The sequence below is a fragment of the Macaca fascicularis genome, chromosome 7, assembly GCF_037993035.2.
Source record: "Macaca fascicularis isolate 582-1 chromosome 7, T2T-MFA8v1.1".
Classification (NCBI taxonomy): domain Eukaryota; kingdom Metazoa; phylum Chordata; class Mammalia; order Primates; family Cercopithecidae; genus Macaca; species Macaca fascicularis.
This window is the reverse complement of record NC_088381.1, coordinates 55,635,751-55,705,813: the sequence shown is the minus strand read 5'-3', so window position 1 is coordinate 55,705,813 and position 70,063 is coordinate 55,635,751. Positions and strand designations below refer to the sequence as shown.

Genomic DNA, 70,063 nt, shown 5'->3' with positions numbered 1-70,063 from the left:
AGGGAGTACAATCAGAAGAACAATATATGCAGGGAGAGGAGGTGTAAACACGTGCAGGGGCAGGGTTATGTGTTTATAGGAACCATATGTCTTTGGCCTGACTGGAGTGCATACCTTGAAGGGAGCAAGGTAGGAGGTAAGACAAGAGATGAGCTGAAGGCACTCTCCTAAGGACAAAGGGTCATGAATGCGGTGTTCCCAGGTGGCCACATAGAAGGATTTAAGCAGAGATGAGCCATGGTCCTACTGCACATTTGGAAAGTTGCCATCACCACAGTGTGGAGAATGAATGAGAGGAGACAAGCATATTACCAGGGGCGCAGGGAGGAGGATTTTGCCCTGAACTAGGCAACCAGCAGTGATATTGGCAGTGGGTTAGACCACAGTGGTTCCCTAAGGCTAATCTGTGATTTGAGTCAGGCATTACAGCAGCCTGGGGAGCTTTCTAGAAATTCAGATTCTTTGGCCCCAGCCCAGGAGATTTGGATCCTGTAAGTCATGGATAGGGCCCAGGAAACTGTGTTTGGTAAGTTTTCCAAGTGATTCTCCTTGCACGGCCAGATTGACTTTACAGTATGTCATGACTGGTAGGGGTGAGGGAAGTGGGAGCAAGAGGCCAGAATGATTCCTAGATTCCCGGGTGGTGCACTTGGTGGTCTCGTTTGCTGCTATAGGTAACACATGGATGGCAGATGAGTTTTATTTGGGAAGCGTTGGGTTTGAGTTGCCTGGGTGTCCAGGATCCAGTGGGAAGTGTGGTTTTGGAGTTTGAGAGAGAGGTCTTAGCTGAAGACAGGGATGGGGGTCACTTGTTTCCAGCAAGCAGTTGAAGACATGACTGTGGATGAGATGTGCAGAGACAAGACATAGAAAGAGAAAAGCAAAAGGCCAAGGGTAGAGCTTGGAAAATCTCAGTGTTTAGGGGTCAGATGCAGGAGGTGAGCACTGAAGGAAGCAGGAGGGGAGAAAGAAGAAAACCAGAGGCTGATGTCCTCCCAGTCAAGGAGCCCAGCAATTTTTAAAAGGAGGGATTGGCTGGGTGCGGTGACTCGTGCATGCAATCCCAGCACTTTGGAAGGCCGAGGTGGGCAGATCACCTGAGGTCAGAAGTTCAAGACCAACCTGGCCAATATGGTACAACCCCATCTCTACTAAAAATACAAAAATTAGCCAGGCATGGTGGCAGGCACCTGTAATCCCAGCTACTTGGGAGGCTGAGGGAGGAGAATCACTTAAGCCTAGTGGGTGGAGGTTGCAGTAAGCCAAGATTGCACCACTGCATTCCAGCCTGGGTGACAGACTGAGACTCCATCTGGGAAAAAAAAAAAAAAAAAAAAAAAAGAGGGATGGACCAACTGTAACAACTGCTCCAAAGAGGTTCATGGAGGCAAGGGCCACCAAGTGTCCCCTGGATGAGCAGCAGGACAGTCTTGGTGACTGCAGCCAAAGCAGTTTTAGGAGGTGGTGGAGTCTGAAGGCAGGATCAACAGGTTGAGTTTGAAAAGGAAAGCATGAAATTGGAATCAGAAAATGTAGGCAATTCTTTCGAAAAGCATGACTGTAGGGGAGGGGAGAGATGAATTGGAAGTTATGAGAGGAGGTAGCACCAAAGGACTACTCAGAGTTTTGCTGTTTGCATTTCAGATGGGTGGGATTTGAACATATGTATAAGGTGAAGGCAGAGACTAAAGAAAAGACAGAAGGTGCAGGAGAAATAGAAGATAGACACAAGTGGTAGAGATGGGAGAGAAGGAGACCCAGAGTGCAAGAGGAGGTTCCAGGTAAAGGAACCAGAAATTAAGGCGTTCCTGTCTGTGTCCTTTCCTTTCTCTGTGAAGTAAGAGAGGGGTCTTCTGCAAAGAACAAGGTAAAGGTTTCAAGATGGGGCTCTTGGACAAAGCTTAGAAGAACCCCTTCTGAAAATAGGAGAGGCGACTCAGGGTGCACAGAAATGATGCTCCCACCTCCCTCACCAGGCAGGGCTCCGGGAAGGTTGGAGAGCAGGACAGGGGCTGGCTCCAGATCTCACAGTGGAATGTGCTTTTCTCCAGCAGATCTGGGACTTCAACATATAGGTGATGGAATAGTGGGCATGTGAACTGATGCAGAGACAGAGAAGAGCAGAGCAACTGAGAGTGATGGCAAGAAGGGGTTGAGGTGTAGGACCGGAGGTTCTGGGCAGAAGAGGGATGGAAGTTGAGCCAGGACAGGGCTTGGTAGGCAGGGAGAAAAATGGAGGAACTCAAAGGCCTGGAAGTGCTGTGAGGTTGAAGGATTGGTGTGCTGGAGCAGGAAGGTGGGCGTGGCCAGAGATTAAGATACTGCAGTTTAGGATAACGATGAAGCCATCTTTAAGATGTGAGGGTACATTATTAATCTTGAAGAGGGCCATTGGTGTGCACCATTTCCTAAACATATTGAGTCTTATATCTGGAGAATCTTGCAGGACTGGTGTTTCATAGAACCCACTTCAATCAACTCCGATAAAAGATCATGGGAGCTGCTAGGTGTAGTGGCTCATGCCTGTAATTCCAACTCTGGGAGGACAGGGTGGGCAGATCACTTGAGGCCAGGGGTTTGAGACCAGCCTGGCCAACATGGTGAAACCCCATTTCTACTAAAAATACAAAAATTAGCCAGGTGTGGTGGTGCTTGCCTGTAGTCTCAGCTACTCAGGAGGCTAAGGCAGGAGAATCACTTGAACTAAGGAGGCAGAGATTGTGGTGAGCTGAGATCGCACCACTGCACTCCAGCCTGGGTAATAGAGTGAGACTCTGTCTCAAAAAAACAAACCAAAAAAAAAGGTAATGGGAGCCATGGAAGGTTTTTAAGGAGAACATGACTTGGTCAGATTGCATCTTAGACAGGTCTTGCTGGTGGCCTGTATGGAGGATGGATTGAAGGAGAGTGAGAGCTGATACATGGAAAGGAATGAGGAGTCTACTGCAGTGGTCCAGGCAAGAGATATAGAAGGTTAAAACTTGAGGGGGTATTAGATCTGAGAAATAGTTAGAAAGTAAAATATTTCTTTCTAGAAATATTTAAAGTAGGACAAGTAGGACAGATTAGGGGTTGGAAGCGAAGGATAAGGAGAAATAGGTGCTGAGTTTCTAGCTTGGATATGACATGGAAAGTGAGACCAACCCAGATGGTGGTAGACAATTTTGTAAGGAGGATGCTGAGTGCCAGCTTGGATATAATAGCTTTGAGGCTCATGGGGACAAACAGATGGAAGAGTTCAGAGCATGAACTTCAGTGAAGCAACAGGAGGGAGTGTTCTGGAAGGCCTTGAGGATGAGGGAGTCAGTTTGCCACAGTATAGGAACCCTAGAGAATGAACCCTTGGAATGAAGGTGTAGGGTAATGTGAATCACCATGACATTTGAATTTGGGAATACCTAGGCTTCAGAATAGAGCACTGATGGCAGAGCAGGAGGCCTGGGGACAAGAGCATGGAGTGCCAAATGGAATTCTGGTGGTACATGGTCTGGGAGCTTGGCAGTGCCTGCCTGGGTAGTTAAGGACAGGGATCAGACCTTGGGCCCTTACTGCTCAGCCCAAGGAGACTTGACTGGCACTGGCCAGTAGGCAAAGGTGACTTATTGGCTGAACACAGCTACGCAACTGTCAGTTAATTCCATGACTGTAGGATTCTAGCACATTGCAGGGTGTCTTGTGTGTATGGTGCACGCTCAGGCACACATGTGCTTACATTCAGGATCCCCTTATTGTTTTGGCTGGAAAAGCTGATCTTTGAATCTCTGGAACTTGAGGCCAGGGGTTTGAGACCAGCCTGGCCAACATGGCGAAACTCCGTCTCTACTAAAAATACAAAATTTAGCCAGGTGTGGTGGCGGGCGCCTGTAGTACCAGCTACTCCGGAGGCTGAGGCAGAATGATGTGAACCCGGGAGGCGGAGCTTGCAGTGAGCCGAGATCGCACCACTGTACTCTAGCCTGGGTGACAGAGTAAGACTCCGTCTCAAAAAAAAAAAAACAAAAAACCATAAACCAAAAACAAAAATTAGTTGGGTGTGGTCACTTTAGCCTGCAGTCCCAGCTACTAGGGAGGCTGAGGCACGAGAATCACTTGAACTCAGGAAGCAGAAAAGACTTTTTTTTTTTTTGAGATGGAGTTTCACTCTTGTTGCCCAGGTTGGAGTGCAATGGCACGATCTCTGCTCACTGTAACCTCCGCCTCCAGGGTTCAAGCGATTCTCCTGCCTCAGCCTCCCGAGTAGCTGGGACTACAGGTGCCTACTACCACACCCAGCTAATTTTGTATTTTTAGTAGAGACAGGGTTTCACCATTTGGCCAGGCTGGTCTCAAACTCCTGACCTCAGGTGATCCACCTGCCTCGGCCTCCCAAAGTGCTGGGATTACAGGCGTGAGCCACTGCACCTGGCAAGACTTCTTAGAATGAAGATCTGTGAGTAGATGCACATACTCACCCACTCACCAAGTTTGGAGGGAATGCTGTGTGTCAGGCATGGGGTTTAAAGGCGAAAGGACATGGCCCAAGAATGGGAACTCACAGGCTGGTAGGGAAGAGAGATGCACCAAGATAAAGTTTGGGACAATGTGGCAGTTGCCACGAAGTGGGAAAGGGGAAGCATTTTGGGAACTCAGGACAGGGCATCTAACCCTGGCAAGTCTGGACTTCCCAGAGAATATGACATTAAGCCTAAGCAGGGCCCTGAAGGACAAACAAGAATTTAACAGGCAGACAAAGGGGAAAGGACATTCTGAGCAGAGGTAACAGCAGGGGCTCAGAAGGGAAGCTGAGCAGGGCCCTGAGGCCTCTCGCAGCTCCAGTGTGGGACAGTCTGTGAGGAACCTTCTGGAGAAGGGACTTCCCTGGCAATCAGGTAACCTCACGTTAGAATCCAGGGACCTCAGTCTGGACCACTCCTTCCTCTCCCCCACCACCCACCCAAAAGGATTTTCTCAGCTGGCTGCAGTTGCCTATAGTGTGTGGCCAGTTCCTGGTATTTCCTCTCCTGATGTGGATTTCTCAAGGGCAGGAGCTCAGGCCTGGGCCCTGTCTCCAAGACCCCTTTGTTCTCTGGCTGGCAACCTAGAGTCTGGCTCCCGCCTTTGCAGACCCCATGTTGCCAGCCCCTCCCAGGCCACTGACCTGCATCCCTGCCTGGGACATTTCTGCTGAGTGTAGCTACTTTTGCCTGGAGGCACGCCAGACCCTCCGCCCCCTAGGGGCCTGCTGGACTGGGGCCCCACGCCCTTAGGCAGGTTGAATTCATGCTGGAAGAATGGGGGTCAGAGTTCAGTCCCCGAAAGCTGGGGACTCTGAAGAGGGTCCCAGTGGGGGTCTTCAGGACAGCTCTTTGTAGTGGGGGCTGGGGCCACCATGCCCAGGACAATCTGGGAGTCAGCAAAACAGGACAAAGAATAGCAGGGTTCCTGGGGAAGAATGGCATTTGGGCTGCACTTGCCCTGCTTGGTGGATTTCTTTTAGGTTAATGGAGTGGAAAGAGCACTGGATTGGGAGTCAGATGGCAGACAACCAGGATTGAAGGGGTCCTGCGGATCATGGAGTCTCTTAGTAGAATAAAAACAAATAGCTAACATTTATTGAGCTTTCACTATGTGCCAGGCACTGTGGCAAGCGTTCCATGAGTATTCATTCATTTATCCTTTACCAATGTCCTGTGAGGTGGATATTCATTTCTAGATGAGGAAACTGAAGCACAAGAGGCGAGGTACCATGCCAAGGTCACTCAGCTAGTGGGAGCCAGAGCTGGGAGGTAGGCCCAGGTGGGCTGGCCCCAGATTTATGCTGTTAGTTTATTGTACAGAAGGGGACCTGGAGGCCCAGAGAAGGGGTGTCTGGGCTCAGGTCACACAGTAGAGCAGAGAGTATCCCTCTTCTCCTGCCCACCAGCCCCAGGGATCTTGGGCTCATAGGCAGTCTCCAGGGCCTGGGACGTCTGACCACCTGAAGGCTAATGAGAACAACTCTGCTTAAAACCAGGGCCAGGAGAAAGGGTTGGGGCAGATCCATTGCTCTGTCGACCTGGGCTTTAGTCCTGGATTGCCACTGAGTGGCTGTACAACTTGGAGCAGGTCACAACTACTGTGAACCTCAATTTCCGCCTGTGTATTAATAAAGTGGAAGTGAAAATACCAACCATGCCTGCTTCAAAAGGTAAAATGAATTAATAAATGTGAAAACAAAGGACCAAACAACTGCTTATTAGAATCTAGGCTCAACTCAGTCCTGGCCTGCCCACCTACTCTTAAATGGGAGCTCTGGCTTCTCCTTTAAGTGACGGTTATACTCATTCATCAAACATTTATTAAGCACTTACTATGTTCCAGGCCCTGTAATCAAATAACTCTATGGGTTTTGTTATTATATCCATTTTATAGACTTAGAAAATGAGGGTCAGAGGTGAACTGACCTACCCAAGGTCACAGAGAAGTAATAGTCAGAGCCAGGATTTGAATCCATGAGTCTCAGTCGAGAGTCTGAGCCTCCTAGAAGCTAATAAGTCAGGCTGGTTCGAGCTAGGATTTGAATCCATGAGTCTCAGTTGAGAGTCTGAGCCTCCTAGAAGCTGGTAAGTGAGGCTGGTTCAAACATCCACGGTGCCACATAATCACCCTATAGCAGGCCCAACGATGAAGGAGTAATCTGAGATGCTTAGGAGCAGGAAGGAGGGAATGACTGTGCCAGGGGCAGTCCAGGAAGACTTCAGAGAAGGGGTGGCCCTTGAGCTAAAGCTAGAAGATTTACAGTTTGCCAGGCAAGTGCTTCGGACAGAGGAAACAGCAAGAGCATAGACCTGGCAGTGGGAAAGGCAGGGAAGTGCAAGAGATGGAGGGAGCCTGGATCCTAGGGTGCAGTGAGGCAAGCAGGGAGCTGGGAACTGACCTTTAAGGGCAGCAAGGAAGAACCCAGGGAGGCTGCCACACCTGCCAGAGGATGCTGCAGCCTGTCACAGGGCATTGCTGCTGCAGGGCAGGAAAGGTGAGCAGCCCAGGTGCAGACGTTGAGTGCAAGAGTTTTGTGAGGTCCACAGTATTTCTCTAAAATGGTACACCCCACCAATGTTGAAAATCAGATTTCATGTCAATCCATATTTCCAGCTCCTCTTGAAAACCAAATGATCTGCTAACTTGGGGCTGACCTCCTATATCACAATCTGTTATGAATTGGATGGTTCCCCCGCCCCGGCAAATTCACCTGTCGGAGTCCTAATCCCCAGTCCCTCAGAATGGCACCTTATTTGGAGACAGGGTCTCTAGAGAGGTAATCAAGTCAAAATGAGGTCATCAGGGTAGACTTTAATCCAATATGATTGCCGTCCTTATAAGGGGAAATCTGGACCCAGAGACACTTGGAAGAAAGATGATATGAAAAGATGCAGGGAGAAGACAGCCATCTGCAATCCAAGGAGAGAGGCCTGGTACACAGCCTTCCCTCACAGCCCTCAGAAGGAATCAATCCTGCTGACACCTTGACTTTGAACTTCTGGCCTCCAGAACTGTGAGACAAGAATTTTCTGTTGTTTAAGCCGCCCAGGTTGTTGTGATTTGATACACAGCCTGAGCAAACCAATATGCAATCCCTGGCAAGCCAGGAGGAAATGCCAGTTGAGGGTGCCCTCCTCTAGGCTTCCTCCCCACCCCCCTTCCAAATTCCCCTTGCCCCTGCCCCATTTACCACCCTTGCCTGTGCCCTGCTTCCCCCTTGGGCCATGGAGGTAGAGCCTCTGCCATTTCACTCTGCCTGTCTGTCCTACTGTGAGGGGCTCTTTGGTTAGCCCCAGCATAACCTGGTTCATTCTAGCTGCAGGAGGAACAGAAGAACTCATTTGAGCCTGGTTGGTGGGCTGGCAGCTGGCCCTTCATCTTGTTGGGAAGATTTGAACCCAGGAGAACCAGTCAGTCCTCGGGAGGGAGTAAGCTCTGTGAAGGGTCTGAACTGGAAGGGACTTCCTGATTGTCTGGGCCTTGTGGTCTGTGGACCAGCAATATCAGAATCATCTGGGAGCTTGTTAAAATGCAGAACCCCAGGCCCCAGGCTGACTTGCTGAATCAGAATCTGCATTCTAACAAAGTCCCCAGGTGATTCATACTACATTCAAGTTTGAGATGCACTGGATCTTAAACGTCGCTGCACACTGGAACCACCTGGGGATTCCAAGTGACTGCTAATGCCTGGGTACCTTCCCCAGAGATGATGATGTAATTATTCTAGGGTGGAGCTTGGATGTCACAGTTTGAAAAGCTTCCCAGGTGATTGTAATGCACAACCACATTTGGGGACTGCTGGTCTACTGTGGGTATTTACACCAACTCCCCTTCCCATCAGAAAACTTTTACAGCAAATAGCAAAACTAGAACTAGTGGGTCCAGAAAGAACTGCCCACATCCACCCCCAACCACCCAAATAACTCAGGCTGTCTGGGGAAGGGCCTGTACAGATGACCCCTGACCAGTGAAAGGCATGGTCAGAGCCCTGTTTGAGTAATTAAGAAAGCTTCTAGTTCTTAGTAGTATTTAAATTGTTAAGTGTTCTTTAAGTCCTGGGAGGGACTTGGAATTGTACCCAATGCCCAAAGATGTTAAGTGACTTACCCAAAGTCCCATGGTTCTTCTTGGCAGAGCTGGGACTTGTGAGTGGGTATTTGAGTCCCACTTTGGAGCACTTTGTTGATCGAAGTCAGGGGTATGGTCTGTCCCTTGGGGCATGTGTCCTCCTGTGTCATTAAAAGAGTCATGGCCTGAAAGCATTGGGCTGATTTTGAGTCCCTATTGTGAAATTCAAGATGTACCCAATTCTGATGAACTTTGGAAAAGGCAGACAGGTTACAGCTGACTCTGAGGCCCGATGGTTCTAATGAAGGCTGAAGGGAAACTACTGCTTCTTGGAAACCAGGAAGGGACTAGCAGAGGAAATAGAGGCAGGACCCTGCTCCCAGATGTAATAACCCTCCCCCTGTGCTGGGGTCATAGTCACTGATGATTAGCTAGTGCTTTCAGGGCTCAAATGTTGGACTTGAGGTTGAAGTTGCTTTCTATTTACTTCCATCTTTTTCACTAAGTAGTTGAGAGAGTACACAGTAAGGGGGTATAAGGGAGAGGATGCCCCTAGAGTCCTGGGGACTAAGGTTTGGGACCCCAGCTCCACATTAACTAGTTGTGTGACCTTGGACCAGACACTCAACTTCTCTAAGCCTTGGTTCCACATCTGTGAATTAGGGGAAATTTTTTTTTTTTTTTTTTTTTTTTTTTTGAGACGGAGCCTCACTCTGTCGCCCAGGCTGGAGTACAGTGGTGCAATCTTGGCTCACTGCAAGCTCCGCCTCCTGGGTTCACGCCATTCTCCTGCCTCATCCTCCCGAGTAGCTGGGACTATAGGTGCCCGCCACCACACCTGGCTAATTTTTTGTATTTTTAGTAGAGATGGGGTTTCACCATGTTAGCCAGGATGGTCTTGATCTCCTGACCTTGTGATCCGCCCGCCTCAGCCTCCCAAAGTGCTGGGATTACAGGTGTGAGCCACTGTGCCTGGCCAAAAATATTTTTTTGAGACAGGGTCTCACTCTGTCACCCAGGCTGGAGTGCAATGGTGCAATCTCAGCTCACTTACTACCTCCACCTCCTGGGTTCAAGCGATTCTCCCACCTCAGTCTCCCGAGTAGCTGGGACTACAGGCATACACCACCATGCCTGGCTCATTTTTATATTTTTAGTAGAAACAGGGTTTCAGCATGTTGGCCAGGCTGGTCTTGAACTCCTGACCTCAAGTGATCCTCTCACCTTGGCCTCCCAAAGTGCTGAAATTACAGGTGTTACCCACCGCGCCTGGCCTGAATTGGAGGAAATATTAACACCCACTGGCCTACTATGAACCTGGAAGGATAACATGCAATAATGTATGCTGAAGTACACTGTTAAGGGCCATGCCTAGGTTGGACAGATGTTCTTGCTTTGTGTACTGTGGAGGGTGATGCCTGTGTTACACCGTTCATGCATGCACAAGCAACTACATACTATCTACCTGAATGCAAATGTGTCCACAGTACCTACATTCTGAAAACAAAACATTTGTTTTGTTGTCGCAAAGGATTCGAATCCTATTGGGCCAGATGTGTTTCAGAATTCTGAGGTTTGCGGAAAAGAAAATAATTTTTTTTTCTTTTTTCTTTTTTTTTTTTTTTTTTTGAGACAGAATTTAGCTCTGTCACCCAGGCTGAAGTGCAGTGGCATCATCTAAGCTCACTGCAAACTCCACCTCTTGGGTTCAAGTGATCCTCCCACTTCAGCCTCCCAAGTAGTTAGGACCATAGGCGCACACCACTATGCCTGGCTAATTTTTGCATTTTTGGCAGAGACGGGGTTTTGCTATGTTGGCCAGGCTGGTCTTGAACTCCTTACCTCAAGTGATCCACCTGCCTAAGCCTCCCAAAGTGCTGAGATTACAGGCATGAGCCACTGCACCCGGCCTGGTTTGCAGATTTTCAAAACTAATGTGATACTCCATAATCAAACACCTTACTATTATCTCAGAGAAACATGTGAATAGTCATGTGAAATTGGGTAAAAAAGAAATGGCCTCATGTCAGTTCTGTTCTGGTTTTGCCCCCTAATAGGAAGAAATGTTTTGTTTTCAGAATGTTCAGAATTTCAGAAAAGGGGTTGTAGACCTATGTCTTAATAGCTTCGGCACCTTGAGCATAATGTCCTGTGTGCCTGGCATCATGCCTGGTGCTTCCCACATTTTATTCACTCTGTCCTTTTCATGGCCCTGTGAAATGGAAGGTGTTGTCAGCTTCATGGGAGTGAGTTGTTCAGGACATTCCCCTGCAGACATGGCTGTGAATAGTGACATTAACCAGCAGAGTCAAGCTAGAGAATGTGCCCTTGCTAGAGGACATCCCAGCCATGGGGCCTCTGCCAGTGTGCCATGTGTCCTTGCCACGGTCTGCTCACTCCCATTCCTCCACTTCCCTGAGTATCTTTAACATCTAAACAAGACCATATCCCATGAGCCCACGGATTCAAAAGGCTGCTTTTACCTTTCTAAAATTGGCTTGCCCTTTGTTTGTTTTAGTGGTTTGAATTTCGGTGTTTTTTTGCTCTGTAGATGTGTGTGTGGCAGCCTTTGTGTGTCTGTGACTGGGTGTGTGTGTGTGTGTGAGCTTGGGCTCTGGGATGGAATGCAGTGGGTGTGTCTGCCTGCCTTGTGTCTATGCCTCTGTTCTGTGTGTTCCTCGGTGTGTCTCTCCAGGTGTCTAGGGCCTTGGACACATGGAGAGTGTGCCCAGCATGGGCTGTGAGTGATGAAGAGGGTTATCCTAGCCTATGATGGTGACTGCATTTGTGCTGATAACATTGTGTGTGCAGAGGCCTGGGTGTTGGTGCTGTCTTTGTGACTGTGTGTCTCCGAGTTAGGGCGACCAACTGTCCCAGTTTGCCTGGGACTGACAAGTGTTCCCAGGACATGGGACTTTTCCATGGTGAAATGAGAAACCGGGACAAGTTGGTGCCCCTCCTCCCAGGGTAGTCACGCTTTGTGGTTCTGTTTGTGTGCGCCTCTTCTGTGTGTTCTCGCGTATGTCTGCACATTGTGGGTGTGTGCTCTGCATGCCTTTCCTCAGAGTGTGTGTCGTGGATTAGCTTTGCACATTGGTCACGCGCTTCTCTCTGCACGTCTCTCTGTAGCCAACTCCGTGCACGTGCGTCCTCTGTGTTGTGTCTGTGTATGCCTGTGTGCGTCAGTTTCCACATGTTTGTCTCTGCATGCTCTGGAATGATCCGAGTGTCTCTGGGTATATCTGTGAATCTCTCTGCCTGTGAGCTCATATCTAAGGGCACATGTGTTTGCTGGAACAGACACTGGGCCTCTCTGTGTGGCCATATCTGGTTCACTGTGTATTCTGCTGTGGTCAAGCTGACCCTTCCCATGGCTCAGCCTCCTCTCCTCTCCATCCCAGTACCCATGGATGCTTCTTTCTGAATCCAGCCCCTCTCTACCCTCACTCCCAGCCCTAGCCAGAACCATTGCAAAAGAGGAGTCCATTCTCCACGTAGTTAGTGCAACATGGTTGGAAACTCCTGCCTGCCCCTGCTGCTGTATCTCAGTGCTCTGCCTTGCAGGCACGCTGTGGCTCCTCCCTACTTCCCAGCTCTTCCCGCTCAGCACTCTCCATCCTCCACACATTCTTTCTCAGTCTCTCTGCCTTTCCCAGTATCCCTGTCTCTCCCCAGCACCCCTCACTTTTCACTAATTCTTGAAGACTGTCGTCAGCATCACCTGCTCTGGGAAGCCTTCCCCTCTCTCCCCCAGGCAGAGTGAGCATTTCTGCCTCTACCTCCTATAGCCCTAGTGGCTTATCTCCACAGTGGGGTTGTGGGGGGGTCATCCCTAAGCCAGGACTCTCCATTTATTGAGCCCCCTCCAGAAGGTGCCAAGCACTGGGCTGCATTGTCATTTAATCTTTACAACCATTCAGTGAGAGAGGTGTCCTCATGCTGCTTTTCGGATGAGGGAACTAAAGCTCAGAGAGGTCGAGGCACTGGCCCAAGGCCACACAGCTACAAGGTAGTGCAGCTGGTTCCAAAGTCCAGACTCCTGACACCAGGCTACCTCATGACACCCTTTTGTGGGGGTCTGCCTGGTGTGGACCTCTGCCTGTCCACACTGTCCTGTGAGCATTTTCATGCTGAGAGCAGGTTTGATTTGTCTCTGCGTGCCCAGCCCTCAGCACAGACCCAGGTACCTAGCAGGCACTCCATAAAGGTTTACTGAATAAATGCCTGCTCTCGAAAATGACAACCTCAGCTTTCATTAGTCTGATTTATACATGTGCTGGGATCTTCTGGGCTGCAAGGCTGCGGAACGGGTGGCTATAATTTATCAGAAAACGTGGCGATTGTTCCAGCTTCTCTTTCAGTGCAAAAGGAGAAAGTAAATTGATGGCCAACAGCCCTGCACCGGGAAGGGCCTGCGATGGTGGATACCCCGATTCTTGCTAACAGAGCAGGCACATGACTGGGAAGCCCTCCAGCCATCCCCCACGTGGGCTCTCCTATCCACCTGCTGCCTGGAGGTGGCCACAGGGGGGTCAGCTGCCTTTCATCGATCGTCCTGCTCAGGATGCCAAATGGTGCCTTTGAAAGTCCATAAAGAAAGAGACACTCATTCATCCCTGATCAATCACCTTTTGCTGCCCCTTGTGCGGCACGTGCAGGACACAGCACAATGCCGGCTCGTCACGGGTGCTCAATCACCATTTCGGGATTAATGGTTTTTCAGATGGGAGTCACGCCCACCTCCTTCCCCCTCATCCCCAGGCCAGGCATCTCCAGGACAATGCTGCAGTGGCCGGAGAAGCCCCCAGCTCCCTGAGGCCCTCCTTAATCGAGATTGACGGATGTGGGGCGTGTGGTCCATAGAAGCCCCGAGCTCCTGCAGAAGCCAGAGCCAACTCCTTCTGGGATGGATGGGCAAGACAGCTGCCTCAGCCTCCCCAGATGTCCAGGAGAACCCATTCTGTCTCCCGATCAATGTGGCAGCTGGGTGAGCCCCAAAAGCCCCACCTGAGGGGCCCCAAGCCTCAGGCCTCCACCAGGCCTCCACCAAATGGCCTCAGCTCAGGAAGGTCTTTGAGCTTGAGAGCTGGGGGCACTGCCTTGCTTCTCCCTCTGCCCCCCAGTGACAAGCTCCGTGCCCCCCTTTTCCTCCTGAGGCTGTCCCAGACTGGGCTGTGAGTGATGAAGAGGGTTATCTTGGCCTACGATGGTGATTGCATTTGTGCTGATAACTTGAAAATTAATCATCATAATAAGGCCTGCCGGGCCGATGAATGAGACGGATGGTCTCCCCACATTCCGGCAGCACCGAGCTTCCTGCTGAGCTGCGATCATGTCGTCATCTTCATGGCTCCCTGAGGCCTGCAGGATGTGAATATTTAATTAGCATCCCTTTCCTGCTCTCTGGGGTGTTTGTAAATATGATTCATGGGCTGTATTGTTACCTCAGCTGAGCACTCCCTGCCCTCCTCTGCCTGCCAGCATCTCGGGCAGAGACAGTGCCCTGGCAGCTTAACCCCCCAAGTCCCACCCAGTGTGCACATCCAGGATTGGCGTCGGGCCTGGACACGGATCACTTCCCTTCTACAGCACCCAGGGTGGAAATCGAACCACGTTTTCACCTTGTGTTTGGACCGCAGGCCCAGCAGTTACTTAACAGGCCTTTGAGGAAGGTCCCCCAAGACAAGAGGCCTGATTCAGGTCAGTTGTTCACAGGGAGTAGGGAATGACCCCAAGGGAAGGCACGACTTCACCCCACCCTCACTTAGATCAAATACACACAGGCAAACCAATCACTGAGCACCTTCCCACCAGTGCAAACCAGGGACCTGCCTTGGCTCTGAGGGAAAGGCCTGGGGCCAGGGAGCAGGATCCTGGGGTCTTGGTCTGGTCGCTGCTACCAGCATGCTTCCTGACCTTGGGTAAGTCATCGGACCTCAACTTTAACATCTGTACATAGGCCCGATAACATCTATTCTTTTAGGCTCACAGTATGATGGGGGTGCTGGGGAAACCACAAAGTTCCATGCACATTTAAGAAATGGAGCTAGTCAGGAGGCTGAGGTGGGAGGATTGCCTGAGCCTGGGGATGTCGGGGCTGCAGTGAGCTGTGATCGTGCCACTGCATTCCAGCCTGGGCGACAGGATGCCATCTCACATACACACACAAAAAAAAAAAAAAAAAAAAAGAAAAAAGAAATGGAACTCAGGGCTGGGAGGGCTTACATCTCTCATGTACAGATGGGGAAACCGAGGCCCCGAGAGGGAAAGGAACTTGCCTAGAAGTGCATTCAGAGCAGGGGCAGACTGTAGGACTGCTGGCTCCCAGCTAGGGGATTTTTCTGCAACAGAGTTTAGAAACAAAACTATTTTATTCTTCCAGCTGTGTTCCTGCATTTGCTTGGTAGTTATTACTGCAGGGAAGGAAGGGAGGGCACTTCTCCCTAAGACATAGTGCAGGCTGGGAATGTAGTGGGTTCCCCGCGTGGTGCTGCAGCTGTTGTTGGAGGTCATGTGGTGGGAAACAAAGGCAGCGGAGCTGTCTGGGCACACCCTCGGTCTCAGGGATCTGCCATGGAGTACTGTCGCAAGCTGCCTCTGCATCTCCCTCAGCGCTCCAGCAGGGTGATCTTGTGGGGCACCCACGCAACGCATACATATGGCCCTGAGACCACTGCAGAAGCTGGGCTTTCGCTGTCCTCACGGGACCCACACCTCCCCTTCGCCCCCTCAGCTGCTGCGGCTCTCCAGGGCCATCTCCACCGTCCTCTTCACCCCTGCCCCCGGCACCAGGTCTCCTGCTCTACAGTCTTTTCTGCCTAAAACCCTTCTGCAGCGGCCCCAGCTTCAGAAATGAGTCCTCTCCCTGGCCTCAAAGACCTTTGTGATTTGGGTCCCTCCATCCCACTTTGCCTCGTTCCCTCCCCCCACCCCCATCCCTACTTGCCCCCCGAAACCACAGGCCTTTGTATACTTCTTTTGCTCTGCACTGCCCTCCCCCCCTTCTGCCTGGCAAAAACTCTCTCTCACAATTCAGAACCCAGCTCACGTCCCCAACTCTAGAAACATCCCTGGTGCTCCAGGCCCTCGCCTCTGCCCCCACCCCCACCTCCACCCCCGACATACCATCCTCCGAGTGCTCAGCCTCAGGATTTCCAAACCTGTCTCCCTCCAGTTTGAGAGCAGCACTGAGGCAGAGACCAAGTCCTGCTCCTCTCTGTGCCCAGGGCCTAGCCCAGGGCATGGCACAGAGTGGGCTGCAGTGATATCAGTGAATGAGAGGGTTTTCCAGGCAGGTTCTTTGTATGCACGGTCTCAGGTTCACAAGCATGTTGTCTACACAGCAGCTGGTCTAGGGGCCATACTCTTCCCTCCCTCCCCAGGCCTTTGTCTGTTCTACTCATCCAGGCCCGGAGCCAGGGGCCCTGGCAGATGGAGTGGAAGGAATGGGGAGGAGAAGGGCACGGTGGTGGCTGGAGGCGCCATGATGTGGAGCCTGGTCCCCCTCCATGCAGCTTCTTGGAATCGGGTGGGAGGTCCTGGGATCTGAACAGCTTAGCAGGTTCCTTATCCATCCTCTTCCACAGGGGGTGGGGCGGGGGCCTTTGTCTGAGGCCTCTGATCAGACTCTGTGTCCTACCTTCCCCCTGGTGGAGAAAAGCAAAAATAAGATCCTGGGAAGCAGCTGTCTTTGCCAGGTGTTGAGGGTAGAGTTCCTGCCCTCACCCAAACAGGAGGCTCTTCTGGTCCCAGATGACCTCATACCCAGCCCGAGGCCTTTGCCTACCTCCTGTCCCTTCCCCATCTTGAAACGCTCCGATTATTGATTCTGTCTTTGGTCTATTCCTGATGAAGCCTCTGCTCGTACCTGGCGTGGGTGCCTCAGGGATGAGGAGAGTGGGTCTTCTAAGGGCAGTGGGGGCTTTCCTGCCATAGTCATTTTGGGGGCACAAATGAAGAATAGCAGTGGTTGGGCTGCCTGTCTTCAGGGATGCCTGGCCCAGCGGTCATTAGAGCCATTCGCCCCCAGTCCATGAAGGGGGTCAGACTCCCTAACTCATTAACGACCGGCCCATCCATCTTGTCTGTCTGCACTGACACAGCCATCGCCTCTGACAGCTGACACGGCCCTCCTGGAGGCATTACCCTCTGTGTGGGGATGAGGGGTAGCCTTGGCTGGTAGGAGAAGGAAAAGTCTGTTTGGGAAATGTCCTTATTGTTTCAACCACTTTGAAGCCACAATGTGTGTGTGTGTGTGTGTGTGTGTGCGCGTGTGCGTGTGTGTGTGTGTGTGTGTGTGTGTGGAGGGGAAGTCTGTTGGTGGAATTGTGTGAGCAGACCTGGGTTTGATGTGGGCTGCATCACTGCCCTGCCATGTAGCTTTGGGCAAGTCCCTTCCCTTCTTGTGGATCCCCAGCAACCCCCTCTATATAGTGGAGAGACAAATCTGTCCGTTGATCCATTAGAATACAATGGATGGGGACTGCCAGCACTGCCCACCTTCAAGACACCAGGATTCTTAACCTGAAAATGGCCACCTCACTGCAGCACACATACTGGGCTCACTTTTAAAAGCAGGCCAGGCTAGCCTGACCTGATGGGTTCACGTCTGAGGCTACAAGTCCCCATGTAAGATTTGTGAAGGGCCTTTGGAAGCCAAACTAGGCATTGTCAACTTTCTGGACAGGGGAAGAAGAAATCAGTCATTAGGGGGCTGTTTTCTATTGCCCAGTTTCCTGTGGTCTGCCTGGATGGGGCTTTGCTTGCTCTCGGGTAGATGTGGGTTGTTGAGCTGTTTATTGAGTTGATCTGTCCTGGACCTCTTCTCCTCTACCCCACAGCAGTGCTCTCTACAGACCCTCTAATGGTCAAGTCCACTCCCAAGTAGCAAGTCATGTGGATGCAGAGGAGTTTCTCTTCTCAGTGTCTGGAGAGAGAGTCACAGGTTCCCAGGCTGGACTGGGCCTGGGCACCTAGGGGAGACCCTCCCATCATGCATGTATTCTGCCTGCACCCCTAGGGATGCCCTAGGCAGCCCCAGCCACTGAAGGCTGGGGTCTCAGTCTGTGAGGCAGTCCTTGCTCAACTGCCTTCTCTGGCTCAACTCTGCCTTTGGGGGCCTCTGGTCTGGACCCAGGGTTCCAATACAGAAATCATCAGAGAGAAACTGTGAATGGCCCATGTCTCCCCCTCCCCAAGGTTCCTGCCTCTGGGGCCTCCAGTCTTTCCTGATGAGACACACTTGAGTTCCATCCTCATGCTAGTCTCCCTTTGGGGAATGTTCATGTTAGCCAATGTCCCTCTTTTTAAAGACATGCATATATTTTAAAAAATAAAATATTGTATAGAAAATGGAACAAAGAAACAAATCCACTGTTTGCCGTTTTGTATTTCCTTTCAATTTCCTCCTCCACATCTGTTAAGGGGTGATCACACAGCATACAATTATGAACTGTGTTATTTTGTCTTGGTTTTATAGCCCAAGCCATTTCCAGTCTGCTATCTGATATTCATTTTTTTGAAGTTCGAAAATAATGCAATGGAATGAGTCAATATCATAAAGTTTTCCATTCACCCCCAAAATACTCTATAAAATTCAAGGCCACGCAAAATATTAACAAGATTTTTCATATTTGACAGGTTGGCTCTAAAATTTATATGGATGAATAAATATATAAGGATAACCAAGACAGTTATGAAAAGGAAGAGTAAAGAGGAGGAAATTTTTCCACCAGATATAAAAATTATCCTAAAGCTTTAATGTTTTAAAACCATGGAAATTGGCATAGGAGTAAACAAACAGATTGATAGAACAGAATTAAGAGTCCAGGAACATATCATCTGTGCATATATAGAAATGCAGGACGTAAAAAAGGGGCACTTCAAATGTAATGCGTGTGTATAATATTCAAATGTTCCAGAATTAATTAAATACATAAGTCTCCTCCTCCCCTTTCCAGCCAACTTCAGGTCTTTGGTGTGGACAATCCCATCATATGGATGTATACTAATTTACTCAACACGGTCCCTTTCTATTGGACATTTAGGATTTGCCCATTTTTTTTAGCAGTATGAGGGGCACTGCAATGAGCTGTGTCTCTGAAGGTGTTTTTCTTTGTTTTTGGATTCTTTCCTTAAAGAGCTGTTCTAGGAGTGGAACTGCTGAAGCAGAGGGTAGGGTATGCCCATATTGCTTTCCCAAAGAGCTACTGTGGGGTCAGGGAGAAGAGGTCCAGGATGCATAGTTATTTCATTCATTCATTCATTCATTCATTCATTCATTCATTCACTGAGCTCCTGTGCTGGGCTGGGTGTCAGGACTGGGGATCCAGGTCAGGCACAGAACATATGATTCACTGAAGGAGAGGCATGGAAACAGGGATCTTCAAAATCAGGAGAGTGAAATCACCTGGCATGGCAGTGCTCGGAGCAGCACGCTGTGAGTTTCCAGAAGAGGGCTCCCCAGGGTGCTGACATTTAGACTGGGCTGTCTTCCGGAGATGGGTGTGAGAAGGAGCAGAGGCAGATCACAGAGGGCCTCAGATGCCAGGCTGAGAAGCTGGGACTGTGCCCTGTGGCCATGGGGAGCCACAGAAGGTTGATAAGCTGCGGACTGATGTGTTCGCCTGCATTGTAGGAGGCTCATGGGGGCAACCTCGGCGCAGCTCCTGCCATTGCTGGCCCTCCACTTCCCAGCTCTGTTGTGCTGCCAGCCCTGCCTGATTCTCCCAAGCAACAAAGCCTCCTATATTCAGAGGCTTCCTGGCCTCAGGCTCAACCCCTAAAAGTCCAGGAATGAGCAAAAGTCCTGTTTCACCCTTTTCTTGCCCTCAGGAAACTACCTTGTCTCAGAGTCATTGAGGGTGTGTTTAGTTGGATCTGCACCAAATAGGGTGGTGGTGACTATGGAATTTTATCACATCAGTTCTTTTTTTTTTTTTTTTTTTTTTAATCACATCAGTTCTTGTCCTGCCCCAGCTGCTGATTCCTGAAACGACCTTGGGTGAGTGAGTGCTTGCTTTTTCAGGCCTGAGGTTCCCCACGGTAGAGTGAGGAGTTTGAATCAGCTCATCCGAGAGCTCTGGCAGCCTGTATTTACACAATGCAAATGGAGCCCTAGCCCCTAAGACCAAGCCTCAGCTTTTATAGGGGAAACACTGGGCTCGGTCAAGCAGAAACCACACCTGACTCGCGTGGCTTTCTGGGACTCCTTCCTGACCGCCTGCCTCCTCTCAGCTGTCTCCGGTTAAGCCTGTCAGATCTGGTTCTGTCTGAAGAGATGCGCACAGGCTGCTTTCCACCCAACGCCCATCCCAAGGTCTGTTCCAGGCCCCTGTTGTCCCCCAGGCAGCAGAGGCCTAGCGACAGGCCTCATTCATCTTCCCACTGAGTCCAGAGACAAAGGGCCTAATGTGTGTGCAGATGGGCCTGCCCCTCCATCATCCCTCACAACCAGTGTCCGATAATGTGCCTCCAATGAGTCCCCCGTGGCCACCCTCTGACCAGGGGGTGGCTGGGCAATGACACATGCAAATACAGGGACTGGATGACAAAGCAAGCCTTGAGGGGGCATGGCAGGGGGCGGGGCATGATCACAGCCCCACAGAGAATCCCATAACTCATTTCTGACATGGATACATTAGGCCTCTCAAAGACCACTTGCCCCTGAACACTGAGCTGCCAAATTAATTGACAAGCGACCTTTAGAAGCAGCTCCTAGAGAGCAGGAACCCCTGTCCCCAGAGGCCCGGCCCAAGAAGCTGTCATTTTCTGGGAGAAAAGAATTGTGCCCTATCTGGCCAGAGCTCAGTGCCCTCCTGGGCTGATTGAGACCCTGGCCATTCCAGAGTGTCGCATGTATGTGTGAACAAGGAAATTGGGTCCCAGAGAGAGCAGTGATGTGCTTTAAGCACGCAGTGCGTAGGCGGTGGAGGTAAGGCTGGAACCCAGGTCTCCTGACTGCTCTGCCAAGCCCTTTGCCTCTCTCTTGCAGCCAAACCCCTGAGTGCTGCAGAGGGCTCTGACTGCCTAGTCATAGGTCCTCCCCACCCTCATGGCAGGGGTTGTAGGGGCTGGGGGGAGAGTCCTTAGCCCCTGTTCTCCCACAGAGCCTGAGCCTGGCCCTAGTGAAAACACTGATGACCCCCCTCCTGTTTAATTTTTTTAGAAACAGGGTCTCGCCTTGTCACCCAGGCTGGAGTGCAGTGGCAAAATCACGACTCACAGCAGCCTCAAACTCCTGCCTCAGCCTCCCAAGTAGCTAGGACCACAGGTGCATACCACCATGCCTGGCTAATTTTCTTATTTTTTATAGAGACAGGATCTTGCTATGTTGTCCGGGCTGGTGTTGAACTCCTGACCTCAAGCAATCCTTCTGCCTCAGTCTCCCAAAGTTCTGCGATTACAGGCGTGAGCCACCGAGCCAGCCTAAAGCCCCCTTTGAAATGCAGACACAAAGCAGGAAGAGTGGCAGAAAGGATGCAGGGAATGCCAGCAGCCAGGAAGCCATAGCTGACCACTCACGGAAAGCCTGAGCACAGTATTAGAGAGACAGAAGACTGTGGATGGGAGTGGGCATCTGGGGACTAGGCTCATATCCCCACTCTGCCCTGGCCCTCTGGGGGATCTTAGGTCAGCCAAGTCCTTCCCTGAGACCCTACCTTTCAGCAGAATGAAAGACTCAAAACAGGAAGCAATGATCCTATCACTATTCGCTCCCATTTATCAAGCACTCCCTGTGAGCCAAGCACTGCACTAAGTGCTGCTGAGCCCTCGTCTTATTAATCTTCATAACAGCCCCCAAGAAGAAACTGTCTTCGTTTTACAGGTGAGGCTGGGCTCATGGCTCACACCTGTACCCGCAGCATTTTGGAAAGTCGAGGTGGGAGGATCGCCTTAGACCAGAAGTCCAAGACCAGCCTGGGCAACACAGTGAGACCCTGTCTCTACAAAATAAATAAAAAATAAAATTTTTTAAAATACAGATAAGAAAGCTGAGTTTCAAATAGCTAGTTACTTTTCTTACAAGTGGCTGAACCCAGCTTAGAACCCAACCTCTGGGCATGCTCCTGGCTTAGGGACAAGGATAAGAGGGGACCAGAGAACAGACAGAGAATCCCAGGTTCAGCCAGAAAGGGCAGGTCAAAGTGGGTCCCGAGTGGGGAGGCCCATTAGTCACCAGGCCCCTTGGCCCTTGGAGAGAGGCACAGCGCAGAGGGAAACAGCCCACCTCCCAGCAGGTCTTGCTGAAGACCCTCCATTCCCTTCTGAATCTCTACCTCCAGCCCCACCCACAACTGGGTCCCTTTGGTCCCTCCTATAGGAGTAGCCTCACCCAGGTGGCCTTAATCTGGTGGTCATGGAAATTTCTTTTTTTTTTTCTTTTTTTCTGGGGGTGGTGGGTGGGCAGAATCTTGCTCTGTCGCCCAGTCTGGAGTGCAGTGGTGCGATCTCGGCTCACTGCAAGCTCCGCCTCCTGGGTTCACACCATTCTCCTGCCTCAGCCTCCCGAGTAGCTGGGACTACAGGCGCCCACTACCACGCCCGGCTATTTTTTCTTTCTTTTTTTTTTTTTTTTTTGTATTTTTAGTAGAGAATGGGTTTCACCGTGTTAGCCAGGATGGTCTCAATCTCCTGACCTCGAGATTCGCCCACCTCAGCCTTCCAAAGTGCTGGGATTACAGGCGTGAGCCACCGCGCCCTGCTGGCCATGGAAATTTCAACAGCCCTGGGCCCGGAGCCCAGCTTGCTCTGCCCTGCTCCCCAGAGTCCCTTTCTAGTTACATGTCCTGGAGCTAGGTCATGGGGCTGGGTCACCTCCCTTCAGCATATAGAGACCCTGCTAGTCTGTCACCTGAGTTCATCTAATCCTGAGGCTCCCCCTCCTTCCTCTCAGAGTGGCCTTGTCCATCTCCACTCCAGGACCTGGCAGGAGAAGCACAGAAAGAGCCTGTGAAGAACCCCGGACTGAGATGGCTGAGGGCTCGGAGAAGGATTCCCAGGGCATTGGATGGCCACCTGGATTTGCAGATTCACAAAGGAAGGACATTGTTTGATGGGAGAGGAGCCAGATCATAAGGAGTGTGAGCATTGAGGCCAGAGAGGAGGGCCTCACTCCAGCCCGCAGCCCTCAAAAGCCCATGGGCTGCTGCCTGCATCTTACAGTTGTGCACAGCAGAAGCCCCCAAGATCTGGTTGCTGAGAGGGCAGAGGTACAGGGCAGAGATCCTGGTGTGGGTTGGGTAGATATCAGAGGGTGAAGGAGTCCAGCATTGGAGCTGTCCTGGTTCGAAGGTTCCTTCAGTCTTTTGCAGTCCTCCCGACCACAGCTCAGCAACAGGAGCAGGCTGGTGGTGATGGGTGGCTGGGGCACCACACTGTGCTGCTGGGGCCCACTCTACCAGCCCTGCATTTGGCTGTTCAGCTATGGCTTGTACATCCCTTGGGACTGGAGGCTTATACCTCCAAGGCAGCCCCTACCCCTGTGGGATGGTTCTGCCTGTGAGAAAGACCCTTCTTCCTACGAGTCCAGGTGCTTCTCTGTGGCCTGTCCCTAGGTCCTGGCCCCGTTCGAGGTCAGAAACTATATGCACTCCCTCGGAGCAGCATAGCCCGACTGAGGTCTGCCCAGCAGGCCCAGCACCCACCCCGCCTCCGTCTCCCAGGTCTCTGCAGGCCAAGGATGCTGTTATTTTTTAGCCATTCCATGGAGTATGACCTCCTCATTCACCTGAAGCACTGCCTCTCCTCTAGGACCTCAGTTCGGCAGGATCCCCGTCCTCCTGACTGAGTGCTCAGAGCAGATATTCTGCAGTCTAGAGGCCTCTATTACTTGGTTTCCTGTTCCCCACTGATTCGGCAGAAGCCTGGAATTGAAGTCCGTGGAGGATCTGGGTCAGTTTCTTTACATCTAGAGCTTTTTCAGAGAATAACTCAGTTCTTCAGGCACAAGACGCCCCCAGTAGCAGCTACTCCCTACACCAATGTGATGAGTTCCCATAGACACACCAGCCCACCCAGCACAGGCCCCTCACTGACCTCCCAGCCTCCAATAGGTCCCCTGGTTCCTGGCCTTCTCCCCAGGGCTGCAAAAGGCTCTTTGGAGTATCCCCATTCCAGATCCCTTCTCACCCCTCAATAAATCATCTCTGAAGGCAAGGGAGTGAGAACTTTATTTGCACGACAAAACAAAAGAAACAAAACAAACAAAAAAACAAATTGGCTGAATTTATCAAAACAGTAGATTATTTGCAATCATGGGTACTTGGAAACTGTATCAGCCTGGATTCCCCCTAAAGCAGAGCCTGAGACAAAGAACCCAAGCAGGGAGCTTTCTTAGGAATTCGATCCCAGGGAGCAGGAGTGAGGGGCAGGGGCGAAACAAAGGAAGAAGCAAAAGCCAGATCAAGGATGCATTGCTGAGTTGGCCACCAGCGCTGAAGGGCCTGTGTCAAGCATCTCAGAACTGTCCCTCAGGGGCCAAAGGGGAAATATTTACTCATCAGCTTCAGTCTCCCATTGGTCAAGGCTGTCCCACAGGCAAGAATTCTTCTGGGTGAATGTGGAGTGGTTCCCAGGGCAGGAAGATAGAGGTGAAGACTAGGGGAGGGAAGGTGCTGTCAGCTCATGCTTGAGCAGAGCTGGCTGAAATTTGTGCAGAACGGACCCCAGGGTAGTGGCTGCACTAAGAGAGACGAGGCTGAGAAGACGTGTCGTGATGCACATAAAGTGTCCTATGCAGTAGTCAGCTTCATCGCGTGTGACACAGGCAGCTCACAGCTAATGTGACAAGCCTGTGGGAAGGACACTGGTCAAGAACAGCTGAAGTGGATCAGAAGGTCAAAACTGGAAGGAAGTTGGGTGTGGTGTCTCACGCCTGTAATCCCAGCACTTTGGGAGGCCGAGGCGGGAGGCTCACTTGAGTTCAGGTGTTTGAGACAAGCGCGGGCAACACAGGGAGACTCTATCTCTACAAAAATAAAAATAAAATAAATTAGCCAGGCATGGTGATGCACACTTGTAGTCTCAGCTACTCAGGAGGCTGAGGTGGGAGGGTTGCTTGAGCCTTAGAGTTTGAGCTGCAGTGCCAGTGATCACGCCACTGCACTCCAGGCTGGGTGACAGAGCAAGACTCTGTCTCAAAACAAAAACTGAAGGAGTCCCAGAGCCAATGGATTCACGGGACAGACAGCTAGGGAAACTGAGGTCCAGAGAGGGTTCAGGCAGAGGCAGGCTAGAAAGTCTCCCTTTCAGAGCCAGGGATGGTTCCTGAGGCCATCTGGGTGACTTGCCAGCTTCATGCCTGGCACACATTTAGTGATCAAAAATGGGAATGATGACAACAATGACAATAATAGTAATGGCTCCTGATATGAGGTTCCCTGTTCTGGCCGCTAAGCCCCTTGGCCTCCAGGGGCACTTTTGAGTGTAACTGCACAGCAAGGTCTCCACATTCTTTCATTCTTCTGCTATTAATTTTAGTGCAATGGCAGTCAAGGAGTTAAAGCAGTGCTTTCAGCTGGAGATGCCAGCTCTGGCACCAGGATGCGCTGGAGACTCACATCTAATGGGGGGACTGGACCTCAGCTCCCTCTCTGAGTTAAGGGCTGTGTGTGGAAAGAGCTTTGTGGTGAGGCTGTTCTAAAGCTACCTTTGGCTTCTTGAATTCCCTTTGTCCTTCAGAAATGCATTTGATGCAGGAGTCCTGGGACTTTCCCAAGCTTTCCAGCTTGGGGCTACCACCTGTTCACCCTGGCAAGAGACCCTGGGCTCAAGCTGTGGCAGGAAGGGATTTCCAGGTTCTGTTGGAAACATCATGGCGGTGAGTTCTCTTCCTAGAGCTCCTTTTGCCCCCTTGCCTCCCAAGTGCTGGCCTCTCTGGGTCAGCACTTCCCTGCTATCCTGCCTTTCCCACCCGGCTCTCAATTCTTTGACCCCCCCCCACTAACTTTGTAAATAAAAATCCCTATATTTTCAGCTCTTTCATGGTCCCTTATTCCAACCCTGCTGTCACCACAGCTAGCTCTCTGTATAGGACAGTGCTTCCTGGTAGCCTCTGGAGGGAACACTGCAGGTATGCACACCTGGATCGAGAGTGACACCCCCAGCAACATAACAGAACCACTCAAGGGGATGCTGGAGCTGGTACATATCAGCTTACCAGAGCAAATTGTACCTATCAGTCAGCAACTTCCTGTCCGTGGCTTGAAATAGTCCTTGGGGCATGGTGGTGGGGGCCTGTAATCCCAGCTACTCAGGAGGCTGAGGCAGGAGAATCACTTGAACCCAGCAGGCGGAGGTTGCAGTGAGCCAAGGTAGCTCCACTGCACTCCAGCCTGGGCCTGGGCAACACAGTGAGACTCCATTTCAAAAATAAAAGAAATAGCCCACAGGAGCCGTATTTACACTATGGGAATCAGCAAATGCTATAAGCCAGGTTTAGGGTTTTTCTCTGAAGAGCCTGTTGTTAAATACTTACCAGCACACCACTAACCCCTGATTCTCCTCCTTCTGCCCCTTTGAGACTCTCACCATCCAGGTAGACCTCCGGCTATGGTTTGAATGTGTCCCCCAAAGTTCATGTGTTGGAAACTTAATCCCCAAAGTGACAGGGTTAGAGGTGGAACTTTTAAGAGCTGATTAGGACGTGAGGACTCCACCCTCATGAATGGATTCGTGCTGTTATAGTGGGAGTGGGTTCCTTATAAAAGGACAAGTTCAACTCCTCTTGCTCTCTCTCTCTTCTCTGTCTCTCCTCTCCTTCCCCTACCATGCTGTCTCTCCTTCTCCCTCCCTTGCCCTTCTGCCTTCTGCCATGGAATGACACAGTAAGAAGGCCCTTACAAGGCACCAGTACCTTGATCTTGGACTCTCCAGCCTTCAGAACTGTGAGAAAAGAAATTTCTTTTCTTTCTAAATTACCCAGTCTTGGCCAGGCACAGTGGTTCATGTCCGTAATCCCAGCACTTTGGGAGGCCGAGGTGGGCGGATCACCTGAGGTCAGGAGTTCAAGACCAGCCTGGCCAACATGGTGAAACCCCTCTCTACTAAAAATAAAAAATTAGCTGGGCATGATGGCACACACCTGTAATTCCAGCTACTGGGGAAGCTGAGGCAGGAGAATCGCTTGAACCTGGGAGGCGGAGGTTGCAGTGAGCTGAGATCACACCACTGCACTCCAGCCTAGGAGACATCATCATCATCATCATCATCATCATCATAAATGACCCAGTTTCAGGTGTTCTGTTATAGCAGCACAAAACAGACTAAGACCCACCTCCTTTACTTTCATCATCATGCTCACCTACCAATCTCTTCTATCTCATTCATTGCAGACAGTGGCACTAGCTCACAGCTTCCCAATTCCTGCCACCCTTCAGAGGCTTACAGCCTCCTCCTGGCAGGCCCACCACCCTGGCTTCCTTGGCTCACCCTCCTACACTCTCAAGTGCCTTGGCAGCCATCTTTTTCGGCCCGACTTTGCTGCCTCCTACGTGAGTAGGTAAATGTCACCTATGTCCAGAAAGTGATGGCATGAACCCCAACTACAGCAGAATTTCATGCACAGCTAGGCTTCACGGTCCCTGACCCCTCCCCCACACATAGGACCTGATTCCCTTCAGTTGTACTTGGGGTCCCCCAGGGGTATGACGCAGTCCCCCAGTGTGGGGTGAGTCTACTCCTGTTCCTGCCCCGTTTTGAAGGATGTGGGCACAGTGGAGGGCTCAGGCCCTGGATTAGCCCATCCTGTCTCTGGGCCATGCCCACAGCCTGCTCAGGGCCAACAGTCAGGCTGCATGAGGACTCAAGGGGTCTGAGTTCTGCTCCCTACTCCGCCACAGCTTTACCAGGTGTTCTAAATTAACCACGTGCTCCCTCTATGCCAACTATTCTATAAAATGGGGATACATAATTCCTAGACCTCTTAGTAGGGAGAATCAGAGGAGCTAGGACTTTTTCACTGGAAAGTCGATCTTGGTTGAAGATGACTTAGAGTCCTGGTGAGAAAGAGTCACTGTGAGCTCCTTGAGGGCAGGGATTTCATCCAACTCCTTTGAGTATCCTCAGCCTGGCCCCATAAAGGCCCAGTTGGTGGATGCTGGCAGAATAGCCAAGGACTGAAGGTGACCGCCAACCGCTGGTCAGCAGCTGGTGAATAGAATTGAAACCCCACCCTGAACAGTTGCTGGGTGCAAAGAACTTAGTCCTGCAGGCCATGCTCCCAGGCTGCAGCCCCTCAGTCAGGTATGTACAGAGGATGGGAGGCCTCAGCTGCCCCTGGGCAGGACGCTCTCTTCCCGGCTTATTCCTTCTGCTGTAACTCCCTTGGGGATCTCACTTCCAGAACCTACAAGTGTGGTCTGGGAACCACACTTTTGAAAACCACTAGAGATTGAGGCCGTGGTGTTAAGAATTTTGCTTTCAAGGTGAGGAAGGTGAGGTCTAAGTTGCCTTTACTAGGGGTCCCATAATGATTCAAGAGCAGGAATTCACTGCCTCCGGAGTCCGGAGGAGCCCGGGAGGGCAGGTACTTGCTCTCCATCAGCAGGTGCCAGCCAAGTGGCCATGCGTAGGCAGTGACTGCCACCCTCTGGCCAGCCATGGTAAAGCCCCTGGCTAGTGGCTCCACTGTGGTGGTCTGTGTTCCCGACTGGGAACTGTCAAGGAACCCTGATTGCAGGGTAGGAAGCCAATTCCAGGAGGTTCCCTGATTCAGTATCGGTAGACCAACTGAAGAAAGGAGTGATGTGTCCCTGTGGGTTTGGATTTGAATCCAGACTCCCGCCTCTGGCCCCATGATTGTCCTGCCCTTACCTTCTCCATACCCCTTTCCTTCCTGTGAGCTCCTGTTTCCCGGCTTTCCCTCCCCAATACTGTGGAATTAGGAACAAAAGATCAGCTACACTCAGTTCAGCTTGGGTTTCCATCCTTACTCTGCCTTGCTGGCTGAATGACCCTGGAGAAGCCACTTTGCCTTTCTCAGGGTCAGTTTCCTTCTCTGTGTGAAATAGCGATATTTATTTCTCAGGGTGTGGCCCAGTCCATACATCCACCATTGGAGCCCTCCCAGTGTTTGAAACTAAACTGAAACTAAAATATGAAGACATTAGTGTCTCCAAAGTGGAATGTGTATGCCCCAGACGGTGAGCAAGACCGTCTGGAGTATGGGAAGAAAATATTAGATCTTCTGATATTTATTTTTATCTTGTCCCTCTTCTATTTTTATATTTGTTTTATAATGTACATAAATATTATAGTAGTATAAATACATATATATTTATAAATAATGTACACATAGAATGCAGATGTAATGGTAATGTTACAGGATCTTTGGAGGGGTATGGGGGCTATTGATTTTCTTCCCGGGGAGCTCCTTTGCCTGAGTTCTTGTCCTGTGTCCAGGAATAATGAGGTACTCAAAGAACTTATTGAGTTTAGCTGTTAAGCAGCTCAGAGAAAACCCACAGTGGGTAGCTCCTCTGAGCAAGTCATCCCATGGAGTGTTCAGCTCTCAGCAGACAGGAGGCCTGAAGAGGGTACCTCCCCTCTGCCCAATGGTCATCCTGCCGCCTGCTGCTCTCAGCAGAAAGAAGACCCAACCCTGAAGAGGGGAGCTGCTCTTAGCAGAGGAAAGACCTGCTCCTGGAGAAGGAGGCTGTTCTGGGGGATCCTCTCCTCAGGTCATTTGGAAGTCTCTACAGGAGGAGGGGGCCTCCTCTCGCAGGTCCTTTGAAAGTCTCCTCAGGTCTCTGCAGCTCTGGCAGACAGTAGCTCCTCTCTACAGCTACTCTTCCTGCTGTGTCTCTGTCCTCTCCTGCAGTTTGGCTGAGCCCAGGGCTTTTATGGACCTCAGACAGGAGGAAGTGTGTGCCGATTGGCCCATTGGCAGCCATGGGTGGGCCTGGAGGAGGCACTACAAGCTCCCACTCAGGTCTGCGGGACTGGCAGCCTGGTCCCCAGTCTTCAGTCCCTCCCTGACCTGAAGATGGGCCTTACTGGAGACCCACCCCCTTCTGCCCAGGAATCAATCTGCCTCCCACTGTCATTCATGGCCTCTGGGGTTTGGCCCCAAGCCCTGTTCCAAGATCAGAGCAGGGATGTCAGCTGAGAGAGGCCAGGCAGCAGGAACAGACACCCCCAAGCGACTGAGGGGGAAGGAGGGGCAGTGGGGTCCTTTCTGGGGTCCACGAGGGTGCAGGCTGCAGAAACTCTCGGGGTCCTGCACCTAGGAGGGCAGATCTTGCCTGCTGCCAGCCCCCTCCAAGAGCACAGGGAGGCTCGGATCCACAGCCGCAGTTTGGGCAGTTGTAGCCTCGCCCAGGAGGGTGGGGATCCTGCCTGCTCCGTAAAGCAGGAGGCCTGAGTCTGCAGCTGCGGTTTGGGCGGCTGCAGCAGCACCCGGGGTGCTCTCCCCAACTCAGAAGGGGCGAGGCATCCACCGGCATGCAGCCCCGGCTGTGCCTCCCCACCACAGCCCTGTGATGGCAGCAGCTACTGCATCAATAGTGTAAACATTGGCCGGACGCGGTGGCTCACGCCTGTAATCCCAACACTTTGGGAGGCCAAGGCGGGTGGATCATGAGGTCAGGAGATCGAGACCATCCTGGCTAACATGGTGAAACCCCGTCTCTACTAAAAGAAATACAAAAAATATTAGCCAGGCGTGGTGGCGGGCGCCTGTAGTCCCAGCTACTTGGGAGGCAGGAGAATGGTGTGAACCCGGGAGGCGGAGCTTGCAGTGAGCCAAGATTGTGCCACTGCCCTCCAGCCTGGGAGATAGAGCGAAACTCCATCTAAAAAAAAAAAAAAAAAAAAAAAAAAAAAAAAAAAGTGTGAACATTTTGAACTGCACGCATTATTATATCAAGGAGTGGCATATCTTGCATGAATGATCTCTTTTGTGTTTAGGTATTCTAAACACTCTTAATGTGAAAATGAAGTGCATGTAGCAAAGACCTTTTACTATATGAAACTTTACAACACTTGTAAAAAATTAAATTTGGTTTGTGCACAGTGTAACGTTTCTCCTTATATTGTCCAAAATTACACACGCACAAACACAAACCGTTCACCCTAATTAGGCGTTGGCCTCAACCTACACATCTGGGACTGTTCTATTAAACTGCTGCCAGAATCTTACATCCAGTTACCTCCACTTTCTAGAACGTATTCTGTAATAATGCTATCAAAACCAATTTCTACTCCATACGGACTTTTTTTTTTTTTGCAATAGCAATTAAAATTTTTTCTTCCAAAAGAAAAAAACCCATTGTTCTGAGACAGGATTCATAGACTTCATCAGATGCCTGAGACATCCACAGTTTAAAAAAGGCCAATTATTCTAGCTTTATAGTCCCAGTGCTAAGGTCATGCCAGTGATCCCATATGCCTGGCCCTCTGGGGGGGATGGGGTGAAAGTAGGTACTTATTACATCCTTTTTGAATGAATGGTTTGGAGTTCTTTTCATAATTATAGAATTATAAAGCTAGAAAGTCTTTAGTACTATGATTTTCAAAGTGTTTGGTCATGACTCCTAGCAAGAAATGGATTTTCATTTGTGACCCAGTAACCTCATGGGTGAAACAGTTTTTATAAAACATGATGTAACTTTACTATGTATGAGGTACTCTTATATCTTCTATTCTACTTTTTTCTTAATGTATTCCATTTCTCTTTTTTGAGACGATTAATTGAATTTTTATCCAAAACAACTTGCTTCAATTGAAAATTAATAGTAGCAGATTTGGGAGCAAATAAACAGAAATGGAAAGTCTTAGTATTTGGCTTAATTATTCTACAAGCACGCTGATCACATTTATGCTTTTTTAATTTTAAATTTTAATTAAATTTTAAGTTAAAAGGCATAAATGTGATCAGCGTGCTTTTAGAATAATTTGAAGGTGTGGTATTTATAGTTAATGTGTAGAAAAGAAAAAAACCTCACATAACCCCAGATCACACAAATTAAAATTCACTTAGTCATACAGTTGTGAGCACTTTTGACAGCCAAAATTTCACCATTCTTAAAGTGGGAGTCTTTCAAAAATACTTCTTCATATTCAAAAGCTAAAAGTTAGAGTGAAGATAGCCCAATTATCTTGGTGTGGGAGAAGTTACATAATAATCTATTTCCAAAACCCACAAAAACCCGTAAATGTCACCAACAAAAAACAAAGCAGCGGATTGGCCAAAACCAAGGCAACTGGTTATACCGGAAGGCGGCAGATCACTCATTTAACTGCTAAAAGCCATTGCTTTGTAGTACTGTTAATTCCTTCCCGCACTTCGGGAACCCACATCGCAGCCAATGCAGGGTCAGTTTCTGTGTATTTAGCTCTGTGGAATGTGCCAGAACACCAGTCAGCACTTAAGTCAATCTAAAGGAAATTCTCTACGTTTGAAAATCATCTCACTGGCTTCATGATATAATTTGTACATTCTTCCTTAGCTTCAGGGGCACATGCCTGCCCCCTGGTCCAATAGATCCAAAACGGTTACAAGGATATCTTGACTTATAGGAGATGCCACAAAAGAATTTTGACAATTCAGTCTTGAAGTCTGCTCACTTTGACCCAAACTTTCTAAGCCAGTGACATGCAGAGGGTCCACCTGGACCAGATGAAATTTCTGTGGACAGAGATGTCACAGAGCTGGGAAGGAGAGAAATAGCTCTCCAGTCAATGTGAGTGAGAAAAATTAGTCATATCACTTCGAAACATGTGAACTTGAGCGTTAAGGATGCTGGCATGCAGGGAAGTCACGTGCACAACAGAAGAGTTGCAGGATGTCTTCTCTTTTGTGTTAATGTGCGATTACTGAGGACAAGAGAATAGGTCCTGGGAGATGTGGTGTATTTGCCAATTTCTGGTCACACACAGCCTCCTCAAAAAGCCCCTAAAGATGGCCAGGCGCAGTGGCTTACGCCTGTAATCCCAGCAATTTGGGAGGCCGAGGGGGTGGAGCACCTGAGGTCAGGACTTTGAGACCAGCCTAGCCAACATGGTGAAACCCCGTCTCTACTACAAACAAAAAATTAGCCGGGCGTGCGTGCCTGTAAAAATGGTGGTGCGTGCCTGTAATCCCAGCTACTGGGGAGGCTGAGGCAGGAGAATCACTTGAACCCAGGAGGCAGAGGTTGCAGTGAGCCGAGATTGCACCACTGCACTCCAGCCTCGGCAACACAGCGAGACTCTGTCTTAAAAGAAAAAAAAGCCCCCAAAGATGAACTTCACTTATTTGTAAGTGGTCTAATAGTCCTCCATCTCTCTTTATATTTATATTTTTGAACTTTAAAACTAGTTTTTTTGAAAAATATTTTTTAGAACCAGGGTCTCACTCTGTTACCCAGGCTAGAGTGCAGTGGCCCAATCATAGGGCAGTCTCAAACTCCTGGGCTCAAGTGATCCTTACCCCTGCCTCCCAAGTAGCTAGGTCTACAAGTGCACACCACTGCGTCTGCAATTTTAAAATTTTTGTAGAGATTGGGTCTCACCATGTTGCCCATACTGGTCTTGAAATCATGGCCAGAAGCAATCCTCCCACCTTGGTCTCCCTAAGTGCTGGGATTGCAGGAGTGAGCCACCACATCTGAGCCACAGGGCGGCCTCGAAAATGGGGCATGAGCCTCTTCCCATCTCTTTTTTTGTTGTTGCTGTTCAAGACAGAGTCTCACTCTTTTGCCCAGGCTGGAGTGCAGTCGTGTGATCTAGGCTCACTGCAACTTCTGCCTCCCGGGTTCAAGCGATTCTCCTTCCTCAGCCTCCCAAGTAGCTGGGACTACAGGCATTTGCCACCACACCCGGCTAATTTTGTTTTTGTTTCTGTTTTTTCACTTCAGATGGGGTTTCACCACGTTGGCCAGGTTGGTTTCAAACTCCTGACCTCAAGTGATCCACCCACCTCCGACTCCCAAAATCCTGGGATTACAGGCATGAACCACCACACCCAGCCCCATCTGTTTTTTTTTTTTTCTTTTTTTGAGACGAGGTCTAGCTCTACCCCCCAGGCTGGAGTGCAGTGGTGTGATCACGGCTCAATGTAGCCTCAACCTCCAGGGCTTAAGGGATCCTCCTGCCTCAGCCTCCCAAGTAACTGGAACTACAGGCATGTGCTAAGTTTTTGGAATTTTAGTGGACACGAGGTCTCTCGCTATGTTGCCCAAGCTGGTCTGGAAATCAGGAGCTCAAGCGATCCTCTCACCTCGGCTCCCAAAGTGCTGGGATTACAGGCGTAAGCCACTCTGCCTGGCCCTCCAAAAAAAAAAATGCCAGTGACAACCTATTAAACTGATATCTGTCACGCTAATGGGTCATGACTAGCAGTTTGAAAGACAAAGCTCGATTTCACTGAATTTATTTTAGCAACAAATTTATTTTGCAATGAAATTGCAACACAAGCCCCTAAACCTGCAGTTGCCGGAAGCTAAACGTCTGCGCTTCCGGGAGCAAATTTCCAGCTACCACGCCTCTGGAAGCAGGGCGTGGCTTCCTCCCTCCTCTCTCCGCCCACTCGCCCTCGGCATCTTCCCCGCACCCGGCGTAGCGACGGCAGGGGGCGCTGCGGCGTGCTCCGCGCCGTGGGGGCGGGGCCGGCGTAATGCCCCGCCCCCTCGTTAGCTCATCTTTGCGCGTCGCAGTCGCGCTGAGCCCGGCTTCCGACGTGCAGGCTGGCAGTGCAGTGGTGAGTTGGAGCGCAGGGCCGTTGGGGATGGCTGTCATTAGGGCAGTTGACGGTCCAGGCCAGAGGGCGGATGAGCGAGGTTGGGCCCGACGCTGCCTGTAAGCAGGTCCGTTCAGGGATGCTGCAGGCCCTGGGACCTGAGGGTGGCTTCCGTGACTCCATTTGCCCTGGCTGTCCCTCGGTGTACGGGGCCTGAGGGGAGAGGGGGAGGCCCGTAGGTGGCCTCCTTTTGCGTCCTGAGGATGTTCTGGGCAGCACCGAGATTAGGGCTGGTTTCTCTGCGGAGGAGATCAGTTATCCGTAGGTGGGAGGACGGTATTAACCGAAGTTTTCCAGTAGTGGGCCACGCTTGTCTTCTTAGGTAGCGTGCTGGACAGATACAGACATCACTGGACGGGTACAGACAGAGGCTGGGTTCGCTTTACGCCAAGTACCGTGCAATACTGTGGGCTGTTGACTTGCCTGAGTAGTTTCATCGAGGCATCTGTAGTGTTCCTTGGAAACACTGAACCAGTGATGAATTCTGCCTGGGAAAATTAGGGAAAAGTTTCCCAAAGAGAGAAGATGGCAGGAGAGGGCTAAGGTCTAAAGTCTCTTAGCTCTGACCTTCATAAGACCCTGAAGTAAGAGGTAGTGTATCTTGGTAGCATATACTATAGATTGTATCCACCTTATAGTGTCCCTTGGGGGCTTCCTTAACCGCTTCTAAGCTTCCATTTTCTTATTAGAAAAGTGGAACTGATAATAAGAAAATAGTGCGAGGTGTACGTTCCAGTGGATGTTTGAAATCTTGGATAGTGAAGGACCCTGACTGACTTACCGTGGACCCTGACCACTTACCGTGGTTTACCTATGTAAAATTTTTCAACTTTACATAGGTTTATTGGGAAGTAGCCCCATTGTAAGTTGAGAAGCATCTATACTGTGTTTTTTCTCATACAGGTTACACATACATACCTATGATTACTTAGTTTAATTCGTAAATTAGGCACAGTAAGAGATTAACAACAATAATAAAATAGAATTATAACAGTGTAATAAAATGTATGTGAATGTGGTCTCTCTCAAAATATCTTACTGCACACTACTCACCTATTTTTGGACTATGGTTGACCTCTGGAACTGTGGAAATCAAAACCTCAGCTAAAGAACTACTGTACCTAGTAAATGGGGTTATGAGGTTTCAGTGAGCTAATCTTTGTGCGTTACTTAAAATAGGACCGGATTCATTGTACATCCTCAAATGTGCACTCATTGATAGAATCATACCCTTGTCTTTTGGAACCCGGGTTTTTGGAGGTTGACTTACCGCAAGCCTTACTTCTTTTTTTGTTTCTATCCATTGCCAAATGTGAGGCCCAGAATGACAGGGAAGAGGACAAGCCTGTGCTTCAGCAGGCAGAAGGCTGTGCTCAAGCAGAGGTTGAATACCATTCCCATTAGCCAAACTGGCTCGAGCGCTTTCCTGTCTTTCCTACCCTGGGCAGAAAGAACCCTGTTCATGGGTCACAAATGAATAAAACACTACCAATCTGTCTGTAATCCCAGCACTTTGGAAGGCCAAGACAAGAGGATAGCTTGAGGCCAGGAGTTCGATACCAGCCTGGGCAACATAATAAGACCTTGTCTTTACAAAACCAAAACAAAACATTACCAATTTGAGATCTTCATAGGCAAGGATTAGTTATAAATTGTTTGTTTGATTTTCTGTTATTGGAAAACCTTCGGCAGCTTTTTGGGCTGGCAGATTTAAAGAAAGTAACCTGAACCTGGATGCCTTAACTGTATGGTCCCTTAAACTGACAGTGGGTAGAACTGCGAGGGCCGTGAACTTGGATGAGAGGAAAAATTGCATCTTTGTTTCCTAACCTCCAACTGAAATTTAGCATTTTCTTCCACTATGAATGTAGGCAATAAATCACATTATTAGCACTGTGACTTTGTTATGAATATAAATTACAGATATTTTCATATCACGGTATTGTGTAAGCTCATTTACAACTTTGAAATTAGGGTAGTTATTAAATTTGCTTCTAGATTGCATATATAATGAGCCAATAAAGAAGCACATATGTTTTTGTATTTTAATAAAATTTTAGTATATAGTCTATCCTCATTATTTGTGGATTCTGTATTTATGAATTCACCTACTCACTAAAATTTATCTGTAGCCCCACATTAATACTTAAAATGCTTTTGTGGTCTTTGGAAGACATGACTTTTTTTCACATAAAAATTTTAGTCGCTTGATGCGCATGTTCTCAGCTGAAGTCAAACAAGGTGACACTGCCTTCTTGTCAGCTCTCATATTGTAAGCAAATGTCATTTTTGCAGTCTTTGGTGCTACGTTTTTCTCTGTGCTTTTTGTTGGTGATTCCACTGTTTGAGATAGCCCCCAAGCATTGTGCTGAAGTGTTTCTAAATGCAAGAAGTCTGTGATTTGTCTTAAGGAGAAAATATGTGTGTTAGATAAGCTTTGCTTAGGTATGAGTTCAATATTAATGAATTACTAATGTATATTCAGTAAGTGCCTTTAAACATAAACACACATAAAACATGATTATATATTGATTGGTTGACAAGAATGTGCCCAGAGGCTTTCAGGAACTGGTTTCCCAAGGAACAGTGGTTCTCTATTGGATAATTTAGTGTTTGTAGCAACTTCTTAGAACATAATTGTTGTGAATAATGAGAACCTACTGTAATTGGTTTCATTTCTAAACCTGTGTATTTTCTGTAAAGACATCCTGAGCCAGAGTCTGGTGGCTCACACCTGTAATCCCAGCACTTTGGGAGGCCCAGACAGGAGGATCGCTTGAGCCCAGGAGTTCAAGACCAGCCTAGACAACATAGGGAGACCCCCATTTCTATAAAAAATTAAAATATCCAGGCATGGCATGCACCTGTAGTCCCAGCCACTCAAGGGGCTGAGGTGGGAGAAGACTTGGCCTAGGAGGTTGAAGCTGCAATGAGCCATGATTGCACCACTGCACTCCAGTCTGGATGATGGAGCAAGACCCTATCTTGAAAAAAAGAAAGAAAAGGCCACTAAAGGGGGTCTATGGCACACACAAAGAAATAAGAACCATTAGCCCTTAATGTAGCCTGAGAAATTAGATCTATTTTTTTTTTTTTTTTTTTTTTTTTTTATTGAGACAGAGTCTTGCTGTGTCACCCAGGCTGGAGTGCAGTGGCGCAATCTTGGCTCACTGCAAGCTCCACCTCCTGGGTTCACGCCATTCTCCTGCCTCAGCCTCCCGAGTAGCTGGGACTATAGGCGCCCACTACCACGCCCGGCTAATTTTTTTTTTTCTTCTGTATTTTTAGTAGAGATGGGGTTTCACTGTGTTAGCCAGGACGGTCTTGATCTCCTGACCTCGTGATCCGCCCACCTCGGCCTCCCAAAGTGCTGGGATTACAAACGTGAGCCACCGTGCCCGGCTTTTTTTTTTTTTTTTTTGAAACGGAGTCTCGCTCTGTCACCCAGGCTGGAGTGCAGTAGCACGATCTTGGCTCACTGCAACCTCCGCCTCCTAGGTTCAAGTGATTCTCCTGCCTCAGCCTCCCAAGTAGCTGGTACTACAGGTGCGCGCCACTACGCCCAGCTAATTTTTGTATTTTTAGTAGAGTCATGGTTTCACCATGTTGGCCAGGATGGTCTCAATCTCTTGACACCGTGTCTCCCTCCAGCCTCTGCCCTTATTTACCTGACTATTGGCTCTTAAAGGCATTTTTGATTGAGACCTTTGCGTGTAACATAAGAACTTTACCATCTTTGGATTTCCCCTTGTTTGTTTTTAATAAATAATATTTAATATTAAAAGGAGAAGTGGTTTTCTTCTCTCTAAAAAGCAGCAAAGGACAGAGACTGGTTACTCTCTGTAGTCACACTTGAGGTGAAGAAACCATGGGATGGCGTTAGCTGTTAGTTGAGTCCCTAGGTTCAGAGGAAGAAAAAAGACCATACCACCTGGTAGGGAGTGTGAAGGAGGTTCCAGGGACTGATCCATAGAAGGGTGTCAGAACAACTTCATAATAAGGAGTTGCCTTATTTTCTTGGTCAAGGGGAACTTCCTGTGTGCCCTTCTATCCTGATGACACCCCTCACTGAAATCCTGGTGTTGTTTCCACAGAACTGTCTGGCCTTTTGCCCTTGATCCTTGGTTAAGGAAATGACCAACCAGGTAAGGCCCGTGTTGAAGGGAAGAACATCAGTTGGTCTCTTTGCCAAGTTCAAGTCCAGTAGGTTTTCTGGATGTGTAGTCAAGAAAGTAGCATCTTATTCTTGCCCTGCTCCTAAAGAGCTCGATGACCCTGGGTTACCTAGTCGCCTAGTTACCACAGTGTTAGGTGGGACTAGTAAAATGCAAATACTAAGAGGAGGACTGGTTCCTCTAAGTCTTTACCACAGTTTAGTGAGTAATAGAAGAAGCTTAAAAGATGTTGTACAAAAGAAAAAAACAGCAAGATCAGAATAGAAGATAGAACAGGAGAAACAGATCTTTGTAATAAGATTAGGGACAAAGTTAATAGACTGTTATGCATGCTGTGTGCCCTTATGCAGCTGCAAAATTTAAGCTGCGAACTGGACTCTGAGCTTCCTTGGTGAGCAGAACAGAAAAAGAAAACATAATTTATTGGTCTCTTGTTGGGTGAGTGTGGGTAGTAGGAAGAGGGAGAGAGTGTCAGTTTTTTTAATGCTTTTTTTCTGATAGGACTGTACAAATCTTGCATAAGTGGGGATCAAGGAGCTTGTAGGACGGCCAGGTTGACAGCAGAGGAAGTAACTAACACTGTAGTGACTCTATCTACTTGGGGAGGAGTGCTTTCTGGAGGCAACATGAGACATCTGAAATCTGACCATGGGTTTAATGTGGCTTCTGTTCTTTTTTTAGTATGGTATTCTCTTCAAACAAGAGCAAGGTAAGTAGCCTGCCTGTTTAAGCAATTCATCTGTGAAAAAAACTGTTGTCCCTGGTTTCTTTAAGACTTTTGTCATGCTGACCAGACATGCAGTTTTCAAGTATACTCACTTTGCGGAAGAATTGGCAGCTGAAAACAAATACTCTTAAAAAACAAACAACAACAACAAAAACCTGAACAACCAACTAAAAAAAAAAAGCAGTCATCATGATAGGTTGGAGGCTTCCAGGCTGAGGAAAATTTTCCCACCTGAGGAAGACATGACCGAGCTTCCCAGCTGGCGAGGTGGAAGAAGAAAATGCTTTGAGCCTCAAAACTCTGTTAATGCCGGCTCATCCAGGGAGGTGAACGTGAGCCTTTTTCTGAACTCAGAACTTGCTTTGGCCCTTAATGAAAGTGATGCCTATAATAGTGAGATGAATTTCTTTTGAGGCCACTGAGTGCATGGGGAGGGCTGGGAGCTGTGCAGCAGTGGCAGTGGCAGGGATGGGAGAGCAGGCCACAGGTCAGAGTGGGCTGGGATTGTAGCTAACCAGTGGTCCAGAGCTTTGTACCCAAAAAGGAGTCATGTCTGTGCATGGGCTACTCACCCATCTCATTTCTTCACTATAGCCTCGATGAGTTTAGGAAGGCCTAAGGAATTTGTGGAATGCCTAATCAAAGCTCTTCCTCTCTAAGTAGTGACATGTAGGTAGTTTGACATTTAAGCCAACAGCATCATCCAGGTTAGCTAGTGTAAGTAACTAGTAGGCTAATTGGGCATGCCAGTCAACTACCTTATATGTAGCTATTGTCATCCAGGTGGCAAGTTAGCAGGCTTGAGTTAGGTGGGGTTTGAAATAGAAGCCACAACTCTGTCTGTAATGCACAGCTGTTTAAGTTTAATGCCTTTATATTCATATTTTGGGAAGGTATCACTGGAGAATTGTTGCCAGGCAGAGGTAAAGCCTCCATGTGCACTTTGCACATTTTTACATCCACACCAGGTCTGCACATACAACGGTGTGGCCTACCAAACCTGCAGCTTACAGACTTAGATTTAAGGTAGACTTTAATTAATAGAGATTGGATTTGAATGCTAGCACCTCTCATTCCTTATCTATAAAATAAGGATATTAATAGTACCCACTTCTTAGGATTGTTGTAATAATTGGCCCATTAACCATAATAAAGATACTTGTGGGGAAAGGCAACTTAATATATGGAGGCTATATTAGGTATTTTCTTTTAGATCTATACTGTTTAGAATTGAACTGCCTACTCGTTTCCAAAGATCTTTACGGAGTATCTGTTACTGGGTTTAGGTCTTTTCTTGGTAGGAGGGGGTCTTTCCCACTGGTTTTACTTGTTTTAGCCAAGTGATAGCCATTGTAGACTCCTATATACCAGATAGCATGCTAAAAGAAAGGGCACTGGATTTAGAGTCCAAAGTACTACCATCCCATCTGGTAAGCATGAGATTTAGGGCAAGTAGCTTCTTCAGAACCTCCAATTTTCATATGTGGCCCCAAAATTTCAATAAAAGCTGTATAGGAAAGCACTTTGTAAAATAGTAAAGCAAATACAAATAAACGTTACCTTACAATTGTTGAACAGTATTTCAGCTTCATTAAGTCATATGCAAGAAGACTTTACTTTCCATTCTAGCCCATGATGATGCCATTTGGTCAGTTGCTTGGGGGACAAACAAGAAGGAAAACTCTGAGACAGTGGTCACAGGCTCCCTGGATGACCTGGTGAAGGTCTGGAAATGGTGAGTACCTCTCCCCTAACATACAGCCTTGGAAAATTGGGGGCTGAGGTTTTGCTTCTGAACTCGCCAGTTGCAGTCTGGGAAATACTTTTTTCTAGGCAAGAAATCTATAGCAATCTGGTGGTATAAAACAGCAGCTTCTTTTTCCCACTTGTTTTCCTGTTACTCTGTATTAAAGCCCTAAAGTTTAAAAAAAATCTTAAAGTCCTACATTGAAAACCTGGCAGCATTTGGTGTTCTGTAGCTCATTAACTCTTCTCTGATTCTGTATTTCATAGACCATTGGTATTGCATAGTCACAGGGACCCAGAATTTCAGATGCCAGGTAAAGTGTGTTCTGTGTGAAGAAATCCATTTCTCTGTCCCCTGTTGAAGGCGTGATGAGAGGCTGGACCTACAGTGGAGTCTGGAGGGACATCAGCTGGGAGTGGTGTCTGTGGACATCAGCCACACCCTGCCCATTGCTGCATCCAGCTCTCTTGATGCTCATATTCGTCTTTGGGACTTGGAAAATGGCAAACAGATAAAGTCCATAGATGCAGGACCTGGTAAGAGTTTTACTTGTAGGGGAGATAATGGAGGCTCATGATTTCTTTTCCAAAATCTTTAGGGATAGATGTGTTTTATAGCTCAGAATTTTTTGGTTTTGAGAGGGATGATAATGGGTGCATGAACTGTATTTCACATAATACCTTCAGTGGGGCTGGAAACAGCACTCTAATGAAACAGTCTGCAACTAAACGTGAGTATTTACACTAAGTGAGATAAATAAAGGCTATAAATAGCCCTGTGTCAATTCAGCTTAGATTTTGCTGCCAAATGAATTTTGGTAGTAAACCTGTGGAAAAAGCTAGTAGTTTCCAGAGCTTTTTGGATTTCAGAACTGCTGGTTTGGGGTTGTTGACCTGTATTTTGTGTTTTCCAGAGGTTCTCTATTTACCATATTCTGAGCTGATTCATTCACTGCCTTATGGAAGCCTAGAATGTAAAGCATGGGGTCCTTATAGATGTGTATCATGGTCATCTCTACTCATTTTGATTAAAGGGTGTGATTCCTGGTATGTGATACATATGAAACTTTTAAGAAACATCGATTTTTTTGTTTTAAGTACTGTCCATAATCTTGTCCATCAGCCTTGGTAAACATCATCTGAGATGACGGAAGTCAATGATGTCATAGGCTGACTAATGTGGAGCACAGAGGACATTTCAGGATTCTTTTGAGCTTCACATTTACTTATAAATGGCTGCACAACTTTCCCCAGCAGAACTTGGTGTGCCAGAACGGGTGGTAACCACTAGAGGGTGCGAATAGCCTGGCATTCTGTGGCACACCCCTTTGTGGGTTGATGATAGAAGAGCTGCTTAGGTGTTCCATGAACACAGTTCCCTGATTGATGCCCTGGATGGATTCACCTCCCACGAGTTATGCTCAGTAGCCACTCTAGGCTTTTCCTGTATTGGAAATAATGATGGTTCCAGAGTTTTTAAAGAGGCTGGGTTGTCTGGAAACTGAGTGCATTTTCCCTCAGAAGCAATATTTCTTGTCTGTAATTCTTACCACTGGAGCTCTTTTAAGAATATGCATACCCAGTCCATATTTTGGATCCACTGAATCATAGTGTTCGGAGTACGTGCGGTGGGATATATATTTGGAAAAAGCTACCCAGACGCACCCTGACTCCCCAGATGGTTGTCTTTACATGTGCCCTTACTCTGCTTACGTTACTTACAGAGGACTTGGGTCCCCAAACTATCCTGCAAAGTCCATTAAAACTCTAATATATAAGTATGGTCTTAAGAAAAGAGGAAGAGGCAGAACTGTTTCTACCTTTTCATCTTGGGCACCTAAGCTTTCCTAGGGGTCATAATGCTGGTGTCATTGCATGCTGGTTGCAGCCCTGGGCACGAGGCAGCTGAAGAAATCATTGCTGGATTGGTTCCAAGTAAAAGGATGGCGTATGTATCCAGCTCACTTTCCCTGATAAACAGTACCTTTTACTGGGTGTTGTCCAAGTGTGGCAAGGTTTTAGAAGTTACTGTTATGAATGAAAAAGACAGAAGAGGCCAGGCGTGGTGGTGGTGGCTCATGCCTGTAATCCCAGCACTTTGAGGGGCTCAGGCGGGTGGATCACTTGAGATCAGGAATTCAAGATCAGCCTGGCCAACATGGTGAAACCCCATTTCTACTAAAACATACAAAAAATTAGCTGGACATCTGGACGTGGTCGTGTGCACCTGTAGTCCCAGCTACTCGGGAAGCTGAGGCAGGAGAATAGCTTGAACTCAAGATTATACCACCGCATTCTGGCCTGGGTGACAGAGCGAGACTTAATCTCAAAAAAAAAAAAAAAAAAGATAGAAGAATGGAGTCTGAAAGTTGGGTTTATTTTCTTTTTGGATAGGACTCTGCATAAAACTAGACAAGGCCATTAAACAGCCAACAGTTATTTGGTCCAGTAACAAAAGCAAGCATTGCTATTGACAGCTGAAGAGCAGCTAAATTCATCTGAAGGTAAAACTCCTCAGATGAGTTTGGGTCTGATGAATGTAGGGAAAATGAACACTTAGTTTCTACCTATCTTGAAAATATGCATGGAGAATCTGAACCACCACAAAGGAAGAGAAAAAAAGAAGAGAGACAATCCCCAGTCATGGAGAAGTGAGAAAGTAGGAGGAAGCGAAGACCATGAGTGTACCAGTCTTTGTGTGGACATATGTTTTCATTAGGAGTAGAATTACTGGATATTATGGTGTTTGTTTTCACTTAAACTGTCAAACTGGTTTTCAAAGTGGCTGTGCCATTTTACATTCCCACCAGTGTATGAAGGTTCTGGTTTCTCCACATCCTTGCTAACACTTAATGTTGTCCTATTCTTATTAAAAAATTAAGAAACCCTTAAACTAAATCTAAACTTGATAAAGAATTAGCATCTTTACAACATAATTTTCTGAATCAGGACACTGCTACTCCAATTTAAAAAGATGTGTCTTTTGGTAAAACTTTAGTTTTTAAAATTAAGGCCAAATCTTTTCACACTGTATTTTTGTCCTTCTTTTTTCTGTTCAGTGGATGCCTGGACTTTGGCCTTTTCTCCTGATTCCCAGTATCTGGCCACAGGAACTCATGTCGGGAAAGTGAACATTTTTGGTGTGGAAAGTGGGAAAAAGGAGTATTCTTTGGACACAAGAGGAAAATTCATTCTTAGTATTGCATATGTAAGGAAACATTGCTCTCTTTTCTCCTTCTGATTCTTTCAGTTTGCCCTTCCAGCCTGTTGCAGTCCTTGGCACAGATTCTGCCTTGGTCTGGTCAGGCAGCTGCTATCTCACTGGTGTGGTTTGCCAGGTTGCTGGTTAGACCTGTAGACAGCAGGAGGTTTGCTTGAGTTTGGTAGGGATAGCTTAACAACATGGGGTCTGAAAGTGCTAATTTTTCCATATGTTCTCTGAACAGAGTCCTGATGGGAAATACCTAGCCAGTGGAGCCATAGATGGAATCATCAATATTTTTGATATTGCAACTGGAAAACTTCTGCATACGCTGGAAGGTATATATCATCATCTTATTTTTATAAACTTGGTTATCAAATCACAAAAGAAGAATTATTCTTTCATTAAAATGCCATTAAATGGCAAACGGGCATTAGATTTACAAAATATCAATCTCAGTTGGAAAACTGAAATGCCTCCAGGTTTTACTCTTGTCACTATAGGTTTGTTTTTTTGTTTTTCCTGTTAGAGACAGGGTCTTGCTCCCAGACCAGAGTGCATTGGTGTGATCATAGCTCACTGTAGCCTTGAACTCCTGGGCTCAAGGGGTCGTCCCACCTCAGCCTCCTGGGTAGCTGGGACTACAGGTGCACACCATGCTGTCTGGCTAGTTTTTAAATTTTTTGAGGAGATGGGGTCTTGTTATGTTTCCCAGACTGGTCTCCAACTCCTGGCTTCAAAAGATCATCCCGCTTTGGCCTCCCAAAATGCTGGGATTACAGACATGAGCCACCATACCTGGCCTGTCACTGTAGTTTTAACCTAGACATACTAATTCTTGTAACAGTGTTAAATGCTTGTTTGGGTGAACAGACTTACTTTTTATTGATTATATCATAATCTATCACATTATATATATGTGTGTGTGTTAATATTTATTTGCTATATGAATGTCTCATTTCTGTCATTTTGGATTCTGACGAACTTTGTGATTGAAAACAACTTTTTGTTGATAATTTGAAGGTGGATGAAAGTATTGTGCCCACTGTCCACACTGGTGGCCTCTGGAAAGGAGGACTGGGTAGCTAAAGAACAGGGGTAGATTGGAGGGAGACCTTATTACACATACTTTCGTGCGGTTTTGAATTCTAATCAAGTGACTTTATTACCTCCTCACATTGCTATAGTTTATCCTTTACACTGTAATAAAGGATTTGATAGGGAAATAACATCTTAATTTGTTCAACCTTACAAATCAGGAGCAATGTATATTTCCTTGTGTGGCCATATTTGTAGTAGAGAAGTTCTTTAAAGCAATGCATGCTGAGGGCAGGGAAGGGAACTAAAGAGAAATGGCTCCAGGAGGAGAGACTGGGGTTATGTGGATGTTTCGAGAACATTAAGATGAAAGGCCCAGTCAGAACTCTTGCTTTTCTGCCTGAAGCACCTGGGTATTTCAACTCAGTGGCTTGTAATCATTAAAAGGGACATTGTCAGTGGGAAGCTGAGTGAGGAGGCAGTGGTTCACCAGATTAACAAGGGCTTTTATGAATTTCAGGCCATGCCATGCCCATTCGCTCCTTGACCTTTTCCCCGGACTCCCAGCTCCTTGTCACTGCTTCAGATGATGGCTACATCAAGATCTATGATGTGTAAGTTACCTGTCGAGATTCAAGGTGTCTCCCTTACTACTGATGTCCGTCTTGTCCCCTTATTGTTACAAGGAGCCCTAGGGAGCAGCCCTAGTAAAGACCTGTGCTCAAGTCACATCGAACACCTTGACTCCCCAGGCGGTCCTCCCCCATTCAGCGCCCATTTTTAGTGTGTGTCCTCAAGGGCTGCTTGGAGGAGGATGTGCATGGGTTCCCTGGTAGGATCAGATACTTGCTACTTTTTCTTAGGCAGCCTGATTTTTGTGAGCTTACTGATTTCAAATTCTTTGGGATAGGTAAGTAATATACAGATGAGGAAATGGAGCCATGGGCTGTAGCTGGCCCCTGGGGACAGGAAAAAATTAGAGCATCTATTTTCAAGGGTAGGGCTGTTCTAGCAGACATGCCTCTGCCCTAATTAGGGAGCAGTCAGTTTATAAGCCTGCTACAGGTCTAGATGGGAGTGTTTTTGGTTTTGGCCTTTGACTATGAGTATAGAAGCAAGTTAATCATCCTCTTTCATTCACAGCCATCATTGTAAACCTGTGCAGACCCCCTTGTCTTCTTGTTTTCCCCCATCATCTTTAGCCCTAACTCCTATTCCCTACTGAGGTATCCCCTGTAATGTGTTGGATCTGTGTTCTTGATACTGTGACTCAGTGCTGTGGTCAGCTCTCCCTGCCAGGCGTGCCTCTGGCTCATTGCTCCTGAACGTGGCATTCTAATCCACTGCAGGTACATATCACACTCCGACCCTAGCCATGGTGCCAAGACCTCCTCCACCTGCACGTACTGCAACCCTGACCATCCGTGTGTGTTCTTTCAGGGGCCTGTGATAGTTGCTTGCGAGTTTAAACCTCACAGTAGGAACACTGCTCCTTCTAGCCACTTCTGGTTAAAATGCAGTTTTTTATGGCAAAAGATTATCAGCTAGACATAGAATTCTAACTGCAGTTTTTGGAATTAGAACTGAATGAGGGTGCTACAGCCGAGAGGGAAAGATATCTCTGTAGAGTTGTACTTGCCTGATAGTGGCAGAGGCAGTATAAATGCAGCAGTTCCTTACATTTGTGACTTTATGATTTCCATTGCCACTGTTTTATTGATCCTCCCGGCAACCAATGAGGTAGCAGCACAGATGAGTGTCCCCATTTTGCACATGAGAAACCCAAGCTGAGGTGGTGATTTGCCCGAGGAGGTGGTACTGAATGAAGACCCAAGACTGGTTTTTTTCACCCAATATTGATGCATTATTATTAATTAAAGTCCATATTTTACATTAGGGTTTACTCTTTGTGTTGTACATTCCATGAGTTTTAACAAATATATAATGACGTGTAGTCACCACTAACTACAGTATCACGCAGAATAGTTTCACTGCCCTGAAAATCCCATGCTCTACCAGATCATCCCTTCCTCCCACCTTGAGCCCCTAGCAACTACTGATCTTTTTACTAAGGCCCAGGACTTCTTATCCTCCCATGGTCCCACTGTATCCCACTGAGACTGCCTCCTGGCCCCTAACTGAGGTCTGCTCCACTCTGCTGGGTTCTGTGTTCAGGGGTAAAATTGCTGACCTCAGTTAGGCCTTATGGTGGTTCTCTTGCCAGAGGTGATTGGGTTTCATTTTTATTAAAAAAGTGAAAATAGCTGTTGTAATTAGACCTGTCTTGTTCTTGATTAGGTTTAAAATAGTCTCTCCAAGCTGCATCTGTCATAATGAATACATCTTGACGCTCTCCTTGGACTGGGAGCACTGGCTCCATATGGAAAGGCTGCCGGTGCAGGCAGGAGTCTGAACCTGCCCTTCTCCTGAGACGGCTTCCTTGCCCCGTTGGTTCTCAATTTCCTCATCTTAGGGGTTGGCTTGCGAAGCCTCTATAGTGTAGTTCTTTGTTCATTTTGAGCTTCAGCTCTTTGCTTGTTAAAGATTTTATTCTTGGCTCTTAGTAGCATCAACACATTATGGGTTAATGCTGCTATTAGAATTTGTCTCTAATGCATGATGCTACTTCATTGAAAGGGGAATTTGTGATATAGTATTCATGGTCATTATAAGGATAGCAGATTTGGTCCAGTTTATGGGCAGAGTTAATAATAAACTTTCTACTTCGGTGATTATACTCTAGAAATAAACATCTCAATTTTGTTTGAACCTTTCCCATTTCAGACAACATGCCAATTTGGCTGGCACGCTGAGCGGCCATGCCTCCTGGGTGCTGAACGTTGCGTTCTGTCCTGATGACACTCACTTTGTTTCCAGGTACTTAATGATTCTTAGCAGTTTCTAAAATGCTGGGGAGATGAGGGCAGTCTTCCTGTATAGATTGCCTTAACATTTAAAGATGTTTGACTCTTTTTTATTCAGTTAGCCTTTGTTTTCTGCAGTTCTTAAAATTTTTACTTAGTGAAGTTAGTTGACCTTAGCTGGAACAAAAGTCAACAAGGAATCCTTTTAAACAGTTAAACTCTTAGTTTTTCATTATAAATTGAGGCTTCTACCAAAGTGACTCTAAGGTAGACTTGTGTTCCAATGGTAACTTAAAATATGTAAATGTTTGTAAAATGTTGTTTATAGATCTCAGTGTTGGTCAGCCCTGGGATGGCCAAGACAGTTGGAAAGCAGGAGATGGACAACTTGAAGGCATTGCACAGTGCTTTAGAGGCCTCCTGCGAGCCTTGGTTTTGAAGTTTTAACAGGCCTCCCTCCCATCTGGAAATAGGTAGCTGTGTCTGAGACTCCTGGAGAACAATTAAAATGAGGGCCAGGCAGATCAGAATTTCAGGAAAACGGCTACCCTGTGAGGAGGGAAAGCCACCCAGTGATGATGCAATACCTGTCCATTTCCTGTACTGGGGTGTGGGGGCTGGGGGGTCTGAAGTTAGAAGAATGTAAGTCATCAAAGGATTTTTGGTCGAAGTCCTTCCAACTTCAAACCGATACTAATGTTCACTTTTTAAAATAGTTCGTCTGACAAAAGTGTAAAAGTTTGGGATGTTGGAACCAGGACGTGTGTTCACACTTTCTTTGATCACCAGGATCAGGTATGGCATTACTATTTCCTCTTTAGATAGCTGGGGTTGTTTGACCATCGTACCAAAGAGGTTTTCTTTTCCTAACCTTGTTGCTTGAGCTGTAGATACCAGTAGATGCCTGGGCCTGAGCTGCTGTGTCTGCTCAGTCATCCGTGTAGCCAGAGTTCCTGTGCACAGTCTGGGGTGCAGAGGCTGGGATGTGCTGTCAGCCTAGCAACTCACGAGGCATATCCCCACACAGGCCGGAAGACATTGTGTTAGCCCCACAGCCTTTAAATGCCATCTTTGGAAATTGCTGCAGCTGGTGTCTGGGGCCCTCTCCTGGGGGCTGCTGGGCCATGGCAGGTTCACCAACGACCTTCGTCTTCAGGAGATTCCATTGCTTATCACTTGTCATTTTTGGAACTGTCCAAAGAAGAGATGTGATTTTTTTTTTTTTTTTAATATAGAAGCTGGAAATTCTTACAAGTTTTTTGGCTTTAGTGGTATTGATAACTTTTGTTTCAGTCTTTAAAAGGAAACTGTTCTCACAAGCCTCTTTGTCTTTGCCAAGGTGACTATGTGAAATAAGGTGTTCTAGTGCAATACTGCTCAGTCTTTCATGTGTGCTTGTATCCCCTGGGAACCTAGTTAAAATGCAGATGCTGCTTCACTAGGTCTGGCACAGGGCCTAGGATTCTGCATTTCTAACAGGCTCCCAGGTGAGGCCAAGGCTGCTGGTCCTAACCACACTGTAAGGTCTTAGGGAACTAAGCATAAAAAAATAAAACGTCCATGGCAGTATAAAATTGGCTTTTAATACATTTTAAATATTTTTAGATGGTCCTATAGATTTCTCCTCTTTGAAATGAAACTTAAAGTTAACTAACATTGTTCATGCTTTTTACTTTTCACCTTAAATTGTTTCCAACAAAATTGAGGGGGTTGAATCTTGATATTCCACTCCTGGATTTAAACATCTTCCTCAAGGAGTAAGTCCTGGCTAGCTGTGTTGCCTTGTATGCATGGATCATTGCAGTGCTGTTTCAGAGGCTGGAGTGAAAGGCCATCATGCAGCCCAATCCCAACACTAAAATCAGAGTAGGGTGACAGGCTTACCACCCAAAATCACCTCCTAATAATCAGGAAGTTATTCCTGACTAGAGAAACTCCAACCACATCAATTCTGTCTGGGAAAGAGGTGTGAATCAGTTAATTCAACACATAGCAAATAAAAATCTATGGTCCACAGTAATATGTTGTCTAGCTCCTGGGAACAAGCAGGCTCCATAGGCCACTCATAACAGAGTGAGAATTATTGACCGTGGGGGGTGGACACAAGGGGCCAGCTGAGGAGCACAGTTTGTGATTTACCCTATAGGCAGTGATCTCGGGGTAGTTGTGGGGCCTCTTTCTTCCTGGAAGCATAAATGTTGGTCTCTTATGACTTCCATCTTCCTGGCACTAGGTTACCTCGGGATTCTGACTCTTTGAAAGGGTTATAGATAATCTTGATTAGTACTGTATTTAAAAATGATTTTTTTTTTGTTTTTTTTTGGAGTATGGGAAGGGACAGGAATGCTAATTAAATAGCAATACTGGAAGGTGCTTGGTTAAAGCCTCCATTCTCACTGATTTAGAAAGTACAAGAATATCCTCATCTCAGTTTTTGTAGATTCAGAATAACGAGAAAATAAGGATGTTCATTTCATAAATATTATAAAGAATAAAGGCATTTGTAGAACTTTTTTTTTTTTTTTTAATTTACAGGTCTGGGGAGTAAAATACAATGGAAATGGTTCCAAAATTGTGTCTGTTGGAGATGACCAGGAAATTCACATCTATGATTGTCCAATTTAAACATCAAAGTCTCCAGGCTTATGCTGCAAAGAGAATGTACGGATTGATCATGACATTCCTTACCTTTTTAGGCTTGTTTAAAAGAAATATAGCATTTATTGTAGCAAAGACTTAAATTTTGTAGATACAATATAAATCTTTTCATGTTTTATTGGGAATGCTGTTCATACTTTAACATAAAGCTTTCTTAATGCAAACACCAGTGTCCTTGAACATGCTTCTTTTTTCAGTTACCCTATTACCAGTGAAACAGTAAGAGGGATTGGCATTAAGAGCAAATCTCTGCCTTAGCCATCAAGAGATCCAGGCACTTCTTTAACTTTCCGGCTTAGAAATACAGGCTCTTCCAGGGAATTGACTCATGCAGTGAGATACAGCAGCGAGCGCCCCAGAGCTGTGATAAAGAAGCTAATCTATTATAGAATGGAGTCCTGAAGGAAAGAGTATATTTGACTGCATAGGAACATTATGTACTCCCGTCTATCTGGGCATCCTTCTACTTGATGTATTAAAGATGTCCCCTGCCAAGCCCTCCTTCCCCTTATTAATTTCAGAGAGGTCTCTAACTCACTAGGTGGGTATTGGAAGGCAGGCTGCTATTCTTGCTGCCTTAATAATGCCTAGGCTCAAGCCTGTGCCTCATTCCGTAGAACAGTAGCTCTGCCTTAGTTATTTCAGAGTATCTGTACCTCAGAGTTTCCTCCTCATCAGCCCCCTTGAGACTCACGTTAGTGAGAAAGATGTAAGTAGCTAAACACTTGGAAGAGTGTTGCTTTTTATTGATCATAACTTAATATGCTTATGAGTCAGGTCATGTGCTTTTCCCCAGACGACTCACTGCCCTCAGAATAAAGCTCACCCTTTTTATCATAGCCCCCTGCTTCTTCCTCCTGCTTGCCTTGCTCACCCTCCTGTAACCACATCATCATTGCCATTCTTCTGCTTGGAATGTTTTCCCTCCAGACCTTCGGACGTCTGCTCCCCAACTGCATCCAGGATTCTGCCTAGATGCCAGCTCCTGGTAGAGGCCTTCTTCCCTTTCCCTTCTACTTACTCCCATTCCTCTTGTTCTTCATAGCAGTTACCACTTTTTGTTTGCATTCACCCCCATCCCCAAAATAAAGCTCCATGAGGGTGGAAACTTCATTCCATTATATCAACCAATGAGAGGCAAGCTGGCACTTAACACTGAGCTCTCGAAAAAATGAAAAAGCAAAGCCACTTGTCTCTCATACCAGCTCAATTTTAATTTAAAGTGACAAATGTACAGGTGGAATAAAATTTTAAGCAACACCCTCCAAATTCCTCTTATATGACAAGAAGGAGCTGAATGTAATTTTACTCCATCACCAACGAAACAGTAGTTCTTTAGCAATAGTTAGGAAGTCACAGCACAGAAACAACACCCCGGAGTTGTGGTCCATTTACAAATAGATTTTTCACTTAGGCTTCGTTGGAAGAAGTGATTTTATATCTGTCCTGACCCATGGTCAAAGTGGGCATAGGTGGGCTGCTTCTATACTTTGAGCAAATTATGCCTCACTAGCTAGCAATGTTCTGCGGGAACCTGGTCCGTGCAGCTGGTTCGCCCTACTTCTGCATGGTCTGATCTGCTTTTTGACCCTCCTAAGGAAGATCCCTGGTCTGAGTGAAACTCTCAGGTGCCATGTAACCAAATAAGGGTAGGGTAGATCTGACAGGCGGCCTCTGCTTTAACCCAACAGCTTACAAGTTTTTTGTGACTTGGGGGCAAGAAATAAGCAGTAATGGCTAAAGACTGAGGGAACCCTAAGTTCGAATTGTAGTCTACCTGTCAGGAATAAAATAATGACTGATATCCCTCCAAACAAGCTATAATTTACAGTAGTAGTCCATACAAACTGTAATCCACAGTGGAACTCAGAGCAGTTCTTACCAAAACATCACTTGAGCAGGAAGCCCTTTGTAATACGGCTGTGCAATGAGAGGAACAATCCTTTGGAAGGGAGCTGAATCTGGGAGAATGAGGTGGAAAACACTGGGGAGTTCTATGCCTTTGCAGACCCTCAAGTCACCCCAGATTACTGGTCAGAGAAGCTGGCTGTGCCATGGGCCAAACCAGCAGCATTCTCCCTCAGCTTCCGTTGCTGCACTGAGGCTGCCGGGGACACAGAACGATTTAGTTTTCTTTACAGGTAAGCACTTTGGTGGGAAAGCATTGCAAAAGTTGTCAACAGAAAATCATTAAAACCATGAAGAACAAGGTGTGAGGGTCACGGCAAACAGTTATCAGCATATGATTCAAAACACTGGTTTGTCCTCACCACAGAGCTTGGAAGGTTCAGAAAACTTCCAAGAGAGATGATCAGACACACTCACATTCCATCCACTGAAGGGCACAGAACAGTAGGAACTAAGTTGGCCCTGTTAAGCAGGCACAGGCAGCCATGTCCGATCCATGGATGTGCTTTTGTTCTTTAAGAGGATCATCTAGAATCCTCAGAAATGTTACCTTAGCAGCCCTGAGATCATGCCCTCAATAACTCTGCCAAGGGAGGGGGGAGAAACCACAGACCTAGAGATGGGCCAGGATGCCCACTTTGTGCCTTGGGGTTCGCTAGGGGGCTGAGCTGCTAACTGGGCTGTGCTTTATTGGTGACACTGAATTATGGCAAAGCCACTAGAAGCACAAAGTGTTGGTGCAATCACTGACATCTCAAAAAGTATATCCTGAAAATAGAAATGAACAGATTCGATATACAGACTAGAGGTGATTTACACTTAAAACATTTAAATATAAATTAAGTTATAACTTAAGTTACAACCAAAATAAAAACCAAAAAGACACTCAGCAATTAAGAATGCTGAACACGTACACAGGACATCCCAAACATGAGGCCATTAAAGCGATCCATTTTCATTGTGCCAACTTTACATTCATCATGTGCTAGTCCGGCGGGGCCACGCTGCCCCGCACCACGTCATGCTGTCTGGCACTGCACTCCAGCCCGGGGCCCGTCTTCGTCCTCCTCATAGGCCTCCCTGTGCTGACGCCAGTTCTGCTCATTGGGAGAAAACTCCTTCAGCTCCACCTGATCCATGTCATCTGTAATCCTCACTTTCTGTCGAGGAGGCAGTAAAGCTTCCAGCTGAGGAAGCTTTTCCAGAGAAAGCCAGTGTTTTTCAGGGAAGATTACCTGTAAAGGGTGAGGTGGGAAAGAAAGGTGGCTGTTTTTTCCCCTTCCAATTAAGGCATTTAATAATATGTCCACGACAATGAAACACAGTGAACTTACTAAAAATTGTATGATTAGAATCCCTTTTTCCAGGGGTGCTTTGTAGATGGGCATTCCTTCATCACGCACACATTTCAGGTCCCCGTGCTTTATCACCTCACCTGCCAGAGAAAGGGTCAGTTATGAAGCAGAAAGGCAGAGGGGCCTGCAGAGGTCGTTCTCCCTCACGGGAGAGCCTGAGGCAGGTCCTAGCACCCCGTGGCACTGGGCAAAAGCAGCGTGGCATCTGACTGGAAGGCTGGTCCCAATCCCAGGTATCCTTGTCAGGTACTGCCTGGGGGTGGGGCTCGGGCTGGGACTCTGGCCCGTGCTCCCCCGGCCCGTGCTCTGAGCTCCAGCAGTGTGTCAAGGGGGCAGCATGCTGCAGCCACCATCACAGGTAGGCTTGAAACAAGTGAACCAAAGTCATGACACCCAAGTCTGCATAAAATGGGGCCAACAACCATCACTCTGCCCCTTCGTGGGGTGACAGGTATTCCTACCACAAGGGGAACAGGAATGCTCCTCACAGACAGGAAGAAGCCTCAAGAGTCCAACCAGTCCCCTGCCTGGCATAAAAACTGGCTCTCAGCCACCTGTAGGTGACACCCAGGTTCCTTGGTAGGGAGCTCACTAGGTGGCTTGGCCACAGGCAATCTCCTTCATGGTCACAATGCACTTCCATACACGCTGCTGAGCTGGAGTCACCCTCCCGGCTGGCACCGGCTGGGTCTTACAGCTACGTGACTTTGCAAGGCATCAGGGGAGTTCAGACCCCAAGAACTCTGAGGCATTCTCCCAAGTCAGAAACTTCCCTCTAAGCATGGAAAAGGAAAGGGACAAAAGGGTTTCTGATAAAGTATACTCTTCAGCTCAGCAATGAATATGGACAAAGACAGAAAGAAATGTTTGGAAAAAATGGGGGAGACGGTGGAGGGGAATCGAAACACTAATTTATTCAGCAGTCCACTTCCATATGGAACTATCTAGAAAGTGAGCTCTCTCTTCAAGAGGAAATCTTTAAAGAGGAGGTTTTAAAAATAAAGTAAGCCAATGACTATCCTTGAGGTTCATTCACGGGCAGGGCTGTGGCTCAGACATGGCCTTCAGAGCCTACTGACTGTGCAGGACAGCAACCCCTTAGCTAAACTGCTCCGGACTGCTGGCTTTTTGTGTTCCTGTTTATTCTTTTTCTGAAATACAGTCATGGCCAGGCGCAGTGGCTCACGCCTGTAATTCCAGCACTTTGGGAGGCCGAGGCGGGCAGATCACGAGGTCAGGAGTTCGAGACCAGCCTGACCAACATAGTGAAACCGCCATCTCTACTAAAAAAAAAATAGAAAAATTCGCTGGGCATGATGGGGTGTGCCTATAATCCCAGCTACTCGGGACGCTGAGGCAGAATGGCGTGAACCCGGGAGGCAGAGCTTACAGTGAGCCAAGATTGCGCCACTGCACTCCAGCCTAGACAACAGAACAAGACTCCATCTCAAAAAAGAAAAAAGAAATACAGTCATGCACAGCATAGTGACCTTTCAGTCAACAACATTCATGAAGATGGTTGCAAAGATTACACCAAACTTTTACTGCACCTTTCCTACGTTCAGATACCCACATACTCAGCATCATATTACAACTGCCAATAGTATTCAGTACAGCAACCTGCTATGCAGGTTTCGGCCCAGGAGCAACAGGCTATGCCACACAGCCTAGGGTGTAGCAGCCTACGCCATCTAGGTCTGTGCAAGTGTATTCTATGATGTTCACACCATGACAACATCGCCAAACAATGCATTTCTCAGAACGTAGCCCCATCATTAAGTGACACATGACTGGTTTTTCTGTCTCCCCATTCCTATCAGGTGTCACTTCTTGCTGCTCTCAAGCTCTACTCCCCATGCTTCTGCTTCTAGCTTACCGGGAGGTGGGAAACTGACCAAGCATGGAAAACTACAGGTAGAACACCACCACAATTTCGGCTCTCCCGGCAGGTAAATACCCGCCTGCAGGCAGGGCCATCACACCCTTGTGTGGCTCCAAAATCACTTTTTTAATTAATCCAATCCTCAGCAATGCTCATAACAGGCTAAAGGGCTCTAGGGAAGAAGGCATTTCAACAGCGGAAGAGGGAGGAGAGAAGATGGAGAAACAAGAAATAAGCCAACACAAAAGAGGGGTGAAGAAAAAAGGAGAGGGTGCAAACGAGAACAAAGTAAAAGCAAAAACAAAACAAAAAGGAAAACAAATCCCCAAAGAACTCTCCAACAGCAGGTTTCCTGGATGCTCCACCCTTCCTTATAATAAAGAAGGAAATAGGTTTCTTAGGATTTGCCACTTCCTTCCCTCTGGGGCTTTTTCTCCGCCACTCTCACTCCATTTGGCTCCCGGTTCCCTAGGCTGGGGTCAGCTAAGGCAGCAAGGAACACTGGGCTCTGACCCTTGGCAGGGCCCAAGCCTCAAACAGTCCATCCCTGGACAGGATGGTCTTTCGCAAAGAAGTTACATACAGATGCCGCCCAGCCCCGGCTCAGGACGGCTAGGATCTGGGCTGTGACCATGTAAGGGCGTCTTGGACACAGTGCCAGGGTGTTGAGCTCACAACCAGTGGTCTGGGGCTTCATGTAAACTGTGATCTTCAAACTCCTTCTTGAGGGAAGAAATGGGTGCCTTGGGAGGTCTATGAAAGCCTAAGGGTAGGTGTTTTATTTTAAATTTTCATGCAAATTTTGCATTATACTGCAGTGCTTCCCCCAATCCTTGATTATGTATAAAAACACAAGTCTGGGCAACATGGCAAAACCCCATCTCTACAAAAAATATAAAAATTAGATGGGCGTGGTGGCATGTGGCTGTAGCACTAGCTACTCCGGAGGCTGAGGTGGAGGGTACAGTGAGCTGAGATCATGCCACTACACTTCAGCCTGAGGACAGAGCGAGACCCCTGTCTCAAAAAATAAATGAACAAATTTTAAAAATAAATAAAAACAGACACAGAGCAAATGACAAACCAAATGGGGTAAAATGTTAACATCAGACAAATCATATATGGGTGGACCTCGGACTATTTTTGTATTTACAACTTTTTGTAAGCTTGAAATTGTTTCCAAATAAGTTTGTTTTAAAATCCCAAAAACTGATCAAGCCTTGGATATATAATTCTGCTTCCTATTATCCCCAGGAAAGGAGGAACCTGAAAGAATCCAAGAGAGGAAAGAGAAAAAGAGCACGGGAAGAGGAAAGCAGGCAAGGAGGGGAAGGGGGAGAGGGACAGGGAGGGAACAGAAGCCCAGGCCTCAGTCACCCCACTGGACTTGAGTCTTATCTCCAGCTGCCACTGCCCTGGGGGCAGGCTTATTGGCTGGTTACCTCCGTGCCTGCCCTGAACCTACCCCTTTTGCCCCAAACCTCAAGTGGCCACAGGAAAAGGTAATCCCAGCCCCACGGCCAGTGAGGGGACTACAGCAACACTGCAAATGGCTGGTGCTGGGGCCCAGGCTGCTTCGGTGGCGTAGCCACCACCACACCCATCCAGACATTCTTTGCTATGCACAGCTGACCTTAGTGCTATTCAGAAGCAGCTTCAAGTCAAGGTCTCTGGCCTGGCCTCTCTTCTTTCTCAGCCCCTTCTAGGCAGGTGCTCTGGTGCCCACACAGACCCTCACTGCAGTGAACACAGAAACCCTCCTGGGAGATGAGTCCCCTAGTGTCTACAAGGGGGTTGGGGGCTGAGCTCAGGCCCTCAGGAACCCTTTCAGCCCAGAGGCATCTCCCTCTGGCTCCCATGGGTGTGTGCAGACCAGCAATTCCTGTGGAAACCTCCAAGGATAAGCTGATAGGCAAAGTCTTTCTTACAGGAAAATTCTCCTTTAAAATGTAACTCATGTAATGAACAACAGAGGCTACAGGAACATGTGGATGAATCAGCACAAATCACCACTTGATAGAAAAACACCACCTATTAAGCTGTTTTCTTATACAAAAATAAATTTTTAAAAATTTAAGTTTAATTGGCAGACTTCATCTAAAATTTCAGAGCCCCAAGATTCTTATTTGAGACTTTTCCCCCCAACCGAATATTTTTTCTAGGGGAATATAAAAGGACTTTATAAATTATCCAGAATCATTAGGGATAACTTTAAATTTAGAGAAAATCACGTCATACTAATTTGTGTAACAGAATTTGACTTTAAATGTGAAATCAGGTGAACTATTCCCAACACAAATAAGAAATACTCAAGGCGACAGATGCCCTAAACACCTGGCTTGATCATTACCCATTTTATGCATGGGACAAAGTATTACGTGCACCCCATCAATACGTAAACTATTATGTAGCAATAAAAAAAATCAGGCTAACTTGCTATAATTATGCCAAACATACAGAACGTCAATGGAAACACACATTTGAAACGTTACCTGATTTGGATGTAATAACAAGAATTCGATTGTCCAGTGTTTTTATCGTCTTCTTGAAGCCACAAAGAGCTTCAGAAAGCTGAATTTTCATTTTCATGATCAAGTCATGGCCTCGTCTCTGAAAGACACTATGATCCTTCTGATCAAGCACAATTATGACATCACCAGGCTCCAGCTCAGGCTCCTGATCTCCTTCTCCATGAAATAGTATCTTTTGCCCATCTTTCATACCTATGAAACATCATCCCTTTCTGATTAGCCATTTCTCATACAAACCATGCTTCCTTAAAGCTTTTGAAGAAGGAACAGAGTCCTTCAGGGGTTCTTTATTCATCAAGCCTCCCAATCTCATGCAGGCACAAGGCAGGGAGGGGTGGCTAGGATGGCCAATGAGAAAAGAGGTCCCGCTTCCCTTGGCATAATGTGGGGCCAAGCCCAGCATGCACAGGGAGAGGGGGAATGCGGCTCTACATCCCAGGTTTCCATAGCACTCCCTTCCCCGGGCCTGTGATGCCACACTGCCAGCATGGGGTCACCACCCACTTCCCAGGGCACAGGGTGCATGACTAAGGACTGATGGGGGTCAGCCAGCCCTGTCCTTTTCTAATAAGTCATTATGCACACTCAAGGCACAGGGTTCAGGCATGTTTAAACAGTAAGTCCTTTCATAACACCTGTGTCGGTTTGGGTGTTAATTCTTTTACTTTTGGTCTCGTATCTGATCTAGGATATATTCACTGGATTGGAAAGCCACAGAATCATCAGGGAATACTTGGAGGACAGCTAAAATGGAAAAAGGCCTTAAAATGATGGCATCAGGCAAAATGAATAGCAGGAGAAGGTGCTGTATTTGGGGGAATCTGATGCACCAGATGGGGAAATGTGGAGAGAAAGGGAACATGCAGCCACAAACACTTAAGCCCTTACGGCCAATGAGCATTGGAAGCGACCAGGAAGACAATCCTAAAGATTCTAGAGGAATGGCTTGAGAATATCAGGAGATGGCAACTAACCAAAACCAAGGCCAAGTAAGACTTTCAGAGCATTAGAAAATCTCATAAAGAGGCTGTCTGTGATCTCAAGGAAGTAAACCTCGGCAAGAACACTTTGGCAGGTGACATGGAATGGAAATAAGGCCAGGAAGGGTGGAGAGAAGATGACCGGGACACAAGAGGAATTCATGGCACACCCAATACATGTTGTGATACAGCTCACTTCCCTGACATCTAGCCTGTGTATCCCACGATTAGCACCCAGACAGCATTTCCAGCCAGTGTGGAGCACCAGCTCTGCGCAGCCTCACCTTTTTCAACATGTACCTCGATAATCTTCTTCTCACGGATCACCTTGGCACCGCTGCAGCTCTCGCAGCGGTCCTTGGGGTTGATGCGCTCGCCCTGGCCCTTGCACTCAATGCACACGGTCTGGATCTGCTGCACCATGCCCGGCCCGATCTGCTGGATGTGGATCTGCATCCCCCGCCCCTTGCACAGCGGACACTTCTCCACCGATCCCTTCTTCCCGCCAACACCTGCAGGGTCGGGGGAGGCAGGAGTGAGGGCCATGCTCTTCCCTTACCAGTGTCCCTGCTGGGCGCCACAGCAGAAGGGTAGGGAACCCTCACATCAGACATTGGGCTTAGAATTCTATTTACAATCAAAAAACAATGCAGAAGAGCCTGGAGGAGTCCAGCCAAGCAGATAACATCCAGATGTTAACATCTGACCTCAAATGTTTGTGATTTTGGCTGCATCAATCCAAATTTATTACTTTAGCTTCATCAAATGTGTTTTCTTCCACCCCAGGTGGAACCTGCATAGGCCCACAGATGAATGAGGAGGCTGGGGCTATGGAGATCTAGAGAACAAAAGTTCTGTCAATAGCAGCAGCTACCCAGCTCAGCCAATTCTCTCTGTGGGACAATGTGAGGCTGGGGTCACCAGACATGGCTTTTCTGGAAAACTCAGATTTTTAAAAAATTATAATAATTATATGTACATTTAAGTCAGGGGTCAAGAAACCATGGCCAGACTGCTTGGGTTTGTAAATAAAGCTTTACTGGAACACAGGCATGCCCATTCATTTATGTAACATGATGGCAGAGTGAACTAGTTACAAAAGACTCCATGGCCTGGAAAGCCTAAACTCTGGCTCTTTACAGAAAAAGTCTGCCAGTCAACCCCTAGATGGGGTCAAGTGTCTGATTCTTAATTTTTAAAAATAGTCGTCAACATGTCAAACAGAGGTGCAGCCCAAAGAAAACATTCATTCAGGCAAAGAGATGTGGTCCTCAGGCCACCTGTCTGTAATCTCTGCTTGACCCTTGCATTTGAAATAAGATAACTTATTTTCCCTGAACTAAAACAAGCATTGTTTCTGAATCTAAGGGATCAGAACTGTGAGGTTCAGTCAAAAATTAATTTTTACCTTCACATTTCTCACAAATTACATTTTTCTGGAGGGCCAATTTCTTCGTGACTCCATTATATAAATCTTCAAGAGTTACAGATAACTGGTGTACAACATTCTTGCCTTAGCAAGGGAGAAAAAAAATTAGTGGCGTTGAATGAAATATACCACTGTATTAAATACCACCCATATGACCCTTAGTTGTATGAAGTCTCCAGAGATTCAAGACTGTGGATGGGTCATGCGCTCCCTTCCCTGCAGGAAGCAATGCTTCTATTCTATTACCCCAGCCCATCCTTCTAGCCCTCAGCCAATAACAAGAGCTAATACCTTCTCTAGCTATGAGCTAATTAATCATTTATAGAGGCCAACAAAAAGACTTTCCACCTTTATTTTTGGAGAACAAATCTGAGGACAGGGAGAGTACTAATTGAGAAACCAAAAGCAGTATGAACCCACGAAGTTGGTTAAGTTTCCCCATGAAAGGAGTTCTTTCTATACATAAATCTGTGACAGCCAAAGTCTCTGGATCTTTTCAAACTCTTCCTTGGGCATAAAGCACTTGACTTTCTGAGCCCTTCTGTAACTGGTGGCCAAATGGGAATTCCTTCCTCTGCCAAAATCTTGCTTCTGCACTCAGGACGGTGGGTGTTTGGTCCTGAGGGTGGGCGTGTGCTCCAGCGCCTGCCAGCCTGTCAAGACTGACAGCATCAAGACCCTCCCTGCTGCCCGTGGAGCTCCCGCAGTCACTGAGACAAGCTGTCCTGGTTTACTGGCTGCCAACTTTGAGAGATGACTTAATTAAGGGCATGAAGTTTTTCATCTCAAGACAGTGAGGGAGCTGGACAAGAGAATACCCAAAGTTTTAATTACGTGCACACCATCAATTTTATGAGCAGGCAATATGCTCAAAGGACAGGGGAAGGATTTTTCCCTAATAAACACTTTGTGATTTTCAGCACTCTGTGTTCACAGAATTGACACCCAAGCTTTTTAAAGCTCAAAGTCAATTACAATGTGATAACAGGTGCTGCTTCATTTATCTAGGGGTCTCTCAAAAACCACACTTCTTAAACCCCAAGGCAGAGCTCATTTCTTCTGACTTTATCCAGAATTATAAAAAGCCTGCTTATCTTTCTGGTTTCAAGATTCAAAGCAGCCTGACAACAGTAAACTAAACAGGGGGAATGGGAACTAGTCTATTGGCAACTACTAACATTAGCAACTACTAACAACAGAGGTAATAGCCTGTAGTCTGGCAGAAGGTGAGATGCAGAAAAATTAGGAAGAGCAAACCTCCAAAGTCAAAACAGTGGCCTGGGGCCACTGAGCTAAGGGCTAAGTTCCTCATTCACCTGGGGATGAAGTTGCTACTACTCATAAAGCATTCTGAAAAGAAAGACAGGTCATTTACAAAGATTTCAAACATAAAGAGGTAAAATTTGTTACCTAGAAAATCCCCTGAGCAGGCTGGGAAATGAGGCCATACTGAACATGGCAAGGGTACCCACCTAGAATTAGAGAGCCTGCAGCCCAGGCCCAGGTCAGGGAAAATGGAAGGCCACAAAGGGAGGGTGGGCAAGAGAGGAGAGGAACACTCTCCGTAAAGGATCCCTGACAACCACAGCAGGCGTCATTTACATCCCTCAACACACTCTGGTGCCTGACCCCAACAACAGAGGAAAAGAAGGCACAATGAACTGGACCACCTTCTTTTCTATCCACCAGTCCATTTGCTCCTTCATATAGTATTGGAGGATGTCAGATAATTACTAAATTTACCAGGAGTTTCCAGGTAGCCTGAGCACTAGACAAGTGATAAACTCTTGAAAGTTAATGATCCCAAAACATGGCAACAGTACCTTGTTTTTTTGTTTGTTTGTTTGTTTGTTTTAAGACAGGGCCCCACCCTGTCATGCAGGCTGGATTGCTCACTGCAGCCTTGACTTCCTGGGCTCAAGACATCCTCCTGCCTCAGCCTCTCAAGAAGTAGCTGAGACTACAGGCATGGCTAATTTTTTTATTTTTATTTTTTTGAGATGGGGGGGTCTCACTATGTTGCCCCAGTTGGTCTTGAAATCCTGGCCCAAAACGATCCTCCCACCTTGGCCTCCCAAAGTGCTGAGATTACAGACATGAACCACTACACCTGGTCCAATCATATCCTTTTAAAGCATGATCTATCCTGATTCCAAAAACACGTACAATTGTGGAAACCATACAACTTATTTATGTTTCTTTAAAAGCATTTACCTCTTCTCTCTCTAGCCATCCGTCCACCACCACCAAAGAACATGTCAAAGATGTCCATGGGTGAAGAGAAGCTGGGGCTGCCTGAGCCTCCTTCTTTAATTGCCTGCTCTCCGCCTTGGTCATAAATATCCCTTTTCTTTGGATCTGAAAGCACTTCATATGCCTGGGATATGAGTTTAAACTTTAAAAGAAAGAGAGAGAGAGAGATTTTTAAAAAGAGAGAAGTTTCAGTTGTTTTATTAAGCAAACCCGCCATATAAACATACAACGTAATAGAGGTATTCTGCCCCAAACCCTTGAACTAGCCAGTCTATACATCCTCTACCTAGAACCTGACTTGCCTGTCTACTTACTCCTTTGGTAAAGTGGGAAACACAGGGCAAACATATTAAGCGACTGGTGAAAGGGACATGACAAGAATAAGGAAGAGAAGGCAGTAGAGAAGGAAAGTTTCTCCCTAATCTGGCTGCACCAGACAGGAAGTCGAGTCCAGCTAGGATACCATGAGATAGTGCCAGGGCTGAATCTCTAACCAGATAAAGCTAGGACTCTGGGCACTACCACTGGCTCACCTCCTCATGGGAATCATTTCATTAGTTTACTAGCATGAAATTCAACTACAGGCATCTGTGAGTACCTAACCACGTGCCAGACATTGTATACAAACCTATACTCCTGATCCTCCCCCAAAAGCCCCATCCTGCCCATAGTCTTCCCCATATCACAGTTATTGGCAATGCCAATCTCACCTGTCAACAAATCCCACTGGCGCTACCTTCACATTTGCATCTCCAGTACCCTGAGACACACACAATATCCCATGTGTAGCATTCCTGCCAAAGAGTTACCACTGGAACCCAATTGTATGAAAGAATCAGAAAAGCCAAATTGAGAGATACTCTAAAATTAAAAGATAGGAAAAAACGAATACAATGTGTGATCCTGGATCAGATCCTGCACTGGGGGAAAAAAAAAATGGCTACAAAGGACATTATTGGAACAATGGGAGAAATGTGAATCTTTGTTCTCAATGTTAAACTTCTTGAATTTGATAACTGCACTATGGTTATGTACAAGGATGTCCTTGTGCCTAAGAGAAACATGCAGCACTTAGGGCTGAAAAGTTACGCTACAGGTAGCTTCCTCCCAAAACCTTTAGCCAACAGTAATAATAATAATAATAATAGATAAAACAAATGTGACAATTTATTTACAACTGGTAAAGCTAGGTGAAGAATACATAGGTGTTCATTGTACCACTCATGTTTTCTGCAGGTATATGGAAATTTAAAAAATAAAATCAGAATGCTAAAACACGCAAGATCTGTTCCTTCTCACCACACCACATCCACTCTGGCAGAAAGCACCATCTCAGGCCTGGACTACTGAAGTGGCCTCCTCCCTGGTCTTCCATGTTCCCTTCTTGCCCCAGCTTTCAGTGTGTTCTCCATTTGAGCCCACTAATTGGGTCAATCCTCTGCTCAAACCTCTACAAGGTGGCCCATGTCACTGGGAGTAAAAGCCAGTCCTAACTTTCATCTATAAGCTCAACCTGGCACCTCTACTTTCTTCTCCTCCTGTGCTTCCCCACCTCAATTCTGTGCCAGCTTCACCAGGCTCCCTGCTGTTCCTCAATTCTGCAGCCTGAGCCTCAGAGGCACCTCAGCCTGGTGTGGCCTCCCCACTCACCTCTTTCCAGCCTTAGCTCACAGACCACCTTCTCAGGGATGCCTCCTGGTGATCCAGCTTTAACACTGCAAACCCACCTCAGACCCTCCCACCCCCCACCCCTGCTGCATATTTCTCCATAGCATTAACCACCTTCCAACAAGCTGTATCATGTATTGCTTAGCTTACGTAGTCCTTACTGCAACATAAGCTCCGTGAAGATGGGGGGTTTTGTCTACTGCTGTCTAACTGAGCCTGGAACCATGCCTGGCATGTAGAAGGCACCTGTTAGATGAATGGTTCGATTCTGGGAACTCAGACATAAATAAATGAGGTAGGGTCTTGGCCCTCCAGAGGCTACAGTTTAGTCAGAGAGACATATATGGATATATAGATATACAGATCCTATAATGCAGCTGGCTTCACAAAATATTCAGGGAAAAAAAGTGCCATGAAATAAGGAATTTGAGAGACAGAACAAGGGAATTTGAGGCATTAATTCCCTTGTTCTACAAATCCCTGATTGAAATCTAATAAGTAACTAATAATAATAGCTAATAAATAATAGCTAAAAAACTGTACAATTTAGAAAAGTATTAAAAAGACGTCAGCATCATATATAAGTCAGCTAGATCTTTTGATATGTTGATTCTCATACCATTTCTGCGAAGAAGTAAGTACCATTCACTACTACCCCTTTCCTCAGCAGAAAACCTGAGATACAGTGTAAGGATTGGGTGCCTGGTACAGATCAGAAAGCATCTAGGCCAGGCTGCCCCTAGAGAGTTTCTGCATCTATCTGCAGGTCAGGACTAGGTAAATAAGCTTCATGGGAATGTCCACCGGAAACACTCAACAAATACCCTGGATACTCACATGACATTTACACTTACTAGAATTATCTAAGAATGGAAAAGGAGTACCCAGTTGCTTGGGACATTCAATCAGAGGCCAGACCTCACATGGGATGAGGGTTCCAACTACCAGTAGGGAGTCCATCCTCTGGGGTCCCAGGACTCCAAAGTCTAATTCAGTTCCCAGCCTGGACCCCCTTCTCCCAGTGGGAGACAAGTGCTATGACCAGCTTGCCTTTCAGGCCATGATCATTTGTCACAGAACCTTAACAGGATTACTATACAGCTGAGGGAAAAATGGCTTTGAAGACTATGTAACAACTTGGGAAAAGTACTTATAATAAAGTATTAAGTGGAAACAAGAAAACAAAATGTCTATGTATCAGGATGGCCATGTATGATCATGCTGGGGGAAGCCTGGAAAGAAGCACAGAGTGGTGAGGATAATGTGTGCTTAGTAGGTTTTCCTCTGTGTTCTAAAATTTTCTGCACAGTTTGCTATCTTTTGATTTTTGAACTTGAAAATCTATCATTCAAACTAAAAGTTACAATGAAATTGACCAAAAGATCAAACTCATCTCAACAGGGTAGTAGCCAAGAATATACCCCACATCATTGCCCCTGAAAGGGACTACCTTGGTGACCCACTACCTACCACCAGGCGTCTTGCGAAAAAAACCAGCCGCAGATAAGTACAGACTCCATACAGAGTGCCCGACAAACACAAGCTGCCCCAACGCTTAGCAACAGGGGACAACAGGGCAAAAAACAAAGACCAACACCCCAACAGCCTTCTCAGTTGTCCCAGCAAGGGCTAAAAAACTGGCATAGTCTATTTTTGAAGAGACATTAATAATACAGTGACAAACTTAGGAGGAAAAAAAATTTAAATGTTCTGCCTGTGATAAAGTGGAAAAGAACTACACACAGACTCACATACACACTCACAAAAGGCCTGCACAGTGCACCCAGCACACAGTGGGGACCAGAAGAGGAGGTATTTGTTGAATGAATGAACAAATGAACGAATGAGCTCTCTCTGGGGAAATTTACAGCAGTTTCTATAAATTGTGTCCCCAGTCTCCTCATCCTCTTTGATTTCCAATCTAAATTGCCACTCTCCTCCCAATATTCCTTCACTGCAATTTCCCTTCCAATTTGTGCCTTTATAGAGCCCTCTTATCCTACATACAATTTTTTAAAGTGCATTCACTCAGCCAGCTAACAAACATTTTAGCACCTACCCTGCACAGCTAGCTACTCACCCCATAAGTGGCCATGGGGGCAAAGTCACTGCCCTGCTTATATTATGGCAGAGAATACAGTTATCAAACAAGTAATCACCTTTAAAGGAATACAGTTAATCAAACAAGTAATCACCATTAAAGTAGGATGCATGTTGGGCCTGTGGTTCAGTCTACGAGGCAGAGGCAGCCTCCTGGAAGATGTTTTAGCGAGAACTAAGGAGTTTTATCCCCTTCCGTGAAGGTAGGGGAAGGAAAGTATTCCTGGCAACAGGCACATCACAGAACCCCTCCCTCCAAGCTGAGATGGGCTTGCCAGACCTCACTGCCAAGGGCCTCATTTATGCGACACTAACTCAGTGCCTGGCTATAAATAAATATTAGTTTAAAACAAACCAAACAACCTGCCCAGACAGGTATTGACAGGGTGAAACCTACATATATGTAGTACAGGTCAAGTCTAATGTTTTAAAAATAAAAGCTTCAGAACAACAAAAGCACATTCAGCTCTAACTGTATACACAGAGGCATGAACTTACTCTTCTGAGTGCTGAGGTTTGACCTGAAACCAGGGTCAGAAGACTTTCCCACGTCTTTAGCCAGCCTGCTGAAATATGAAATTACAAGCCTAGAAGCTCTCCTTAAAGGAGACTGTCAGAAGCAGACTACAATCAATGTAGGGAGCAGGTGGATGAATCACTAGCACCATGTAAAACGCCAGTGCCTTTAAAAGCTACAGTAAGCCATCTAAATATAGATGAGAAAGAACGCAAGTGAGTAACAGACAAATGGTCTTACACGAAAGCATTTTAAACTTGTGACAGCCACATTCAGCACATGTGGCTAAATATAAATATTCCATCACTGTTGCCGTTCAGCCAAACCGTCCTGAAGTAGCTTTCTCCAGTTTGGAATAACTAATGCAGACAGGTATTTTGATTCCAGTGTCGTTTCCAAAGGTCTTAAATGCTACATGGGTGATCAGTGTGGCTTCAAAAGTGGTCCAGGTGACACTGCCATCAGCTACTATAACGGCCCCATCTCCCAAGACCCATGCGGGACAATCAAAGTTTTACAAGAAAATGGCAAGAAGTGAAAAGAGGAATGGGAGGGCCAGCAGCCTTTCCTTGCAACGCCTCATTCCTTCAATTCACGTATTCAGGTGGGTCATGAGCCTCTTTAGAGATAAAAAACAAACTTTCTGTAAACAGGATGGAAAAGCTTTTAACTTCTGTCTCTAAAATGCAGAGCATTTTCAGTCTATGATTGGTACTTATGATCAACTGTGTGTCACCTGTCACCGAAAACCCAGAATATGAGTACAAGCTAATGTCAGGCTGCACATGTCCATGTCCCTGTTTAATAAAGAAAATGGAATTATTCACTATCTGACACTTTTATCAGGTAGGAAGTAGGTGCACAGAACAAATCCAGCTAGTCATTCTCAAGAGAGGCACGGCGTTTGTCCAAGGTACCAGGTCAGATTAAAGACACTCATCCCTAGGGTTTATGCATCAACAGAGAACATGAGCCAGTCGTTCCCAGCAAGTACACAACTGTTTGTGCGTGCCTCAGTTTCCCGGTTTCCATGCCGCCTGTCCCACAGGAACGCCAATACACCCCTATGTGAACTGGGTTCAGCCCCTGCACCTCCCTGACGCCGGACTCCAGCGCGCACTGCAGGGGCTACCCAAACACTTGTGGAGCGAATGGAGGAATGAATGGGTTCGGCACGGACTCGCGAGAGGCCCCAGCCCACACCACATGCCTCCTCCGCGGGCGAAGCGCCCTCCACCGACCGCGCCACCTCTGCCCCGGCCTGGCCCCGAGGCGCCTGGCGACGGCCTCCCCAACAAACGCGGCTCAGGTTTCCCGCCGCCTTCAGTGCTCCTGGCTTAATAACCCTCGGGAGCCCGCCCCGCGCCCCGCGCCGCCCCGCACCTTCTCGCCCTCATCCGGGTTCTTGTCCGGGTGGTACTTGAGAGCCAGCTTCCGATAGGCCTTCTTGATCTCCTCCGGGGACGCGCTGGGCTTCACGCCCAGGATGTCATAGTACTGGGTCTCCTTCACCATCTTGTCTCTGCGGGCGGGCGGGCGAGGCCGGTCAGAGTGCCCCGGACGCCCCTGCCGGGACCCTGGCCCGCGCCCCCGCCGCCCTCCCGCGCGTCACGGTCACGGTCACCGCTGCCACCGCCCTCGCCGCCGCCTGTGGCTCCCGCCCGCTCCCCGCGCTCGGCCGACTTTCACGCCGGGCACCGCCGCACTAGAGCCACCGGCTCCTCCGCGGCGGGTTTTATTCGGCACCGGCGGAAGCTTCCGCAAGGAGACAGTGACGCCACAAAGACCTAGAACCTTCGCGGAGGTTCCGGGCGGCGCCGCGGCAGGTTCGCGGACCAGACCCCCGACGGCCGTCCAGCGCGGCCCAGCAGCTCACCCGGGCTTCTCGGGCGTTTGCTCCTCTGGCTGCCCGTCCGACTCCTCGGAGCTCCAGCTCTGACTGCCGCCCCGGGCCATGGCGGGGGCCGGAGAAGGCGGCTTGGGCCTGGAGGGCGCCCTCCGACGACCGTCCCGCCGCCCCGACGCCGCCCCCTTGCCCTTCCGTGGGTCCGTGGAGCCGGCTGGCTGGAGAGTAGGCGGCCTGGAGGGCTGTGTCGGCAGGAGCCCTGCGCCGAAGGGTGGGACTGGCAGAGCTGCGCCCTGCGGTCCCAACCCGGCCTCTCCCCGGGGGTGTGGTCGCGCTTTGTTCGGTCACAGCCAGGCTGCGGCCTAAGGTGTGCCTGGGATTGTTGCATTTTTAGGGGGTTGGAGTGGGTAGGGGCCCTCTGCCCCCTCATGACCGCAAGGCTGAGGTGAAGCTCTCGCCTTCCAGTTGAGGTACAGGGGTCCTTTGCTGGCCCCAGATGTGGACAGTATCCTGTCGACTGCCCACCACTGGGAACCCTTAAGACCCCCAGGGGTAAGCAGTGACGTCCCCCACATGTGGGCAGTGACGCCCCCCCAAGTCTACCAAGCGCGGACAGTGCCCTCTTTTCTCCCAGAGGTGGGAAACCGCCCCCTCCCCTCTGCACATCATCAGTGAGCAAACGTCAGGGCCGGAACAGGCTGGCGGGCCCAGGGTTATGCACAGGGGGTCCCATGGCCTGGACCCTGACAAGGCTAGGTGGCCAGGGACGCTTGCCTGGAAGGATACAGGAATAGGTCCCGACTTCCCTAGGCTGCCCCCAGCTCCCCACGGGTGCTCAGGGAGTCCAGATCACAAACCGTTGCAGAAAAGTGGGCGTGGAAAGCAGGCTGCAGCGCTATCAC

The 70,063-nt window shown here is 47.6% G+C and overlaps 2 protein-coding genes across 11 annotated transcripts; one reads left to right on the top strand and one right to left on the bottom strand.

Moving 5' to 3' along the window:
- The first annotated feature begins 34,195 nt into the window (after window positions 1-34,195).
- On the top strand, window positions 34,196-50,856 carry SKIC8 (SKI8 subunit of superkiller complex). 4 transcript variants are annotated; one of them, XR_012415237.1, is made up of 12 exons: window positions 34,196-34,243; window positions 38,377-38,427; window positions 39,139-39,166; window positions 40,814-40,919; window positions 41,295-41,467; window positions 41,845-41,977; window positions 43,990-44,138; window positions 44,377-44,470; window positions 45,691-45,784; window positions 47,955-48,047; window positions 48,751-48,829; window positions 50,570-50,856. XR_012415237.1 is itself a non-coding variant. In XM_045395875.2 (11 exons), the coding sequence occupies exons 2-11, from the start codon at window positions 38,416-38,418 to the stop codon at window positions 50,657-50,659; spliced, it is 918 nt and encodes a 305-aa protein (XP_045251810.1). In that variant the 5' UTR covers window positions 34,196-34,243; window positions 38,377-38,415; the 3' UTR covers window positions 50,660-50,856. The 4 variants fall into 4 exon arrangements, 2 of the variants coding, with proteins under 2 accessions (XP_045251810.1, XP_005560260.1); XR_012415236.1 differs by having other exon boundaries at window positions 40,795-40,919; XM_045395875.2 differs by lacking the exon at window positions 41,845-41,977.
- DNAJA4 (DnaJ heat shock protein family (Hsp40) member A4) lies at window positions 49,119-69,440 on the bottom strand. Of its 7 annotated transcripts, none has more exons than XR_010588183.1 (8): window positions 68,699-69,022; window positions 62,992-63,172; window positions 60,757-60,861; window positions 59,633-59,860; window positions 58,330-58,560; window positions 53,935-54,035; window positions 53,515-53,835; window positions 49,119-49,225 (listed from the first exon to the last, which is right to left on the bottom strand). XR_010588183.1 is itself a non-coding variant. In XM_005560206.5 (8 exons), exons 1-8 carry the CDS (start codon window positions 69,269-69,271, stop codon window positions 53,620-53,622), a joined length of 1,281 nt encoding a protein of 426 aa, XP_005560263.4. In that variant the 5' UTR covers window positions 69,272-69,440; the 3' UTR covers window positions 51,885-53,619. The 7 variants fall into 7 exon arrangements, 6 of the variants coding, with proteins under 6 accessions (XP_005560263.4, XP_015308647.1, XP_073852592.1 ...); XM_005560206.5 differs by lacking the exon at window positions 49,119-49,225 and adding an exon at window positions 69,192-69,440 and having other exon boundaries at window positions 51,885-53,835; window positions 68,699-68,837; XM_015453161.4 differs by lacking the exons at window positions 49,119-49,225; window positions 68,699-69,022 and adding an exon at window positions 67,297-67,458 and having other exon boundaries at window positions 51,885-53,835.
- Window positions 69,441-70,063: the final 623 nt, after the last annotated feature.

What these genes read in the sequence shown, in the direction of transcription:
- SKIC8 (XM_005560203.4), top strand. Translation starts at nt 39,140, where the DNA reads ATGGTATTCTCTTCAAACAAGAGCAAG. An exon ending in GTCCATAGATGCAGGACCTG is followed by an intron (nt 41,468 to 43,989) that starts GTAAGAGTTTTA and finishes TTTTCTGTTCAG; the next exon opens with TGGATGCCTGGACTTTGGCC. An exon ending in TCATTCTTAGTATTGCATAT is followed by an intron (nt 44,139 to 44,376) that starts GTAAGGAAACAT and finishes TTCTCTGAACAG; the next exon opens with AGTCCTGATGGGAAATACCT.
- DNAJA4 (XM_005560206.5), bottom strand. Translation starts at nt 69,271, where the DNA reads ATGGCCCGGGGCGGCAGTCAGAGCTGGAGCTCCGAGGAGTCGGACGGG. An exon ending in ACCCGGATGAGGGCGAGAAG is followed by an intron (nt 63,173 to 68,698) that starts GTGCGGGGCGGC and finishes TTTCTTTTAAAG; the next exon opens with TTTAAACTCATATCCCAGGC. An exon ending in CGAGGTACATGTTGAAAAAG is followed by an intron (nt 58,561 to 59,632) that starts GTGAGGCTGCGC and finishes GATGTTTCATAG; the next exon opens with GTATGAAAGATGGGCAAAAG.